This window comes from Bufo gargarizans, chromosome 3, assembly GCF_014858855.1.
Source record: "Bufo gargarizans isolate SCDJY-AF-19 chromosome 3, ASM1485885v1, whole genome shotgun sequence".
Lineage (NCBI taxonomy): Eukaryota > Metazoa > Chordata > Amphibia > Anura > Bufonidae > Bufo > Bufo gargarizans.
In genome coordinates, this window is record NC_058082.1 from 9,240,438 (window position 1) to 9,312,526 (window position 72,089).

The following is a 72,089-nucleotide window of genomic DNA, read 5'->3' on the forward strand; positions in this document are numbered from 1 at the left end:
CCTTCCAGCTGGCCCTCTTTAGTGTCCGCACCTGCGGTGAGGTCCTCCTACGCTGTGCACCGGTGCACAGAGCCAGTCGTCCAGGAACCCACCGGACCGCTTGCAGCAGCGGTACCCAGGCCAGTGCAGCAACCTCAAATTGTCATGCCTGCACCGGTGCGGTCAGCAACAGTGATAACCCCTAGGCCTATGGGGCCAATACCTATTAGGGGTCCGTTCATGCTGCAGTTGCCCCCCAATACTGTGTTGTGGGCACATCCGCCTGTTGATTCTCAATACAGGCCCAGTCTGCAAATGGAGCCAGGGAGCACCACTGAGATGCCAAGTGGATATGACATGCCCCTGTGAATTGGCCTGCTAGGCCATTGATTTCATTTATTTTGCCAAGGGACTCTAAATAAAGTGGATTAACCCTTTCAGGACAGGAGTCCTTAGTTGTTTTGGCCCTCTGTTGCTGCTGCCAGTTACCCACGGCTCAGTGGTAATGGTCGGCCGCTGAAATACCAATTGCAGCAAGGCCATCTTGTTTACAGGACCTCCTGCCTGCTTTCTCAGAGTGAAGAAATAATCCCAGTTGTGCCTATTTTGTGTATGTTGCACCTTTAACCCTTTTACCCCCTTTTCAGGTTGATTAAGGGTATTGCAGCACTTATTTTATATATGCCATTTAAATAATGTGGACTATTTTTATGTGCTGTCACTTTTACTATGCAACGTAAATATTAAATAGGAAATGCGCCCAGGGATAGACTCTAATGTACATGAGCCTCTGAGATACTACTATTTTAAAGAAATGTGCCCAGAGATGGACTCCACTGTATGCGAGCCTCTGTGATCTTGTACCTTTGTCACTGCTTGAGGTGAAACATTTGCTGCAGATAAGAAAGGAACCTGGGTACGGACTCATGTTTGTTCTTTGAGCCTCCAAGAACTTTTAATTGTTTTACATTTTTCTACTGTTCTATTATGGACAATTTGCACTTGAAATATCAATATGGACTATCCTGGTATTTACTGATACGCTGCACCAGGTCAGCGCCCCTGTTCCCTTGTGTTATCCTGAGAGAAGAGAACGACGCCCCTTTTCACCGAACTTGTTCCTTAGCCAGTGGAACTGCCTGATATATACATATAATGTATTTTCGCAAATGTAGATGTATTTTTCTATTACAGGTGCAGTATCCAGCTGGACAGGGCCCCTTTCAGGTTGCGCCGAGGACGGGCAATGTCATAGCGTGGGCGTATGTAGTGTCCCACTAGGTAGGAGTGGGCACTACACAAGGGTCAATTGGGCAGCGTGTTACTTCTGCTCATAAGGGACAGTGATCTTGTATTGATCTATGCATTTAATGTAATTTACTGTTTGTTTTTACATGCAATGTTTCCCCTGTCATATGCTTTGCAGGCCTAGTGGGGTGTAATTAGACATTCCAGACACTAGAGGGAGATAGGGAGCCCCTAGTATAAATGTCCAGGCCCAGACAGGGAGTGGTTAGGTCATAGTCAGGAGTCTGTGGAGACAGAAGTGAGAAGCTCTGGATGGTTCCTGGATAGTCTGGATAGACTAGCAGCTGGATAGTCCTGTACCAAGAGGCTAGAAGGAGTACAGCCTGCTTGGAGTGTTAGTGTATTCCAGGGGACTAGAGGAGTTACCTCGTCAGCCTGAAGCTCCTGAGGCTAAGCTTAGCTCAGTTGAGATACCCCAGTAGTAGGAGAGCACCTCCTGGGAGAAACCTGCAGTTTCCCTACCAAGAGAGGAGAACACAACCAAGTACAGATAAGTAGCCTGATGGGCAGAACACTATAAAGTGAAGAGCAAGGGTCTATACTGGAGGAAGGAATTATATACCAAGGATTTAAGCCAGCATTTAGGCATCCGGGCCTTGGGATCCAGCCAGCTAGAATAGCTGAGGGGATAGAGCAGCATTGCACTGCAAAGTATTAACTGTTTGCCCTCCAAGTATCTTGCATGATTTATACCTGCCATCATTGTGAAGTAATCCTGCTTGTGAAGTATTGTTCAAGGGACTGCATCATCATCTGTAACTTCTGTATTAGACTGTACAAATTTGGACTGTTTACCATTTACCAAGTAAAGCAACGTTTGGTTCACTATACCATCTGTGTACCTCACTCATTGCTACTGAAAACCGGTGTGCCACCGTTACAGGCACTGGCGTCACGATCCTTAAAGGGACCTTACCTAAGGCACTCAAAACACCTGCAACATCCAGGGCACCTCACCCAACATCAGGCCAGGTCTCTACACCCAGAGTGTGCCCCAGAGGAACTAGTGTCTGCCTCTCATTCACTGCTGCATGCCTGCCCAGGGTCCTCCAAAAAGTGAGTAACCCTCGATTGCCCATACTGTGACCTCACTGTCGCTATACCCTGCAGGTCTGGCGTGCTGCATGTCTATCTATCTATCTATCTATCTATCTATCTATCTATCTATCTATTATCTATCTCCCATCTATCTACTATCTATTATCTATCTATCTCTCTGTCATGTGTCAGTGCACTGTTGCGGGAGGAGGGGGTTAAGGACGCTATCGCTGTGTGGAGTCCTGTGGTATTGATTTTCCTGTGTCTGATACAAGGAGCTATAAACACTTGTAACAGATTCCCATCATTACATTTCTCTCACCACATCCCGGTGATAAGATTGGATTATCTGCTGCTGCTGCTTTATTCTCCCCGGTATGGATTCATACTGGGGGTCCCACACCTCCCAGTACAGAGTGATTATGTGTCTTGCACTGAAGATGTGAAGAACAAGGTCCACAAGAAACTAAAGGTGGAATCTGCGTGTGGCAGGTGCAGCACCATGAAGTGCCTTTTGCGCTGTTGCATTAAAAGAGTTTTGATATCTCTGACTTTTAGTCCAACCAGACTGTCTAGTACTCTGTAATTCCTCTAGCGCCGTTCTATGGAAACAGTAGATTTAAAGAGCACACCAAATGCTTGAAATAACTTCTTTATTAACTTAAACTTTTCTTCATATATAACACTGCCGCCTCCGCAGCAGATAGTCCATATACAAAACACGTGTTGAAAAGATATCACAAGATGGCGGTATGCATAGGATGGTGGTTCAACTGTTCAATCTTGTCATTCAACATAAAATGGTGGATATATTTCTCTCTTCAGTATCTGTACTCTCACTTTAAGTTATTTAAGCACTTTATGATCTCTCTGAGAGGTATATCTGAGGTCTAACTAATAGTTCTACTTGCTGAATTTGGTCGCAATTTGCAGTTAGCAGTAACTATTTGCAGATTGGTTGAGTATGATCAGGTATGGTTGTATGCAAATTGGATTGCAATATGGAATTTAAATGATTGCAATTGTTTGTATGGTATTTGTAGTTTGCAATTGAATTTGTGATTTGCAATTGGTGATACTGTAAGTAAACACACATATAACTGGTTCAGTATACAGTTCTAATCACTATATTAACAGTAGGAACATTATATAACTGTTTTAAATACCTATTTTGGCCTCTCTGCTTCCATAAAACACAGCTCTTAGTGGAGTGACTGTCTATTCACCATCTTTCTCTGGTGAATAATAAGTTCTAGCAGCTCTCCTGCTAGGGAATTTCCCACACAGGCTGTGTGTGAGACTGGCTGTGATTGGCCAAGACTCCTGCTGTGTGTGAGGCTGGCTGTGATTGGTCTAGACTCCTGCCCAGCAACAACAATTTAACTCTATGCTTTCTGTTGTTTCTGCTGTGTCATTGAGCTTACCTCACATCCATATAATGAATCTTAAAAGCATATTATCTTTTCTGCTTCTGTGAACACAATATATAACAGTTATATGACATCCATACATGAAGTCACTGTAAATAACTCTGCTTTTGTCTCTAACACATAAACAAAGGAACTGTATTAAGGTTATTGGCAGGTTTAGCTGTATACACATATAAGGCTATACTAGCAACCTAGGGCAGGTCTTAGCTGACCAGCTACACTTAAGCACCTGAGCACCCACAGAAGATCAGCACCAAGACCCCAAATGTCCTGCATATATCTACAGTATCTTTCTTCCTTTCTTTCTTTCTTTCTTTCTTTCTATCTATCTCCTATATTTTATCTATCTATCTATTTATCTTGATATCTTCTATCAATTAATCAATCAATAATCAATCATATCTATCTATCTATCTATCTATCTATCTATCTATCCATCATCTATCTATCTATCTATCTGTCTGTCTGTCTGTCTATCTATCTATCCATCTTCTATCTATCTCTATATCATATCTATCTATCTATAGATCTATCTACTATCTAGCTATCTATCTATCTATCTATCCATCTTCTATCTATCTCGATATCATATCTATCTATCTATCTATCTATCTATCTATCTATATCTATCTGATATCTATCTATCTATCTATCTCCAATCTATCTATTATCTATCTATCTATCTATCTCCTATCAATCAATAAAGCTTTATTATACATTAGTATTGCCAAAGTATGTGTGAATAGGGGGTTGAGAAATTGGGACACACCCGGGTTCGGCGTATAGGAGTTCATGGCATATCACGCTCCTGGACTCCGATACCCTATCTATTATCTATCTATCTATCTATCTATCTATCTATCTATCTATCTATCGCATATCTATCTAATATCTATGTATTTTGCTCCTTCAATGGGTAATCTGCAGCACATTTACACCACCCAATCACCACTAAGGAGTGTTACTATGAATGCTCGTTAGCGATAATCAAGGTCCAAGGTCTGATACATGGGAGGTTTGGTCTGAGATGGGGGTTTCTGACATGGAGGTCTAATAGCATCATCAGTGACTAGTTTCAGCTAAAGCCTGAGCCAAACTGCAAACTGAAAAGGCTCAGGCTTTAGCCGAAACGAGTCACTATTATGCCTTGAATAAACGTCTCTTCATATCATCAAGAAAGTGAGTGCCGGTCCTTCTTCACTATATACTAGTGGGACGCCTTCCCTGGACGTGGAGGAATGGTTTGGAGAAGGGAAGAAGAGTGCAAAAGTAAGCTAAGAGAAAGAGAGGGATGGGAAGGGAAGATGTAAGGAAACAGTTGAGGAAAGAAAAAGGGAAAGGAGAGGAAGGTCCAAGAAAAGGCATGGGGCGAAGGGAGGTAAGGGAGGAGTGATGAGTAGGAAAGCAAGGAACAGAAGTTACAAGGAGAAGAGAAGGGAACTGCAAGAGTAAGGTAAAGGAAAGTGTAAGGAAGGGATGAGAATGTGTAAGGGAGGGATGAGAATGTGTAAGGGATGGTAAAGGTAAAGGCAAGGGAGGAAGTGGAAGGTATGGGACAGAGAGGGAGGGTTGGGGAAAGGAAAAAGGAAAGGAAGGGAAGGAAATAGAGAGGGAGATCGGACGGAAAGGGACTAAGAAAGGCTTTGGGGAAAGGGAGGTAAATACAAAGAAAGTAAAAGCAAGGGGGAAGCAAAGGAAAGGACATGGTGGGGAGGAAAAGGGGAATGCAGGGGTAAGGTAAAGGAAAGGGTGAGGAAGGAGTCATAGGATCAAAGAGGAAAAACAGGGAGGGAGAGCGGGAGGTAAAAGGAAATGCTAGAACAGGTCATTTCTGATGAGGTCCACAAGCCCCTCTATCCCATGAGAAGCAGCACTTTATGGTATGTGATGACTGTAGGGCCACATGGCAGATTTTGCATTGGGGCCCAGGCCTCTATGATTGATATCATGTAATGTCCCTGTTGCTGCACATCAGCTTTGTTTATGGCGTCTGTTTATAGTTGTCTGGATAAAGCGGGGTTAATACATTATTTACAGGGAAGATCCCTGGAGAAATCATTTAAATGCTATTTCCAGTGACATCCGATAAAAGTCAGCGAGTCGCCAGGGACAGATCAGAGACTTCATCAGCCGATGACTTTCAATACCCTGGCTTCTTATTGATCTGACTCCGGGGCCACCAGCTTTGTGCCTTATATTCTGTGAGGGGGACGTCCTGCAGTGAAGTGACCTCCCCCGGAGACCATCTGCGGGTTCTTGTTTACTGGCTTCATGTTCCCTATTAGAAGCATGAGTTTTGTATGACAGCCATATGTGAAAGTTCTCCAACCTGATGGGTAGGAGTAGGGCAGTGACAACTGATCTCATGCAGTCACTGGCCTGACAACTGAGCTGAGTATCTTTACTATACTAGAACTACAAACCTGCATGAGGACACGGGTAGACATACAGTACAGGTATAGGGCGGGCTCAGTTGCACAATCCCCAGCCCCCCGTCATCCCCGAAGCATTAGGGGAGTATATAATCACGGATGGAGTAGCAAGATGAGGAAGTCCGGTCATTTTATAACTACCCCCCTTAATGACCTAGACCACCAAGGTTATATTTAAACCTTTCACTTCCCCCAGACCTCCAGGGATGTGATCATTACTCCGTTCACTACCCTATTCCAGAAGGGATGATATTATTGACCCATTCATTGTCCTAGACCACCAAACTCTTCTTTGCCTAAGACCATCAAGGATGCTGTCATTGATCTCTTCATGGTCTTTGTCCAACATATTGACAGCTTTATTGCCCCAGACCAGCAGGGATCTTGTTCATACCTTCATTGTCATGGGAAGTATTAATTAAAAGGGTTTTCCCAATGTTAAATCTATCCAAAACTTGATAAGTAGTATCTAATCACACAGGGATATTGCTATTAACTTCTTTAGTGACCTAGACCACCCGAGATCTTACTATTAACCTCTTTGGGGACCTAGACCACTAGAGATCTTACTATTAACCTCTTTAGTGACCTAGACCACCAGAGATATTACTATTAACCTCTTTAGTGACCAAGACCACCAGAGATATTATTATTAACCTCTTTAGTTCCCTAGACCACCAGAGATATTACTATTAACCTCTTTAGTGACCTAGACCACCAGAGATATTACTATTAACCTTTTTTTGGGACCTAGACCACTAGAGCTCTTACTATTAACCTCTTTAGTGTCCTAGACCACCAGATATATTACTATTAACCTCTTTAGCGACCTAGACCACCAGAGATATTATTATTAACCTCTTTAGTGACCTAGACCACCAGATATATTACTATTAACCTCTTTAGTGCCCTAGACCACCAGATATATTACTTCTAGGGTACTTTCACACTTGGGGCACAGGATTCCGGCAGGCAGTTCCGGACGCAAACGGATGGTATTTGTCAGACGGATCCGGATGACAAATGAATTGAAATACCGGATCTGTCTCTCCGGTGTCCTCCGGAAAAACGGATCCGGTATTTTTTTTCCCCACAGATTTAAAGGTCCGCTCATGCGCGGACCAGAAGAACGGATCCGTCAATGCGGCAATTTTAATGCCGGATCCGGCACTAATACATTTCAATGGAAATTAATGCCGGATCCGGAATTCCGGCAAGCGTTCAGGATTTTTGGCCGTAGAGAAAAATGCAGCATGCTGCGGTATTTTCTCCAGACAAAAAACGGAAGAGGGACTGAACTGATGTATCATGATGCATACTGAACGGAATGCTCTTCATTCAGAATGCATTAGGATAAAACTGATCCGTTTTTTTCCTGAATTGAGCCCCTAGGACGGAACTCAATGCCGGAAAAGAATAACGCTAGTGTGAAAGTACCCTTAACCTCTTTAGTGACTTAGACCACCCGAGATATAAGTATAAGCCATTTTAATGCCTTGCATCACAGAAGATATTAAAAGTATTTTCCGGACTGGACTCCAGACTGATACATTTTCATTATATTGATACATTGTAACAAACACAGGACACAAGCTGCTGATTTGTTTACCTCACGGGGGATTGTCTAGACTCAGCTTTGAGAAGTATGAATTAGTCTGAACAGGTATGTAGCCTCTGGAGATTCACTGACAATAAACAAAGATCTTTCTGAAATGTAAAGTTTTATTAAAAAGTTACAGAACTTTTTATTATACCTTGAGGAAGCAATAGAAAATGTATTTGATGCCAGTAGGTATTCCGGCGGCATCTCATCATTTTAAGGACGTTGTAAAGTCTTTTTTTTTTTTATTCACTTCAAAGCCAAGGTCCACAGTCAAAGGGGCTTAAGGCTGACAGGTGTAAAGACTGTGCTGCCTGTCAACATATGCCCACTCCCCGCAGGGTCTAAGAGGCGACGTATCTTCTGGTGCTAATACATATTCAGTGTGAGCGCTCCTCACCTTGGCTCATTACAGCTGATGGATGGCACAGGGCCGCTTCACTGCAAACACTTAATAGGAAATCCTTTTCTATTGTTTATTTCCCAGCATGGATGACAGGGAAGGGGGGTTACCTCTATGAAATATTGCAGGATAATAAATCAGAACCCCGGCCTCCCATACTTAAAGGAGAGGGACTGGAAGGAAAGTTTATATTATAAATGTAAACCAGTCTAAAGTTCAAATTAGCTGCTGTGAAGGGAGGAGAAAAAAAGTTTTGAAAGGGCATGTATTAGAGATGAGTGAATCGCTTGAGATTTAGTTTGTTTCATGCGCACTGAATTTTTTTAAAAGCTCAGTTCTCTACAGACACACTGAATACTGCTATTGACAATTCACTTTAGGTAAAATGCAGATTTCTGCCTACTTTGTTATGTGCATTTAAATCTGAAGATTCCAAAAAGACCTTTCTCTACTGTAATAAATAGTTGGAAACCTGGTAAGAGATTATTCTCCCCTTCCACCCACAACAGCAATATAATGATGCAATAAAGGCAGTAATATTTATGGCTATGGTGTAATATGCATATAATTTCAATGGTATAAAAATGTACTTATTGCCAAAAATTATTTTGCTATAATTCAACACCTTTAATAACTCATGGACAAATATAATGCACTGAAAAAAAGTGTAATTGCTCAGCAGCAGAATGCTATTGGAGCCATGTGCCGGCAATAATAATATGTAGAAACTTGAAGAAAAAAACTGCTGTCTCCCTGTTCAGAAAAAATATATTTTATTTTTCTTGCAGGTGGCTGGTTTTTGAGGTTTGGCAGCAGCTGTATGCCAGCCCTATATGTAGCACTGCATCCCAGCCCCTCTTCCCCTCGAAGCATTCCCTGGCCAAAGTCATCCCCTTTCTACACTATTATTTTGTTCTATTCTCTCCTTACACTGTCCCTGTCACACGAGAGGAGGTGCTTGTTCCTCTGTATACTGTATAAGATCATGTTCTATCAGACACTACTACACCCATCCACCCTCATTCACAGCTCAACACAGAATGATGTTCTGCTCATTCTGCTAGGGCACTTCTTTGCTGCTGCCCCACTGATCGGCTAATCCAGGCTGTCCTTCATCCTAGAGCCAATCAGGACAAGCCTTTCCCCCACTTTCTCTTAGGATCATGTGAGCTTCCGTCATTTTCCTCTACTCGTTTAGTACTGAGCGCTGTTTCGTTTGGTACTGAGCGCTCTTTTACTTGATTAATTCAAAGCAAACCTGAAAGGCTTGGGGTTTGTTTTGTGGACAATTTTTTGTCAAACTCGGTGGTGGATCTACTTTCACCCATGATGTTTCCATTTTCAGTGGTTGTGGTTTTGCTTTTGTGTGATTATTCTATTTGCAGTGGTTCACATTTAACTGGTCTTCGTTTACAATTCAGCCATGTATTATTTAGAATATATTTTGATAGATGAGGAAAATGTTACTCACACTTCTGGTACTTTCATAGCTTTATTCTTTAAACCTAAAAATGTTGCATGGCTCTCAGGCCCGTATATTCAGACAACGCCAAGTTCTAGCACATTCATTCAAGCGCAACGTTTCGTGGGTCAGCTATAAAAGTACCAATGGTTCTTCAGAAGTGTGAGTAACATTTTCCTCATCTATCAAAATATATTCTAAATAATACATGGCTGAATTGTATACGAAGATTGTGAATGCTGAGTCAAAGTGAGACCGAGTCAGCCTAGGATTGAATACGTACAGGAGTACACAAATTGAGTATATTCACATTTAACTGGTATCAGTTCTAATTTAACTGGTAGTGTTTTGTTCAACTTTTACTGGTAATGTTTCCATTTTCACTGGTGGGTTTTTACCTTTTATGGTGCAACCACCATAAGTGATGAATATTCTATTTCCAGTGATCGTGGTTCAACTTTATTGGTGGTGAGTAGAGTTGAGCGAACACCTGGATGTTCGGGTTCGAGAAGTTCGGCCGAACATCCCGGAAATGTTCGGGTTCGGGATCCGAACCCGATCCGAACTTCGTCCCGAACCCGAACCCCATTGAAGTCAATGGGGACCCGAACTTTTCGGCACTAAAAAGGCTGTAAAACAGCCCAGGAAAGAGCTAGAGGGCTGCAAAAGGCAGCAACATGTAGGTAAATCCCCTGCAAACAAATGTGGATAGGGAAATGAATTAAAATAAAAATTAAATAAATAAAAATTAACCAAAATCAATTGGAGAGAGGTTCCATAGCAGAGAATCTGGCTTCCCGTCACCCACCACTGGAACAGTCCATTCTCAGATATTTAGGCCCCGGCACCCAGGCAGAGGAGAGAGGTCCCGTAACAGAGAATCTGTCTTCATGTCAGCAGAGAATTAGTCTGCATGTCATAGCAGAGAATGAGGCTTCACGTCAGCCACCACTGCAACAGTCCATTGGCATATATTTAGGCCCAGCACACACACAGGCAGAGGAGAGAGGTCCCGTAACAGAGAATCTGGCTTCATGTCAGCAGAGAATCAGTCTGCATGTCATAGCAGAGAATCAGGCTTCACGTCAGCCACCACTGCAACAGTCCATTGTCATAAATTTAGGCCCAGCACCCAGGCAGAGGAGAGAGGTCCCGTAACAGACAATCTGGCTTCATGTCAGCAGAGAATCAGTCTTCATATCATAGCAGAGAATCAGGCTTCACGTCACCCACCACTGTAAGAGTCAATTTTCATAAATTTAGGCCCAGAACCCAGGCAGAGGAGAAAGGTCCCGTAACAGACAATCTGGCTTCATGTCAGCAGAGAATCAGTCTTCATATCATAGCAGAGAATCAGGCTTCACGTCACCCACCACTGTAAGAGTCAATTTTCATAAATTTAGGCCCAGAACCCAGGCAGAGGAGAAAGGTCCCGTAACAGACAATCTGGCTTCATGTCAGCAGAGAATCAGTCTTCATATCATAGCAGAGAATCAGGCTTCACGTCACCCACCACTGTAAGAGTCAATTTTCATAAATTTAGGCCCAGAACCCAGGCAGAGGAGAAAGGTCCCGTAACAGACAATCTGGCTTCATGTCAGCAGAGAATCAGTCTTCATATCATAGCAGAGAATCAGGCTTCACGTCACCCACCACTGTAAGAGTCAATTTTCATAAATTTAGGCCCAGAACCCAGGCAGAGGAGAAAGGTCCCGTAACAGACAATCTGGCTTCATGTCAGCAGAGAATCAGTCTTCATATCATAGCAGAGAATCAGGCTTCACGTCACCCACCACTGTAAGAGTCAATTTTCATAAATTTAGGCCCAGAACCCAGGCAGAGGAGAAAGGTCCCGTAACAGACAATCTGGCTTCATGTCAGCAGAGAATCAGTCTTCATATCATAGCAGAGAATCAGGCTTCACGTCACCCACCACTGTAAGAGTCAATTTTCATAAATTTAGGCCCAGAACCCAGGTAGAGGAGAAAGGTCCCGTAACAGACAATCTGGCTTCATGACAGCAGAGAATCAGTCTGCATGTCATAGCAGAGAATCAGGCTTCACGTCAGCCACCACTGCAACAGTCCATTGTCATAAATTTAGGCCCAGCACCCAGGCAGAGGAGAGAGGTCCCGTAACAGAGGATCTGGCTTCATGTCAGCAGAGAATCAGTCTGCATGTCATAGCAGAGAATGAGGCTTCACGTCAGCCACCACTGCAACAGTCCATTGGCATATATTTAGGCCCAGCACACACACAGGCAGAGGAGAGAGGTCCCGTAACAGACAATCTGGCTTCATGTCAGCAGAGAATTAGTCTGCATGTCATAGCAGAGAATGAGGCTTCACGTCACCCACCACTGCAACAGTCCATTGGCATATATTCAGGCCCAGCACCCAGGCAGAGGAGAGAGGTCCCGTAACAGAGGATCTGGCTTCATGTCAGCAGAGAATCAGTCTGCATGTCATAGCAGAGAATGAGGCTTCACGTCAGCCACCACTGCAACAGTCCATTGTCATAAATTTAGGCCCAGCACCCAGGCAGAGGAGAGAGGTCCCGTAAAAGAGGATCTGGCTTCATGTCAGCAGAGAATCAGTCTGCATGTCATAGCAGAGAATCAGGCTTCACGTCAGCCACCACTGCAACAGTCCATTGTCATAAATTTAGGCCCAGCACCCAGGCAGAGGAGAGAGGTCCCGTAAAAGAGGATCTGGCTTCATGTCAGCAGAGAATCAGTCTGCATGTCATAGCAGAGAATCAGGCTTCACGTCAGCCACCACTGCAACAGTCCATTGTCATAAATTTAGGCCCAGCACCCAGGCAGAGGAGAGAGGTCCCGTAACAGAGGATCTGGCTTCATGTCAGCAGAGAATCAGTCTGCATGTCATAGCAGAGAATCAGGCTTCACGTCAGCCACCACTGCAACAGTCCATTGGCATATATTTAGGCCCAGCACCCAGGCAGAGGAGAGAGGTCCCGTAACAGAGGATCTGGCTTCATGTCAGCAGAGAATCAGTCTGCATGTCATAGCAGAGAATCAGGCTTCACGTCAGCCACCACTGCAACAGTCCATTGGCATATATTTAGGCCCAGCACCCAGGCAGAGGAGAGAGGTCCCGTAACAGACAATCTGGCTTCATGTCAGCAGAGAATTAGTCTGCATGTCATAGCAGAGAATCAGGCTTCATGTCAGCCACCACTGCAACAGTCCATTGGCATATATTTAGGCCTAGCACACAGGCAGAGGAGAGGTTCATTCAACTTTGGGTAGCATCGCAATATAATGGTAAAATGAAAATAAAAATAGGATTGAATGAGGAAGTGCCCTGGAGTCCAATAATATATGGTTATGGGGAGGTAGTTAATGTCTAATCTGGACAAGGGACGGACAGGTCCTGTGGGATCCATGCCTGGTTCATTTTTATGAACGTCAGCTTGTCCACATTGGCTGTAGACAGGCGGCTGCGTTTGTCTGTAATGACGCCCCCTGCCGTGCTGAATACACGTTCAGACAAAACGCTGGCTGCCGGGCAGGCCAGCACCTCCAAGGCATAAAAGGCTAGCTCTGGCCACGTGGACAATTTAGAGACCCAGAAGTTGAATGGGGCCGAACCATCAGTCAGTACGTGGAGGGGTGTGCACACGTACTGTTCCACCATGTTAGTGAAATGTTGCCTCCTGCTAACACGTTGCGTATCAGGTGGTGGTGCAGTTAGCTGTGGCGTGTTGACAAAAGTTTTCCACATCTCTGCCATGCTAACCCTGCCCTCAGAGGAGCTGGCCGTGACACAGCTGCCTTGGCGACCTCTTGCTCCTCCTCTGCCTTGGCCTTGGGCTTCCACTTGTTCCCCTGTGACATTTGGGAATGCTCTCAGTAGCGCGTCTACCAACGTGCGCTTGTACTCGCGCATCTTCCTATCACGCTCCAGTGCAGGAAGTAAGGTGGGCACATTGTCTTTGTAGCGTGGATCCAGCAGGGTGGCAACCCAGTAGTCCGCACAGGTTAAAATGTGGGCAACTCTGCTGTCGTTGCGCAGGCACTGCAGCATGTAGTCGCTCATGTGTGCCAGGCTGCCCAGGGGTAAGGACAAGCTGTCCTCTGTGGGAGGCGTATCGTCATCGTCCTGCCTTTCCCCCCAGCCACGCACCAGTGATGGACCCGAGCTGCGTTGGGTGCCACCCCGCTGTGACCATGCTTCATCCTCATCCTCCTCCACCTCCTCCTCATCCTCGTCCTCCTCGTCCTCCAGTAGTGGGCCCTGGCTGGCCACATTTGTACCTGGCCTCTGCTGTTGCAAAAAACCTCCCTCTGAGTCACTTCGAAGAGACTGGCCTGAAAGTGCTAAAAATGACCCCTCTTCCTCATCCTCCTCCTCCTCCTCCTGGGCCACCTCCTGTTCCATCATCGCCCTAAGTGTTTTCTCAAGGAGACATAGAAGTGGTATTGTAACGCTGATAACGGTGTCATCGCCACTGGCCATGTTGGTGGAGTACTCGAAACAGCGCAACAGGGCACACAGGTCTCGCATGGAGGCCCAGTCATTGGTGGTGAAGTGGTGCTGTTCTGTAGTGCGACTGACCCGTGCGTGCTGCAGCTGAAACTCCACTATGGCCTGCTGCTGCTCGCACAGTCTGTCCAGCATGTGCAAGGTGGAGTTCCACCTGGTGGGCACGTCGCATATGAGGCGGTGAGCGGGAAGGCCGAAGTTACGCTGTAGCGCAGACAGGCGAGCAGCGGCAGGATGTGAACGCCGGAAGCGCGAACAGACGGCCCGCACTTTATGCAGCAGCTCTGACATGTCGGGGTAGTTGTGAATGAACTTCTGCACCACCAAATTCAGCACATGCGCCAAGCAAGGGATGTGCGTCAAATTGGCTAGTCCCAGAGCTGCAACGAGATTTCGCCCATTATCACACACCACCAGGCCGGGCTTGAGGCTCACCGGCAGCAACCACTCGTCGGTCTGTTGTTCTATACCCCGCCACAACTCCTGTGCGGTGTGGGGCCTGTCCCCCAAACATATGAGTTTCAGAATGGCCTGCTGACGTTTACCCCGGGCTGTGCTGAAGTTGGTGGTGAAGGTGTGTGGCTGACTGGATGAGCAGGTGGAAGAAGAGGAGGAGGAAGCCGAGAAGGAGGAGGTGGCAACAGGAGGCAAAGAATGTTGCCCTGCGATCCTTGGCGGCGGCAGGACGTGCGCCAAACAGCTCTCCGCCTGGGGCCCAGCTGCCACTACATTTACCCAGTGTGCAGTTAGGGAGATATAGCGTCCCTGGCCGTGCTTACTGGTCCACGTATCTGTGGTTAGGTGGACCTTGCTACAGATGGCGTTGCGCAGTGCACACTTGATTTTATCGGATACTTGGTTGTGCAGGGAAGGCACGGCTCTCTTGGAGAAGTAGTGCCGGCTGGGAACAACATACTGTGGGACAGCAAGCGACATGAGCTGTTTGAAGCTGTCTGTGTCCACCAGCCTAAATGACAGCATTTCATAGGCCAGTAGTTTAGAAATGCTGGCATTCAGGGCCAGGGATCGAGGGTGGCTAGGTGGGAATTTACGCTTTCTATCAAATGTTTGTGAGATGGAGAGCTGAACGCTGGCGTGTGACATGGTTGAGACGCTTGGTGACGGAGGTGGTGGTGGTGGTGTTGGTTGGCCAACGTTCCTCCAGAGGCGGAGGAAGAGGCCGAGGCGGCAGCAGCAGAATAGGCCGAGGCGGCAGCAGCAGAAGAGGTAGCAGGGGGAGCCTGAGTGACTTCCTTGGTTTTAAGGTGTTTACTCCACTGCAGTTCATGCTTTGCATGCAGGTGCCTGGTCATGCAGGTTGTGCTCAGGTTCAGAACGTTAATGCCTCGCTTCAGGCTCTGATGGCACAGCGTGCAAACCACTCGGGTCTTGTCGTCAGCACATTGTTTGAAGAAGTGCCATGCCAGGGAACTCCTTGAAGCTGCCTTTGGGGTGCTCGGTCCCAGATGGCGGCGGTCAGTAGCAGGCGGAGTCTCTTGGCGGCGGGTGTTCTGCTTTTGCCCACTGCTCCCTCTTTTGCTACGCTGTTGGCTCGGTCTCACCACTGCCTCTTCCTCCGAACTGTGAAAGTCAGTGGCACGACCTTCATTCCATGTGGGGTCTAGGACCTCATCGTCCCCTGCATCGTCTTCCACCCAGTCTTGATCCCTGACCTCCTGTTCAGTCTGCACACTGCAGAAAGACGCAGCAGTTGGCACCTGTGTTTCGTCATCATCAGAGACATACTGAGGTGGTATTCCCATGTCCTCATCATCAGGAAACATAAGTGGTTGTGCGTCAGTGCATTCTATGTCTTTCACCGCTGGGGAAGGGCTAGGTGGATGCCCTTGGGAAACCCTGCCAGCGGAGTCTTCAAACAGCATAAGAGACTGCTGCATAACTTGAGGCTGAGACAGTTTCCCTGGTATGCATGGGGGTGATGTGACAGACTGATGGGGTTGGTTTTCAGGCGCCATCTGTGCGCTTTCTGCAGAAGACTGGGTGGGAGATAATGTGAACGTGCTGGATCCACTGTCGGCCACCCAATTGACTAATGCCTGTACCTGCTCAGGCCTTACCATCCTTAGAACGGCATTGGGCCCCACCATATATCGCTGTAAATTCTGGCGGCTACTGGGACCTGAGGTAGTTGGTACACTAGGACGTGTGGATGTGGCAGAACGGCCACGTCCTCTCCCAGCACCAGAGGGTCCACTAACACCACCACGACCATGTCCACGTCCGCGTCCCTTACTAGATGTTTTTCTCATTGTTATGGTTCACCACAACAACAAATATATTATTTGGCCCAATGTATTGTATTCAAATTCAGCGGGATATAAATTTGAGGCCTAGTATTTAGGCGCTGGGTGACCGGTATGGATTTAGTGACAGAATTAGACTTGGAAATGCACAGAAGCGTGTGTGTGTGAAGTTATTCTGAATGACCCAATGTGCACCTTGAATATTATATACCCTTTTTGGGATAGATTTCAAATAGCTCTGATATAGCAGGAACCACTAAATTATGAAATTGCTAAATTGGGAATTGTACTTCAACCCAGAACAAAAATGTGCTTTGACGGGCACTAAATAACTTTCCCAGCTACAACAGGACAGCGGTAACGAGAGATTTAGAGGGATTTAAATTTGAGGCCTAGTATTTAGGCGCTGGGTGACAGGTATGGGTTTAGTGACAGAATTAGACTTGGAAATACACAGTAGCGTGTGTGTGAAGTTATTCTGAATGACCCAATGTGCACCTTCAATATTATATACCCTTTTTGGGATAGATTTCAAATAGCTCTGATATAGCAGGAACCACTAAATTATGAAATTGCTAAATTGGGAATTGTACTTCAACCCAGAACAAAAAATGTGCTTTGACGGACACTAAATATCTTGCCCAGCAACAACAGTACAGCGGTGGGTAACGAGAGATTTAGAGGGATTTAAATTTGAGGCCTAGTATTTAGGCGCTGGGTCACCGGTATGGATTTAGTGACAGAATTAGACTTGGAAATGCACAGAAGCGTGTGTGTGAAGTTATTCTGAATGACCCTATGTGCACCTTCAATATTATATACCCTTTTAGGGATAGATTTCAAATAGCTCTGATATAGCAGAAACCACTAAATTATGAAATTGCTAAATTGGGAATTGTACTTCAACCCAGAACAAAAAATGTGCTTTGACGGACACTAAATATCTTGCCCAGCAACAACAGTACAGCGGTGGGTAACGAGAGATTTAGAGGGATTTAAATTTGAGGCCTAGTATTTAGGCGCTGGGTCACCGGTATGGATTTAGTGACAGAATTAGACTTGGAAATGCACAGAAGCGTGTGTGTGAAGTTATTCTGAATGACCCTATGTGCACCTTCAATATTATATACCCTTTTAGGGATAGATTTCAAATAGCTCTGATATAGCAGAAACCACTAAATTATGAAATTGCTAAATTGGGAATTGTACTTCAACCCAGAACAAAAAATGTGCTTTGACGGACACTAAATATCTTGCCCAGCAACAACAGTACAGCGGTAACGAGAGATTTAGAGGGATTTAAATTTGAGGCCTAGTATTTAGGCGCTGGGTGACAGGTATGGGTTTAGTGACAGAATTAGACTTGGAAATACACAGTAGCGGGTGTGTGTGAAGTTATTCTGAATGACCCTATGTGCACCTTGAATATTATATACCCTTTTAGGGATAGATTTCAAATAGCTCTGATATAGCAGAAACCACTAAATTATGAAATTGCTAAATTGGGAATTGTACTTCAACCCAGAACAAAAAATGTGCTTTGACGGACACTAAATATCTTGCCCAGCAACAACAGTACAGCGGTGGGTAACGAGAGATTTAGAGGGATTTAAATTTGAGGCCTAGTATTTAGGCGCTGGGTCACCGGTATGGATTTAGTGACAGAATTAGACTTGGAAATGCACAGAAGCGTGTGTGTGAAGTTATTCTGAATGACCCTATGTGCACCTTCAATATTATATACCCTTTTAGGGATAGATTTCAAATAGCTCTGATATAGCAGAAACCACTAAATTATGAAATTGCTAAATTGGGAATTGTACTTCAACCCAGAACAAAAAATGTGCTTTGACGGACACTAAATATCTTGCCCAGCAACAACAGTACAGCGGTGGGTAACGAGAGATTTAGAGGGATTTAAATTTGAGGCCTAGTATTTAGGCGCTGGGTCACCGGTATGGATTTAGTGACAGAATTAGACTTGGAAATGCACAGAAGCGTGTGTGTGAAGTTATTCTGAATGACCCTATGTGCACCTTCAATATTATATACCCTTTTAGGGATAGATTTCAAATAGCTCTGATATAGCAGGAACCACTAAATTATGAAATTGCTAAATTGGGAATTGTACTTCAACCCAGAACAAAAAATGTGCTTTGACGGACACTAAATATCTTGCCCAGCAACAACAGTACAGCGGTGGGTAACGAGAGATTTAGAGGGATTTAAATTTGAGGCCTAGTATTTAGGCGCTGGGTCACCGGTATGGATTTAGTGACAGAATTAGACTTGGAAATGCACAGAAGCGTGTGTGTGAAGTTATTCTGAATGACCCTATGTGCACCTTCAATATTATATACCCTTTTAGGGATAGATTTCAAATAGCTCTGATATAGCAGAAACCACTAAATTATGAAATTGCTAAATTGGGAATTGTACTTCAACCCAGAACAAAAAATGTGCTTTGACGGACACTAAATATCTTGCCCAGCAACAACAGTACAGCGGTAACGAGAGATTTAGAGGGATTTAAATTTGAGGCCTAGTATTTAGGCGCTGGGTGACAGGTATGGGTTTAGTGACAGAATTAGACTTGGAAATACACAGTAGCGGGTGTGTGTGAAGTTATTCTGAATGACCCAATGTGCACCTTCAATATTATATACCCTTTTTGGGATAGATTTCAAATAGCTCTGATATAGCAGGAACCACTAAATTATGAAATTGCTAAATTGGGAATTGTATTTCAACCCAGAACAAGAAATGTGCTTGAACGGACACTAAATAACTCGCCCAGCTACAGCACTTTGGACAGATTTAGCTGGATATAAATTTGAGGCCTAGTATTTAGGCGCTGGGTGACCGGTATGGATTTAGTGACAGAATTAGACTGGGATATGGCCAAAAAATGAACAGACTATTGCTGGTTAAATGCACTTGGTGTGACAGCTTCACCCTGATGTAGGCTTTAGCCAAAAAACAACCACACCATTGAGGGTTAAATGCACTTGGTGACAGGCGCAGCTTGCCCCTGATTTTGTATATGGCCAAAAAATGAACAGACTATTGCTGGTTAAATGCACTTGGTGTGACAGCTTCACCCTGATGTAGGCTTTAGCCAAAAAACAACCACACCATTGAGGGTTAAATGCACTTGGTGACAGGCGCAGCTTGCCCCTGATTTTGTATATGGCCAAAAAATGAACAGACTATTGCTGGTTAAATGCACTTGGTGTCACAGCTTCACCCTGATGTAGGCTTTAGCCAAAAAACAACCACACCATTGAGGGTTAAATGCACTTGGTGACAGGCGCAGCTTGCCCCTGATTTTGTATATGGCCAAAAAATGAACAGACTATTGCTGGTTAAATGCACTTGGTGTGACAGCTTCACCCTGATGTAGGCTTTAGCCAAAAAACAACCACACCATTGAGGGTTAAATGCACTTGGTCGCAGCTTGTGCTGGCGCACCACAAGACACAAAATGGCCGCCGATCACCCCAGAAAAATGAGACTGACAAACGGTCTGTGCAGCCTAAAAACAGTGAGCAATTGAGGATCAGCAGCTCAATGATCCACAGCTGCAGATCGATCAGTTAATCAAGTCCTTTGGAGGAGTTAATCTGCCTAATCTCGCCCTACTGTCGCAGCCGCAACCTCTCCCTACGCTAATCAGAGCAGAGTGACGGGCGGCGCTATGTGACTCCAGCTTAAATAGAGGCTGGGTCACATGGTGCTCTGGCCAATCACAGCCATGCCAATAGTAGGCATGGCTGTGATGGCCTCTTGGGGCAAGTAGTATGACGCTTGTTGATTGGCTGCTTTGCAGCCTTTCAAAAAGCGCCAAGAAAGCGTCACAAAAGCGCCAAGAAAGCGACGAACACCGAACCCGAACCCGGACTTTTACGAAAATGTCCGGGTTCGGGTCCGTGTCACGGACACCCCAAAATTCGGTACGAACCCGAACTATACAGTTCGAGTTCGCTCATCCCTAGTGGTGAGTCTACTTTCATTGGTAACAGTTGCACTTTTAATGGTGGTTGTCCCCCTTTTACTGGTTGTGGCTCCACTTCCCTTGGTGTGGTTCAAAATTCTCTGCTGGTGTTTCTACTGGTTATGGTTCCACTTCCGCTGGTGGTGGTCTCACTTTTACTAGTGCAGTTCAACTTCCACTGATGGTAGTTTATCCATTTATCAATTAGACAGGGCTCCAGTGCTTTACAGAAATTATCATTGCTTGATGTCCCAAATGGGACTCACAATCTAAGTTCCCTATTAGAATGTCTTTGGAGTGTGAGAGAACTGGAGAACCTGGAGGAAACCCAAAAACCCCGCAAACACAGGGAGAAAATACAAACTCTATGGCTGGTTGTTTGTCTGCCACTGGTGGTGGTTTTACATTTACTGAAGGTGGTTCCACTTCTATTAGTGGTGATTCTACTTTTACTGGTGCTGGTTCCACTTCCACTGGTTGTGGCTCCAAATTTACTGGTGGTAGTTTCACTTTCATTGGTGATTATTCTACCTCCAGTGGAGGTGGTTTGACCTTTACAGGAGGTAGTTTCAAGTTCTAAGGGTTCTGGCTTTACATTCACTGGTGGTGGTTCTACTTTTAGTTGTAGTAGTTCCACTTCAACTGGAGGTGGTTCCAGTTTTACTGGTGATAGTTGTGGTTCCACTTCCATTGGCAGTTATTCTAGTTCCAATGGAGATTGTTTAACCTTTACCTCTTCCACTGTTGGTGGTTCCACTTCCACTGGTGGTAGTGGTAGTTTCAATTCGATTGGCAGTTATTTGACTTCCAGTGGAGATGGTTCGACCTTTACCACTTCCACTGGTTGTGGTTTTACTTCCACTGGTGATGGTTCCACTTCCACTGGTGGTGGTTTTACTTTCACTGGTGGTGGCTCTATTCCCACTGGTGGTGGTGGTTTTACTTTCACTGGTGGTGTTTCCACTTCTACTGGTGGTAGTGGTGGTTTCACTTCCATTGGCAGTTATTCTACTTCCAGTAAAGGTGGTTCTATCTTTACCACTCTCACCTTGGTGGTTGTTTTAGTTTTGCTGATGGTTCCACTTCCACTGGTGGTGGTTCCATTACCACCGGTGGTGGTTTTACTTTCACTGGATGTGGTGCTTCCACTTCTACTTGTGGTGGTTTAATTTCATTAGTAATGGTTTTACTTTCACTGGCGGTGGTTTTATTTTCATTGGTTGTGGTACTTCCACTTCTACTGGTGGTTGTTTTACTTTCACTGGTGGGGGTTTTACTTTCATTGGTGATGGTTTTACGTTCACTGGTGGTGGTACCACTTTTGCTGGTGATTAGTTTAAAAAATGTGGAAAAGGCTTTTCTGAGGAAATACAATACCGTAGATTGATCCCAATCCTGACTCATGACATGAGATCTTTGGAACAGTTTCCTTTGCCTTCACGCCTGAGAATCCAGCAGTGACTTGTCTCTCAATCATCTATGATCTGGTGGGCAGCTTGTTTTTTTCTCTGCTGCCTGGAACATAATTAAAATCAATGAGAGCTCATCCCCTCCCCTTAGTTAGTGTCAGATCAGCCATGTTCACTCATATGTGCAGGGAGAATTGTGGCTTTGTGACAAAGTATTCACCCCCTCCAGATGTCTCCTATTATTCTAAATTAGTTTCACTGAATGATTTATGATCTTTAAACAAAACATTACATTAATCAGATTGAGCTCCGAGGAAGCACATGGCACTCTCTGTTTTAATAACTGTGCATTCATTTAACCCCTTAAATGACAGATTTGTTTTATATTTACGGTGCAGGTCGTTATGTCGGACCCAATGAATGACAAATATACCCGAAGGGTGCCGATTGCTGCATAGTGACGGATATGTTCATCAGCATGATCTCACCGATGCTGCCCAATGATCGCAGCGATACTGACAGTTTAATACCGCAAATGCCACAGTCAGTAGAAAAATGCAAGTACTGGAAAAAAAAAGTCTTAGTTCTGGAAATGTGTGACAAAATAAGTCATATGTAAGGGATGCTTTGGGTGTCCCTAATAATGACTTACAGAGGACCGCTATGGGGTGCTAGTCAGGCCTTGGGCTGAGCTGATTGTGACATCAGCCCCAGTAATTGCGTCACCAGCACCTGGCAATCCTGAGTGCACTGTGGCTCTGTTTCACAGCTTTTCTCCCACTTAAGGGCACACGGTATGCACATGGCAAGTACGTGGGCAGGCACAACGCTGTAGTCAGAGCGCTGCACATGCATGCTTGGCGCTGTTAGAGGGTGCATGCTTGCCTTGGGTTGTTCTTTCTCTGATGTTTGATGGTGTACTCCAGCGCTGTTCCTGCGCATAAGACAGAGAGACTGTTGGGTCCCGCTCCTCCTCCAAGCCCATTCATGGATATGCCCCCTTACATTGTGATCAATATGCCCCAGCGACTGAAACTATAGTGTAAGAATCTCCAACATGTGACTCTTCAGCTTTAGTGCAACTATGTAGCGACCTGACCTGTTGGGAGTTGTAGTTTCACAAGACTAGAATCAAATTAAAGGGATTGTCCAGGATTAGAAAATAGGGCCTGTTATATTTTCCAGAAACAGTGCCCCTCACACCTGTGGCTGTGTCTGATATTACATCTCAGCTCCTTTCAAGTCGGTGGGGCTAATGCAATACCAGACAGAAGCATGAGAAAGATGGGCACAGTTACTTGAAATTAAACACATCTTCATTGAGAAAATTACATCTTTATAGGAGAAATGGGATAAATCATCACGTTAAGGGCTCATGCCCACAAATGTAAGGGCTCCATGCCCTGGCTGTGGACTGCAAATTGCAGTCCGCAATGCACGGGCACCGACCGTGGGACAGCCGCATGCGGATCACGGACCCATTCACTTGAATGAGGTCAGCGATCCGCATCCTACGGTCTGCACTGCAAAAACGGAAGCACTGCGTAGTGCTTTCATGGGCTTCAGATCCATGCCTCCGTTCCACATTTCCCGGATTGCGGACTCATTGAAGTTTATGGGTCCACGATCCGTGATGCGGGATGCACACAGTCAGTGCCCATGTATTGCGGACCCGCCGACAGCCGGGCAATGGCCGTTTGCATGAGCCCTAATGCTGCAAATTTTCTATTGCTCTTGATTCACCCAGCTCTTTTGGTTCTGAGATCAATATTCATAGGAGCCACTAGTAATGTTGCCTCTCAGCTCTATGGCCCCATGCCACCTTCACCACCCTAGACAACCAGGAATACTGCAGTCAATAACCTCACTCTCCTACACCAAGTTTGCTGACATTAACCCCTCCACTGCCCTAGGCCATTAAGGATTTTTATTTAATCTCTTTATAGCTCTAGACCACCAGTCATACTAAAATTAATCCTTTACTACCCTATATCAACAGATATACTGAAATTAAGCCTTCACAGCCCTAGACCACCAGGTATTCTGACATTAATCCCTTCACAGCCCTAGACCACCATGTATTCTGATATTAATCCCTTCACAGACCTAGACCACCAGGTATTCTGACATTAATCCATTCACAGCCCTAGACCACCGGGTATTCTGACATTAATCCCTTCACAGACCTAGACCACCAGGCATTCTGGCATTAATCCCTTCACAGACCTAGACCACCATGTATTCTGATATTAATCCCTTCACAGACCTAGACCACCAGGTATTCTGACATTAATCCCTTCACAGCCCTAGACCACCAGGTATTCTGACATTAATCCCTTCACAGTCTTAGACCACCAGGTATTCTGACATTAATCCCTTCACAGCCCTATACCACCAGGCATTCTGACATTAATCCCTTCACAGCCCTAGACCACCAGGTATTCTGACATTAATCCCTTCACAGACCTAGACCACCAGGTATTCTGACATTAATCCCTTCACAGACCTAGACCACCAGGTATTCTGACATTAATCCCTTCACAGACCTAGACCACCAGGCATTCTGACATTAATCCCTTCACAGACCTAGACCACCAGGCATTCTGACATGAATCCCTTCACAGCCCTAGACCACCAGGTATTCTGACATTAATCCCTTCACAGCCCTAGACCACCAGGTATTCTGACATTAATCCCTTCACAGACCTAGACCACCAGGTATTCTGACATTAATCCCTTCACAGACCTAGACCACCAGGTATTCTGACATTAATCCCTTCACAGACCTAGACCACCAGGCATTCTGACATGAATCCCTTCACAGCCCTAGACCACCAGGTATTCTGACATTAATCCCTTCACAGCCCTAGACCACCAGGTATTCTGACATTAATCCCTTCACAGACCTAGACCACCAGGTATTCTGACATTAATCCCTTCACAGACCTAGACCACCAGGCATTCTGACATGAATCCCTTCACAGCCCTAGACCACCAGGTATTCTGACATTAATCCCTTCACAGCCCTAGACCACCAGGTATTCTGACATTAATCCCTTCACAGACCTAGACCACCAGGCATTCTGACATTAATCCCTTCACAGACCTAGACCACCAGGTATTCTGACATTAATCCCTTCACAGCCCTAGACCACCAGGTTTATTGATATTAATTCATTAATTTCCTTACTGCCATACACCACCAGGATACCCTAATTAACTTCCTTACTAACCTGGATCACCAAGGATTCAGACGCTAACTGCTCAAGAAAGTCAAGGATTCCTGCATTCTTACCTGCTCTGTCAAAGACCACCAAAGGTTTAAAGACCACCAGAATTACTTTCTAACTATCCTAGACCATCAAGTATACTGGTATAAACTTCTTCACTGCCCTTGGCTACTAGAGGTGCTGAGAAAAAACATTGTCAAAGGCCTACACCACATTAACCCCTTCACTATAATAGACCACCGGGGATATTGATATTAACCCCTTCACTGCTAAAGACCACCCTGTATATAGACAATAATCTTCACTGCATTTTCACTGTGAACATTGGTCACTAGGTTCATCAAGGTATATATAGGGAATGGTCGTTTCTGGGTCCAGCAGGAGAGCGATGGCAGTGCAGTTACTTCAATGAGATTTCTTTCTTGATATTCAGCTTTACATTATGGAATACAAACTGCATTGACAATAATGGTATTTATTGCTGCCCCTCCCCCACTCACGTTCTGAGGTATAAATTTAGCCGCTGCCTGATTGCTCCGCATCTCATCACACACACCTGGCTCTCCTCAAAGACGTCTCTGTTTTATTCTTGGGACATTGATCAAACGTCTGCTTTGAATAGTAAGAAAAAGTTTAGGTTGGTAAAATTAGCAGTTATAAACACAGCTCCTCGTTAATGATGGAAACCATCTGCTGCTCCGCCAATATCCAAATATGTTTAAGTGCGAATGTGATAACAAAAGCCAAATGTATTCATCCCCCATATAGACACAGAGTCCCATGGTAAAATTCTACCTGCCAGCAGCCACCACTAGGGGGAGCTATAAATGCTCTTATTGTCAAGTGAAAGCATCATCTCGATACAACGGCTCCGCCACAAAGCAGTAAAGGATGCAGATGTACTGAGCAATGTCCTGCCTAGCGCTGACGTTGGTGGAGAGTTCTATCAATCACTACAGATTATCCGGAAGTGACATCAGCACAAGAAGCGAGCATCAGGAGTTTCATGGAAAGGTGGAACAGCTGAACAGAAGCCTGAGATCAGCATGCTCAATACAAAGCAGCAGACATAGTGGGGTAAAGCTCGTCTTCATCGGAGACAAGCTCAATGTCAAGCAGCAGACAGAGCAAGGAAGAGCATCTTGTCACAGGGTTCTGGAGCAGCCGAACAAAAGCCTAAGATCACCATGCTCAATGTCAAGTGGCAGCTGAAGTGGTATAAAGCACAATGACACTGGACTCTGGATCAGCTGCTCACAAGCCTGAGATCACCTTCACGCTCAATGCCAGGTGGAGACTGGAGTGGAATAAAGCATATCAACATTGGACTCCGGGACAGCTCTACACCATCCCAAGATCATTATGCCTGGTGGAAGCTAGAGTGGTATAAATCAGGTCAACAATGTATTGTGGAGCATCTGTACACAAGCCTAAGACGGGCATGCTCAATGCCAAGTGGAAGCCGGAGTGGTGTAAAGCATGCCGACACTGGACTCTGAAGCGGCTACACACAAGCCTAAGACCACCATGATCAGTGCCATGTGGAGGCTGGAGTGGTATAAAGCATATCAACACTGGACTCTGTAGCAGCTATACACCATCCCAAGATCACCATGCAGAGTTGCAACTGGAGTTATGTACAGCACATCAACACTGAACTCTGGAGCATCTGTCTACAAGACTAAGACCACCGTGCTCAATGCCAAGTGGAAGCTGAAGTGGTGTAAAGCACATCATTACTGGCCTCTGGAACAGCTGCACACAAACCTAAAACCCCCATGCTCAACACCATGTGGTAGATGGAGTGGTGTAAAGCATGTCATCCCTGGACTGTAGAGCAGTGTTGGAGTGATGGTCCGATGATGAAACGTCTTGGGTGCCTACTGGTGGAGACGGGGTGAAGTTGTTCAGCTGTTTTCCAGGTTTCGCCCCCTTTTTCTAGTAAAAAGTTAATGTGGCAGCATACAAAGATATTTTACACAATTGTGGCCTCCACCTTAGGGCTCATGCCGTTGCCTGTTTTGTGGAACAGAACGTCCGGCCCATTTCCGCAGTGTGGACAATAATAGGACATGTTCTATGTTTTTTTTTTGGTGGAATGGCCATGTGGTGGACACAGAGTCATTCCCATTGTTTTCGTGGCACCATTAAAGTAATCATTCCACATTTGAGCCACACAAAAAAAAACGGAACAGACACAGAAAAATATGTTTGTGTGCATGAGCCCCTAGCGGCTATACTTTGGGGAGGTCTTTCCCGTTCCCCCAGGACCGCACCGCTCTGCACACAGCATGCTCCATACAGAACGGAGGAGTCTAATACCTTAGGGATGAGCAGTGATGCCAACAGGGAAACAGCACCCCCACCTCACGGCGTGATCTCTCAAATTCCCAGAGACTCCTCAAAATCTTATGGAAAGTCTTCCTGGAAGAATGGATGTGATTCAAGCTGCAAAATGGGCAAACTCGATTTTATATCGGAGAGTCTAAAGTTCTTCACAGTCTAAGGTCTTATTCACACGTACGGGTCGGTTTGCAAAATGCTAATACTTGGATTGTGTTGCATCTGAGCTTTGCCTCAACAAAGGTCTGAGTTCAGGATGTGCCTCCTTGTTTTTTTTATATTAAGTGTGAATACACCCTAATAAAAAAGGAAAATTTCCATTTACTGACAGCAAACAGAGATTTTGGAAATCACGAGGAAACAAAGCACAAAGTGTATGGGAAGGCTGCAGATGTCTGGTTGACGCCTCCATGTTTTCCTCTTCCTTTGTGGAGAAGTTGGAGGTAAATAACTCCTCGCACTGTCTTCCATATAGAAGCGTCATCTGCTAATTATAAGAAGTGATATCAGAGGCGGCGGAGCCTGCGCCAAATCCAAGAAGAAATCCTAATTACAGCAGCTTCTCCGAGAGGAAGGCGCTTACTGATCTCACACATACAGAAGATAAAAGTAATTACTGGGCCGTGGAGCTGGGCACGCAGCACGGGAGACGGATTTACCATAGAAGTATAGATAATAGATGGATAATACAGAACAAAGAGGTATAGATAATATAGAATAAAGAAGTATACATAATATAGAAATTCAGATAATATAGAATGGAGAATCAGAGATAATAGAGAAGTATTAATAGTATAGAAGTTCAGATAATATAGAATATTGAAGCACTGTATAGAGATAAGATAAGAGTATGGGTAGAATAGAAAATAAAAGTATCGATAATATAAAATATAGAAGTAAAGATAATATCTATAGTAATACAGTATACAGTGGATATAAAAAGTCTACACACCCCTGTTAAAATGTCAGGTTTCTGTGATGTAAAAAAAATTAAACTTTTTCCACCTTTAATGTGACCTATAAACTGTACAGTCGTGGCCAAAAGTTTTGAGAATTACATAAATATTGGAAATTGGAAAAGTTGCTGCTTAAGTTTGTATAATAGCAATTTGCATATACTCCAGAATGTTATGAAGAGCGATCAGATGAATTGCATAGTCCTTCTTTGCCATGAAAATTAACTTAATCCCAAAAAAACTTTCCACTGCATTTCATTGCTGTCATTAAAGGACCTGCTGAGATCATTTCAGTAATCGTCTTGTTAACTCAGGTGAGAATGTTGACGAGCACAAGGCTGGAGATCATTATGTCAGGCTGATTGGGTTAAAATGGCAGACTTGACCTGTTAAAAGGAGGGTGATGCTTGAAATCATTGTTCTTCCATTGTTAACCATGGTGACCTGCAAAGAAACACGTTGCATAAAAATGGCTTCACAGGCAAGGATATTGTGGCTACTAAGATTGCACCTCAATCAACAATTTATAGGATCATCAAGAACTTCAAGGAAAGAGGTTCAATTCTTGTTAAGAAGGCTTCAGGGGGTCCAAGAAAGTCCAGCAAGCGTCAGGATCGTCTCCTAAAGAGGATTCAGCTGCGGGATCGGAGTGCCACCAGTGCAGAGCTTGCTCAGGAATGGCAGCAGGCAGGTGTGAGCGCATCTGCACGCACAGCGAGGCGAAGACTTTTGGAAGATGGCCTGGTGTCAAGAAGGGCAGCAAAGTGTCACGACCGCTATCCCAGCAGCAGTCGTGTAGCACCAGACGGAGGGGAAGGGGGACCCTTATCTACGGATGGGAAATAGAACGGCCACCCCTGACTAACCCTAAGCTGGCATCTGTCTGCTCTGATACTCTAGACGGTGTGTGAACCCAGGCGGCGAGCAGGATGCCTAAACCTTCAGTCACCCTAACAAGACTAGACTGGGGAAAGGCAGATGGGAGCACTAGTCACCATCACTCATGTTTAGGAAAACAACAGGGGAAGACAGCAACAAACAAACAATCTACAGCAGAGATAGACTTATCCAGGCACGAGCAGAGAAGGTGATCCCAATAACGACAGTCCACGCCAGACAAGAGCTCCACAGCAATACCGTCAAACGATCTCCTTCAAAGGTCAGAATAGCACTGGAAGTAAGGACTATATCTGGCAATGACTGCAAGTGAAACTGAAACTAATATAGTAGCTGGGAGTGGCAGACAGGACTCACCTGAGAAGGATGCCTACAAACTCCCAGTCAGGACAAAAAGGTTCACAAGGCAAAACCCGGATGACATACCCTGAACCACGGCGCAAACTCACAAGCTATCGCGAGTAGCAAGTCGCTGCGACCTTCTCCTCCCAGACCTGTCTGGATCAGTCACAGTCGTGACACAAAGAAGCCACTTCTCTCCAAAAAAAACATCAGGGACAGATTGATCTTCTGCAGAAAATATGGTGACTGGACTGCTGAGGACTGGGGCAAAGTCATATTCTCCGATGAAGCCTCTTTCCGATTGTTTGGGGCATCAGGAAAAAGGCTTGTCCGGAGAAGAAAAGGTGAGCGCTCCCATCAGTCCTGTGTCATGCCAACAGTAAAGCATCCTGAGACCATTCATGTGTGGGGTTGCTACTCATCCAAGGGAGTGGGCTCACTCACAATTTGCCCAAAAACACAGACATGAATAAAGAATGGTACCAAAACACCCTCCAACAGCAACTTCTTCCAACAATTCAACAACAGTTTGGTGAAGAACAATGCATTTTCCAGCACGATGGAGCACCGTGCCATAAGGCAAAAGTGATAACTAAGTGGCTCGGGGACCAAAACGTTGACATTTTGGGTCCATGGCCTGGAAACTCCCCAGATCTTAATCCCATTGAGAACTTGTGGTCAATCCTCAAGAGGCTGGTGGACAAACAAAAACCCACTAATTCTGACAAACTCCAAGAAGTGATTATGAAAGAATGGGTTGCTATCAGTCAGGAATTGGCCCAGAAGTTGATTGAGAGCATGCGCAGTCGGATTGCAGAGGTCCTGAAAAAGAAGGGCCAACACTGCAAATACTGACTCTTTGCATAAATGTCATGTAATTGTCGATAAAAGCCTTTGAAACGTATGAAGTGCGTGTAATTATATTTCACTACATCACAGAAACAACTGAAACAAAGATCTGAAAGCCGTTTAGCAGCAAACTTTGTGAAAACTAATATTTGTGTCATTCTCAAAACTTTTGGCCACGACTGTACAACTCAATTGAAAAAGAAACTGAAATCTTTTAGGTAGAGGGAAGAAAAAATATAAAAATACAATAATATGGTTGCATAAGTGTGCACACCCTTAAACTAATACTTTGTTGAAGCATCTTTTGATTTTATTACAGCACTCGGCAAGATTTGCCCACTCTTCTTTGCAAAAACACTCCAAATCTGTCAGATTGCGAGGGCATCTCCTGGGCACGGCCCTCTTTAGATCACCCCACAGATTTTCAATCGGATTCAGGTCTGGGCTCTGGCTGGGCCATTCCAAAACTTTAATCTTCTTCTGGTGAAGCCATTCCTTTGTTGATTTGGATGTATGCTTTGGGTCGTTGTCATGCTAAAAGATGAAGTTCCTCTTCATGTTCAGCTTTCTAGCAGAAGCCTGAAGGTTTTGTGCCAGTATTGACTGGTATTTTTAACTGTTCATAATTCCCTCTAGCTTAACAAGGCCCCAGTTCCAGCTGAAGAAGAACAGCCCCTTGGCATGATGCTGCCACCACCATGCTTCACTGTGGGTATGGTGTTCTTTGGTGATGTGCAGTGTTGTTTTTGCTCCAAACATATCTTTTGGAATTATGGCCAAAAAGTTCAACCTTGGTTTCATCAGACCAAAACACCTTTTCCCACATGCTTTTGGGAGACTTCAGATGTGTTTTTGCAAAATGTAGCCTGGCTTGGATGTTTTTCTTGGTAAGAAAAGGCTTTCGTCTTGCCACTCTACCCCATAGCCCAGACATATGAAGAATACAGGAGATTGTTGTCACATGTACCACACAGCCAGGACTTGCCAGATATTCCTGCAGCTCCTTTAATGTTGCTGTAGGCCTCTTGGTCCCTCCCAAGGGAGGGACGTCCAGTTCTTGGTAATGTCACTGTTGTGCCATATGTTCTCCACTTGATGATGACTGTCTTCACTGTGTTCCATAGTAGATCTAATGCCTTGGAAATACTTTTGTCCCTTTCTCCTGACTGATACCTTTTAACAATGAGATCCCTCTGATGCTTTGGAAGCTCTCTGTGGACCATGGCTTCTGCTGTGGGATGCGACTAAGAAAACTTCAGGAAAGACCAACTAGAGCAGCTGGACTTTATTTGGGGTTAATCAGAGGCACTTTACATGATGGCCGGTGTATGCTGACTCCTATGTAACAGGATTCTGAATGTGATTGCTTAATTCTAAACACAGCTACATCCCCAGTTATAAGAGGGTGTGCACACTTATGCAACCACATTATTATTATTTTTATATTTTTTCTTCCTTCCACCTAAAAGATTTCAGTTTGTTTTTCAATAAGAGTGGTACAGTTTATAGGTCACATTAACCACTTAAGGACCACAGGTTTATACCCCCCTAGTGACCAGGCCCTTTTTTACAAATCGGCACTCCACAACTTTAGCGGTTTATTGCTCGGTCATGCAACTTACCACCCAAATGAATTTTACCTCCTTTTCTTCTCACTAATAGAGCTTTCATTTGGTGGTATTTCATTGCCGCTGACATTTTTACTTTTTTTGTTATTAATCGAAATTTAACGATTTTTTTGCAAAAAAATGACATTTTTCACTTTCCACATGCGGTCCACATGCGGTGGGGCTGCTCCCCCAATGAAAAACACGCCACAGTGTTAGGGGTTGAGCAGCTCCCCCAGATTTGCCACTATATTTCTGTGTTTTTATATGTAAAATGACACCCCAAAACACATTCCCCAACTTCTCCTGAGTACGGCGATACCAGATGTGTGACACTTTTTTGCAGCCAAGGTGGGCAAAGGGGCACACATTCCAAAGAGCACCTTTCGGATTTCACAGGCCATTTTTTACACATTTTGATTGCAAGGTACTTCTCACACATATGGGCCCCTAAATTGCCAGGGCAGTGTAACTACCCCACAAGTGACCCCATTTTGGAAAGAAGACACCCCAAGGTATTCCGTGAGGGGCACGGCGAGTTCCTAGAATTTTTTATTTTTTGTCACAAGTTAGCGGAAAATGATGATTTTTCTTTTTTTTTCTTTTTTCCTTACAAAGTCTCATATTCCACTAACTTGCGACAAAAAATAAAAAATTCTAGGAACTCGCCATGCCCCTCACGGAATACCTTGGGGTGTCTTCTTTCCAAAATTGGGTCACTTGTGGGGTAGTTATACTGCCCTGGCAATTTAGGGGCCCAAATGTGTGAGAAGAACTTTGCAATCAAAATGTGTAAAAAATGGCCTGCAAAATCCGAAAGGTGCACTTTGGAATATGTGCCCCTTTGCCCACCTTGGCAGCAAAAAAGTGTGACACCTCTGGTATCGCCGTACTCAGGAGAAGTTGGGGAATGTGTTTTGGGGTGTCATTTTACATATACCCATGCTGGGTGAGAGAAATATCTTGGCAAAAGACAACTTTTCCAATTTTTTTATACAAAGTTGGCATTTGACCAAGATATTTTTCTCACCCAGCATGGGTATATGTAAAATGACACCCCAAAACACATTCCCCAACTTCTCCTGAGTACGGCGATACCAGAGGTGTCACACTTTTTTGCTGCCAAGGTGGGCAAAGGGGCACATATTCCAAAGTGCACCTTTCGGATTTTGCAGGCCATTTTTTACACATTTTGATTGCAAAGTTCTTCTCACACATTTGGGCCCCTAAATTGCCAGGGCAGTATAACTACCCCACAAGTGACCCAATTTTGGAAAGAAGACACCCCAAGGTATTCCGTGAGGGGCATGGCGAGTTCCTAGAATTTTTTATTTTTTGTCGCAAGTTAGTGGAATATGAGACTTTGTAAGGAAAAAAGAAAAAAAAAGAAAAATCATCATTTTCCGCTAACTTGTGACAAAAAATAAAAAATTCTAGGAACTCGCCGTGCCCCTCACGGAATACCTTGGGGTGTCTTCTTTCCAAAATGGGGTCACTTGTGGCGTAGTTATACTGCCCTGGCAATTTAGGGGCCCAAATGTGTGAGAAGTACCTTGCAATCAAAATGTGTAAAAAATGGCCTGCGAAATCCGAAAGGTGCACTTTGGAATATGTGCCCCTTTGCCCACCTTGGCTGCAAAAAAGTGTCACACATCTGGTATCGCCGTACTCAGGAGAAGTTGGGGAATGTGTTTTGGGGTGTCATTTTACATATACCCATGCTGGGTGAGAGAAATATCTTGGCAAAAGACAACTTTTCCAATTTTTTTATACAAAGTTGGCATTTGACCAAGATATTTTTCTCACCCAGCATGGGTATATGTAAAATGACACCCCAAAACACATTCCTTAACTTCTCCTGAGTACGGCGATACCACATGTGTGACACTTTTTTGCAGCCTAGATGCGCAAAGGGGCCCAAATTCCTTTTAGGAGGGCATTTTTAGACATTTGGATCCCAGACTTCTTCTCACACTTTCGGGCCCCTAAAAAGCCAGGGCAGTATAAATACCCCACATGTGACCCCACTTTGGAAAGAAGACACCCCAAGGTATTCAATGAGGGGCATGGCGAGTTCCTAGAATTTTTTTTTTTTTGCATAAGTTAGCGGATATTGATTTTTTTTTGTTTTTTTCTCACAAAGTCTCACTTTCCGCTAACTTAGGACACAAATTTCAATCTTTCATGGACTCAATATGCCCCTCACGGAATACCTTGGGGTGTCTTCTTTCCGAAATGGGGTCACATGTGGGGTATTTATACTGCCCTGGCTTTTTAGGGGCCCTAAAGCGTGAGAAGAAGTCTGGAATATAAATGTCTAAAAATGTTTACGCATTTGCATTCCGTGAGGGGTATGGCGAGTTCATGTGAGATTTTATTTTTTGACACAAGTTAGTGGAATATGAGACTTAGTAAGAAAAAACAAAAACAAACAAAAAATTTCCGCTAACTTGTGCCAAAAAAAATATCTGAATGGAGCCTTACCAGGGGGGGGGTGATCAATGACAGGGGGGTGATCAATGACAGGGGGGTGATCAATGACAGGGGGGGTGATCAATGACAGGGGGGTGATCACCCATATAGACTCCCTGATCACCGCCCTGTCATTGATCACCCCCCTGTAAAGCTCCATTCAGACATCCGCATGATTTTTTACGGATCCATGGATACATGTATCGGATCCACAGAACGCATGCGGACGTCTGAATGGAGCCTTACAGGGGGTGATCAATGACAGGCGGGTGATCACCCATATACACTCCCTGATCACCCCCCTGTCATTGATCACCCCCCTGTAAAGCTCCATTCAGACATCCGCATGATTTTTTACGGATCCATGGATACATGGATCGGATCCACAAAACGCATGCGGACGTCTGAATGGAGCCTTACAGGGGGGTTATCAATGACAGGGGGGTGATCAGGGAGTGTATATGGGTGATCACCCGCCTGTCATTGATCACCCCCTGTAAGGCTCCATTCAGACGTCCGCATGTGTTTTGCGGATCCGATCCATGTATCCATGGATCCGTAAAAATCATGCGGACGTCTGAATGGAGCCTTACAGGGGAGTGATCAATGACAGGGGGGTGATCAATGACAGGGGGTGATCAGGGAGTGTATATGGGTGATCACCCGCCTGTCATTGATCACCCCCCTGTAAGGCTCCATTCAGACGTCCGTATGCTTTTTGCGGATCCGATCCATGTATCCGTGGATCCGTAAAAATCATACGGACGTCTGAACGGAGCCTGACAGGGGGGTGATCAATGACAGGGCGGTGATCAATGACAGGGGGGTGATCAGGGAGTTTATATGGGGTGATCATGGGTGATCAGGGGTTTATAAGGGGTTAATAAGTGACGGGGGGGGGGTGTAGTGTAGTGTGGTGTTTGGTGCGACTGTACTGACCTACCTGAGTCCTCTGGTGGTCGATCCTAACAAAAGGGACCACCAGAGGACCAGGTAGGAGGTATATTAGACGCTGTTATGAAAACAGCGTCTAATATACCTGTTAGGGGTTAAAAAATTCGGATCTCCAGCCTGCCAGCGAGCGATCGCCGCTGGCAGGCTGGAGATCCACTCGCTTACCTTCCGTTCCTGTGAGCGCGCACGCCTGTGTGCGCGCGTTCACAGGAAATCTCGCGTCTCGCGAGATGACGCCTATTGGCGTTAGTGTGACCTGGGAGAGCCGCCGCGATGACGCCTTTCGGCGTTAGCGTGGCGGCAATCGGTTAAAGGTGGAAAAAGTTCTGAAATTATTTATCTTTGTCTCGTTTTTTTACAGCACAGAAACCTGACATTTTAACAGGGGTGTGTAGACTTTTTATATCCACTGTAGATAATATATAATATAAAAGTATAGACAACAGAGGTATATAGATAATATAGAAGTATAGATAAAGTATATAGATAATATAGATAATACATATAGAAGTGTAGATTATATAGAATATAAGTATAAATCTAACAGAAGTGCAGATAATACTATATACAATATATATATATATATATATATATATATATATACATATGCTATAGGATACAGAAGTATAGATACAGTCTCGGACTGGCCCGCAGGGGAACAGGTGCATCCCTGCTGGGCTCCTGAGCAGAGATGGCCCCCAGTCTCTCATTCCCTGCACACATGGCACAGTAGACTGACATACAGTAGACTACATACAGATAGGCAGCGAACATAATTTCCACCAGCCTATGTCCATAACGAAACGGGCAGATAATTTACCAGGATACCCAGATTTTTATTCTCAATGCATCAGTTAGCGGAGGTGCCTTCTAGGTGCAGAGGCCGCCAGCCAGTATCTCCTTTCTCCAGGAACCTGCCTTCTCCACGTAACCTCCGGACCCCCATAATCAATCATCTTGTGGGGGTCTTGCTGCTGCTGCCGCTGTCTGAGCCGGTGGTATTTGCATGTAGCTCTACAATGGGCCCCCAATGTACTGATAATGTAGAAGTCTAGATAAAATAGAACATTACTATGGATAATCGGCATCGTCAGACATTAGGTCTGTTGGACGTTTTCCCTGGGCAGACAACTCCCATCATTGGTATTGTAACACCTCAGAGTTGTGTTACTACACTCCTCTACCCCGCTACTATCTCCTAAGAGCCTTTACCTTGTCATCTGATATGATTTTGCTCCTGTCTTCACAACTGTGCATGTAAACCACTATGTTGAGTACAATTATGCTTGTCATTTTCCATGTTCACCAGCAGGTGGCAGCAATGTGTTGGTAAGGTACTAGTTACAGTTTAGTATATCTAGGCTGGAATGGGTCATTTTAGCTTAGCTCCCCCTTTGTGGAGGTGTGGACTGTTCCCACATCCTGCACTTGGGTGGAGAAGGGAAGTTAGAGTTAGTGTGCCAGCCACCCCTGTTGGGGAGTGCTGTGTGATAGTTCAGGAGTCCCCCTGTATAGGGAAGAAAGCCAGGATCTTGTCTCGGCTGAGACATTGATCATATTCCCAGTCTGAGCCCTGCAGCCTCAGTTGGATGACAAAAAAGCAGACAATCTCCAGAGTTTTAGGACGAAAGCATTCCCTGAGAGCCTATCTGTGAGTCAAGTCCAGAGACCTAGGAGACGCCATATTCCTCCTCAGCTAGTCAGTCCCCACAAAGCAGAAGATATAGAGAAGCGCAGAAGATAAATTCCTGCCACAGGCACAGAACTACTAAGCAGACGTCTTATCCTGCAAGCTCCAGATTTATAGTGCAGAAGATTTATTCCTGCCAACCATTGCCAAAACCTGCTGGAACCAAAGACCAAAGCTGTATTCTGTTTGGATACAAGCTATTATCAGTAAATAGAAGTTTGAACTTCATCTAAAGGTCTGGACATCATTTCTGCTGCAAAATTCCTCTATTACTCCTACTACCACTACACTCAAATTTATTGCAAGTGAGCCAGGAGTCCAGCCGTACCCAGGTAGGAGACACCGTTGACACAATTATCACCACCTATAGAGACATTATAGGCCATTACACCACTCTGGCATTCCTAACCTGGAATGTGCGTTGGAACACCTTGGGAGGGCCCTGTGTTAGTACCCTGCGCACGCTGCAATTGGCGTCCTGAACAAACTATAGACTATCATCTACACCTAACCCAGTCATTGCATAATTTGGCATCAGCGTGTACCCGTATCCTGCTCTATTGCAGTATCACACAGATCTACAGATACAGTAAGTATGGCGTCTGAAATAACTCTCTGTCACCACAATAGCAGGACATTTTCTCACATTTCTTATCTTGCTTTAGATAACATCTTATACTCTAGTCCCACCCAGAGCTGCATTTACACTTCTGCTCTCTGAGCTTTGGTGCACAAAAAGGTTTTACTTAGGTCCCAAACTGTCAAAGGCTACACCGTGGCTGCTGACACTATGACTGCCATTGATCACTGTGTTTTAAGGGTTAAATGGTTATGTTCTCTGATCCCACTATGGGCGCAGAAATGTAGCTGACAATGTTTCCCCTCACATTGGTGACTACATGGGGACCACTCTGTCATAACCCCATTATTAAAAAATCATTCTCTTGACTCGTCCTGCACAGCTAACTACAGACCTCTTATCTTCCCTTCATCTCTAAGCTCCTGGAGCGTTTGGTCTACTCTCGCCTCATATCTCTCTGCTCACTTTCTCCTTGATCCATTACAATCTGGTTTTCCGCACCCCACATTCTACAGAGACTGCCCTCACCAAAGTGACCAGTCACCTCCTGACAGCTAAATGCAATGGTAACTACTCTCTGCTCCTTCTCCTTGACCTCTCTGCAGCTTTTGACACTGTAGACCACCATCGACTCCTCACCCTGCTCCAATCTATCCGCCTAAAGGACACTGCCTCTGACCGCTATTTCCGTGTATCATTCGCTGGCTCCACTTCTTATCCTCTCCCTCTTGCTGTTGGGGTTCCTCAGGGTTCAGTCCTTGGTCATCTCCTCTTTTCTCTCTACACAGCCCCAAATGGACAGACCATCAGCAGATTTAGTTTCTAATACCCTCTATCCTGATGACACCCTACTATACACTTCATCTTCACCTTGGCTGTACAACACAACAGCAGTGACTGTCTGTCTGCTGTCTCTAACATCATGTCCTCCAGTGACTGTCTGTCTGCTGTCTCTAACATCATGTCCTCCAGTGACTGTTTGTCCGATGTCTCTAACATCATGTCCTCTGTCTGCTGTCTCTAACATTGTATCCTCTCTCTATCTGACACTGAATCTTTCAAAAATAAAACATCTTGTTTTCTCTCCATCTACTAACCTACCCAAACCTGATATCTCTCTCTCGGTGTGTGGCTCTATCATCACACCTGGGTGGTATGCCCGCTGTCTTGGTGTGACATTTGACATTGATCTTTCCTTCACCTAGTATATTTAATCTCTTGCTGCCTGCACCTCAAAAACATCTCTAGAATCCACCACTTTCTCACTATGGAAACAACAAAAACTCTCATTGTTGCCCTGATCCATTCCCGCCTCGGTTACTGTAACCCCCTATTTATTGTCCCCCCCCCACCACCAGACTCTCCCCCCTCCAATTTATCATGAGTGCAGCAGCTAGGGTCAGCTATTTGTCTAACCGCTACTCCTATGCCTCCACCCTGTGCCAGTCACTACTCCAATGCCTCCGCCCTGTGCCAGTCACTACTCCAATGCCTCCACCCTGTGCCAGTCACTACAATTTAAACTGCTCGTCTTCACCCACAAAGCTCTCCACAGTGCTGCACCTCTTCCCTCATCTCTGTCTACCACCCTACCCATGCTCTATGCTCTGCAAAAAAAATTATGACTGACATCCACCATAATCCGAACATCTCACTTCAGACTCCAAGACTTCTCTCGAGCTGCACCAGTTCTCTGGAATGCTCTACCCCAAGAAATTAGGTTAAACCACAATATTGTCACGGAAGGTGTACAGAAAACTAGAAGACACAAAATGAAGATCCGACTTACTGGATCCAAAACTAAGGAACAAAAGGGAGAGCCCTGCAACAGACCTGGCTCTCTCCCTAACTGCTCAGCCTATGCAAAAATCTCAATGGTAGAAAATTGCATATCCTCATACCTCGACTGTATAACACCTGAACACCCTATAATAGTGAGGGGACACGACCACCGGCTCCCTACACTTGGTACGGAGGGAGTCAGGGTCACCTGGGATCCAGCAAACAGGAAAACACAAATGAATGAACAAAACTTATCTGTAGAAGACTCAGTAGTAGCATCCAGCATGCACACACTCCAGGAAGTTGTATAAACCGCAAAGTGATGCAGTATGGGAAGGGATTTAAAGGGATGCAATCAGTGCAACTACATGACAGCTGAGAGAGGCTAACGAGATGAGAAAATGAAAGCAAAACAAAAGGAACCTCAAGGAGGAGGTTCTGAAGGACGTCTGTCAGAGCTTCTCAGATGTCTGGTGGTGACAAATATACACAGTTTTAGGCGTTCCTATCAAATCCTGTAATCTAACTCTTCTCCATTCAACCGCACCCCCCCTATTCTTCAGAACCTGATTCATCATTCATATGTATCCACTGCACCCCCTGCACTCAGGAGCTCTGCAGATATCGGCCGGAGGTGGCTCGTGCAGATTTATAGTGTAAGCTCTTGTGTCTCCCCTATCTCCTCATAGAGTGTAAGCTCTTGTGTCTCCCCTATTTCCTCATAGACTGTAAGCTCTTGTGTCCCCCCTATCTCCTCATAGATTGTCAGCTCTTGTGTCTCCCCTATCTCCTCATAGATTGTAAGCTCTTGTGTCTCCTCTATCTCCTTATAGAGTGTAAGCTCTTGTGTCTCCTCTATCTCCTCATAGATTGTAAGCTCTTGTGTCTCCCCTATCTCCTCATAGAGTGTAAGCTCTTGTGTCTCCCCTATCTCCTCATAGAGTGTAAGCTCTTGTGTCTCCCCTATCTCCTCATAGAGTGTAAGCTCTTGTGTCTCCCCTATCTCCTCATAGACTGTAAGCTCTTGTGTCTCCCCTATCTCCTCATAGAGTGTAAGCTCTTGTGTCCCCCTATCTCCTCATAGATTGTCAGCTCTTGTGTCTCCCCTATCTCCTCATAGATTGTAAGCTCTTGCGTCACCCCTATCTCCTAATATATTGTAAGCTCTTGTGTCACCCCTATCTCCTCATAGAGTGTAAGCTCTTGTGTCTCCCCTATCTCCTCATAGACTGTAAGCTCTTGTGTTTCCCCCATCTCCTCATAGATTGTAAGCTCTTGTGTCTCACTTATCTCCTCATAGATTGTAAACTCTTGTGTCTCCTCCTATCTCCTCATAGAGTGTAAGCTCTTGTGTCTCCCCTATCTCCTCATAGATTGTAAGCTCTTGTGTCACCCCTATCTCCTCATAGACTGTAAGCTCTTGTGTCACCCCTATCTCCTCATAGATTGTAAGCTCTTGTGTCTCCTCTATCTCCTCATAGAGTGTTAGCTTTTGTGTCTCCCCTATCTCCTCATAGATTGTAAACTCTTGTGTCACCCCTATCTCCTCATAGATTGTAAGCTCTTGTGTCTCCTCTATCTCCTTATAGATTGTAAGCTCTTGTGTCTCCTCTATCTCCTCATAGATTGTCAGCTCTTGTGTCCCCCCTATCTCCTCATAGACTGTAAGCTCTTGTGTCACCCCTATCTCCTCATAGATTGTAAGCTTTTGGGTCTCCTCTATCTCCTTATAGATTGTAAGCTCTTGTGTCACCTCTATCTCCTCATAGATTGTAAGCTCTTGGGTCCCCCCTATCTTCTCATAGATTGTAAGCTCTTGTGTCTCCCTTATCTCCTCACAGACTGTAAGCTCTCGTGTCTCCCCTATCTCCACATAGATTGTAAGCTCTTGTGTCCCCCCTATCTCCACATAGATTGTAAGCTCTTGTGTCACCCCCATCTCCTCATAGATTGTAAGCTCTTGTGTCAACCCTATCTCCTCATAGATTGTAAGCTCTTGGGTCACCCCTATCTCCTCATAGACTGTAAGCTCTCGTGTCTCCCCTATCTCCTCATAGATTGTAAGCTCTTGTGTCTCCCCTATCTCCTCATAGACTGTAAGCTCTTGTGTCTCCCCTATCTCCTCATAGATTGTAAGCTCTTGGGTCACCCCTATCTCCTCATAGACTGTAAGCTCTTGTGTCTCCTCTATCTCCCCATAGAGTGTAAGCTCTTGTGTCTCCCCTATTTCCTCATAGAGTGTAAGCTCTTGTGTCTTCCCTATCTCCTCATAGAGTGTAAGCTCTTGTGTCTCCCCTATCTCCTCATAGATTGTAAGCTCTTGTGTCTCCCCTATCTCCTCATAGAGTGTAAGCTCTTGTGTCTCCCCTATCTCCTCATAGAGTGTAAGCTCTTGTGTCTCCCCTATCTCCTCATAGAGTGTAAGCTCTTGTGTCTCCCCTATCTCCTCATAGAGTGTAAGCTCTTGTGTCTTCCCTATCTCCTCATAGAGTGTAAGCTCTTGTGTCTCCCCTATCTCCTCATAGAGTGTAAGCTCTTGTGTCTTCCCTATCTCCTCATAGATTGTAAGCTCTTGTGTCTCCCCTATCTCCTCATAGAGTGTAAGCTCTTGTGTCTCCCCTATCTCCTCATAGATTGTAAGCTCTTGTGTCTTCCCTATCTCCTCATAGATTGTAAGCTCTTGTGTCTCCCCTATCTCCTCATAGAGTGTAAGCTCTTGTGTCTCCCCTTTCTCCTCATAGATTGTAAGCTCTTGTGAGCGGGGCCCTCACGCCTCATGTTTTAATTGTTGACCTGTTTGTTGGTACAGACTCTAGGACTCTGCTTGTCCATGGACCCCCTGATTGTACAGCGCTGTGGAATATGTTGGCACCATATAAATAAAGATTATTATTACTATTATTACCAGCTGCTCTGCTCACACAATCAGATGCACCTGTAGGCTTGAATGCAAGAAAGGGTTACTAGATTGAATGGATCTCATATAATCCTCTCAACCCCCACCATGGAGAGCGGTGACATGCAGGATCGGGCTGACATGTGCTCTAATAGACTTCTACAGATCAGAACACTTTTGACCTGAAGATTTATCTTCTCATTTTCCGCCTTTTGTGTCGTGACGTTTATGACAAATCTTCCATCGTCCTTTCTCCTGATGCAGAAATTGTCGGCCTATTAAAAATACATCATGGTCCTGGCAGCGGCCCTGAGCGGCCGCCTCTAATCTGTCACCTCTCCGGCGGTCCCGGCAGAGCGCGCTCCTACCCCCATGACAGTCCGGAAAACCTTGGAAGTGTGGCGTCCTTCTCCATGAATCACTGAGAGGAACCGCAGGGCGACAAATAAATGAGCTTGTAAATTACCGCCATATACAAGATGGATGAGCCGGCGGCATGATGGGATTTATTCAAATCAGTTCATAAACTTCTCCCGTCATCAGAAACGGAGCTTTACAAAGTTTCTTCAGAAATTTAGCAAATTATAAAAAATGTGCAAGTCAAGGTATTGGATCAGATACAATGTATCAGAAAAGATGAAATGTATCAAAGAAAGTACAGAGCATGAGAGCAGGTACATATGGGCTGCACGGAGGCTCAGTGGTTAGCGGTGGCTCGGTGGTTAGCGGTGGCTCAGTGGTTAGCGGAGGCTCAGTGGTTAGCGGAGGCTCAATGGTTAGTGGTGGCTCAGTGGTTAGCGGTGGCTCAGTGGTTAGCAGAGGCTCGTGGTTAACGGAGGCTCAGTGGTTAGCGGTGGCTCAGTGGTTAGCGAAGGCTCAGTGGTTAGCGGTGGCTCGGTGGTTAGTACAGTTGCAGCGCTGGGGTCCTAGGTTCAAATCCAACCATGGACAACATCTGCATGGAGTTTGTATGTTCTCCCCGTGTTTGTGTGGGTTGTCTCTGGTTTTCTCCCACACTCCAAAGACAGACTGGTTTAGACCTTAGATTGTGAGCAGCAATGGGGACAGTGAGTGACGCCAATGTCCGTAAAGCACTACAGATGCAGAATATGTCAGCGCTATATAAGTGCATACAATAAATAAATAATGCATCAGTGCAAGTACAATGTATGAGGGCAAGTACAGCGTATCAGTGTCCCGCCGGCGGTCCATGCCCATCCCTGTCTTGCTATTTCGGGCAGGCGAGGATGTCACTGTACTCTTCTGTGTGAATTGGAACTAGTGCTCAGTGAACGCTAAGCAGATAGATAGCAGATATAACTTTACATTTTTATAGATGCAGCATTGTTTTTCCATTTTGGCACAGAAAGCAAAGATGATGAAAAGTGCACTGAAGAAATCAGGCTGAAATACTGACGGCAGGGATTGCGGGGCTGCCGGGTGATAATCGTCCTGTTCCTCGACCTTCGCATGGCTCTGACTCAGAGGCGATGATTTCCACGCTGTGTGATGTTTGGCGGCCTCTGGTCCTGGCACCTCATACACTTCCCGGCTGCAGACGACCATTAACGACACAGCAGCTGCTCTCAGAGCATCAGGTCCCTACACAATGACCGCCCGCAGCTCTAATGGCACCCCACCTTCTGCCAGGAAAACTAGGTGGAGCCCTGCAATCTGTTATATCATATTATTTTCCATTCAATGAATGTATCCATATTGCATCTTTTGTTCTATAGGTTTGTTCTGTAAAATGTTCCATGTCCAGTGGCGTAGCGTGGGTTGCCAGCACCCGGGGCAAGCCAAAAATTGCGCCCCCCCCCCTACCCAGGGCACGCCCCTTTTAACAGATACTGTAGTAGATCACTAGCAGTCCTATGTAACACCACAGATAACACAGTGATAACTCTGAGTACAGATAATGTAGTAGATGGGTGTAAGCCCCCAGAATTCAGAACACACAGAGTGTGACCTGAAGTCTGGGGCAGAATGTGGCAGGGTGGGCCATATTCTCAATCTCCTCCCCCAACCCTACTGTGAAACAGATATGTGCATGGCCATTATTATTACAGTATAATACCGCCCCATACCTGTTACATCCAGTGACGTCTCCTGTGATGTAGACTCTCCTCAACGTCTTCATTCAGAGATAAGACCGCCATGATACCTTCCTTCAGCCGCTTCTCGTCTCTGCAGAGTTTCACAGAATTTTTTTTAGGTTCCTCACTTTACTCTCATCCTCTCCTTACTGGTGTCTCAACAGCTTATCCTGCTGCCCCCCAATACTGTGCTAGAGCCAGATAGTCCCCCATTCCCCATAATATTATTTCCCCTGTATATTATAATGGCCCCTCTTTGTTATTAATATAATGGCCCCTCTTTATTATTAATATAATGTCCCCCTCTTTGTTATTAATATAATGGCCGCCTCTCCCCTCCTCTCACCTAATTACACAGGGTGGGACTCTGCACTCAGGGACAGTCACTGACTCAGACTGTCACTCACTCTGGGCCGCTTGAATCACTCTCTGCCTGGCCTGGAGTCTGGACTTCTGCATCTTCATTCATGCTTCGGCTACTGGCTCTGCACTGCCTTTCCCGCCTGGAAGGTGGGCGGAGCCTATCGGGAACTGCCGTGCATGCCCCGCCTCCCCTCCTCACTCTGCTCTGCGGCCGGGCGCTGTGTGAAGAAAAAAAAAACACAGCGTCAGGCTCGATTTAACTTGTGCCAGCCCAGCGGACAGCCGCGCCCCCACCCTGCCGTGTGGCACCCGGGGCAACGGCCCCTCCGGCCCCCCCACGCTACGCCCCTGTCCATGTCAGCCCTGGAGCTATAAGGCACAACACTGATCAGTGCTTCCAGCTCACCTGCATTGTCTTTTGGAGTAGGGGCTCATTCACACGGTAGTTGTTCGGCCGTTCCGTGCGTTGGAGGCTGCAATTTTTGGTACAAAATGCACGGGCACCATCCGTGCGGCTGCTGCGACAGATCCAGACCATTCAACTTGAATGGGTCCGTGATCCGTCTGCACCGCCAAAAAATAGAACATGTTCTATTTTTTTGTGGTGCGGAGTAGTGATGAGCGCCATAGGCAATATTTTTGTTTTCACGATATTTCAAGAATTTTTCGCATAATATTCGCAATAAATTTACAAATTCTAGAATTCAGGATCTCCAGTCATTATTTTTGTGATTGCGCAAATCGTCACTAATGATGCGCATATTTTTTGCACAATACATGTACCGTAACTTCACATTTTATCAGGTCTGAGTAGATATTACTGATTGGTGCAGTAAGTATTACTGTGACATCACAGCACTATGTCTGTAGTAAGTATGTATTGACAGCAGAGAAACAATAATCCCTATCACACTATCTAACACCCTGCACTGGAACCTCAGCTACACTATATCACTATCTGACTATCTCCCACTAACTAATGTAATTGGATAAGGAATAGGATCCAGGTGAAAGCACAGAGCACAGCAATGTCACTGCTCTCTCTCCGAACTGCAAAATACTGCACACACTGCTGCTGGGGAAGTCCTTATATAGTAAGGGGCAACTTTCCTAGATAGATAGATAGATAGATAGATAGATAGATATGAGAGATAGATAGATAATAGATAGATAATAGATAGATATGAGATAGAGAGATAGATATGAGATAGAGAGATATGAGATAGATAGATAGATAGTAGATAGATAGATAGTAGATAGATATAAGATAGAGAGATAGATATGAGATAGATAGATAGATAGATATGAGATAGATAGTCCTAGAAACGTGGACTAAAACAGAGAATAAATCCCTGGTGCCCACCGGATACAGGGAGATCTCTGTCCCTGCTCTAAAAAACAAAAACGTCAAGCTGGGCCGGAGCTCAGGAGGAATATTAGTCTGGTATAAAGAGGATCTCCATGAGCAGATCAGACCAGTAAAGAGAGGAGACAGCCACATCTGGGTAAGGATAGCCCGCTCCATCCTCACCTCTCCGGCTGACGTCTACCTCTGTGCAGCATACATAGCTCCACCAGAGTCTCCATACTTCAATCCCGACAGCTTTGAGATCCTACAGAGGGAAGCCGCCCATTTTCAGGCCCTGGGCAATGTTCTGATCTTTGGAGACCTCAATGCAAGAACAGGGAGGGAGAGAGACTACCTGACAACTGACGGAAATGTCTATATATTCGGAGCAGACACAGACTGTGACAGCTCAGTACACACCGAGAGGAACAGCTATGACAGCACAGTAAACAAAAGTGGCAGAACATTGCTGAACTTATGTCGAAGCCTCGGACTTCATATTCTCAATAGCCGCACGAAGGGAGACTCTCTTGGTAGATATACCCTAAACTCCCATGTAGGCAACAGTGTGGTAGACTATGCCATCACAGATGTGGACCCCAAAAATGTTAGTAGCTTCATAGTCACCCCACAGACACACCTGTCAGACCACAACCAACTGCTCCTATACATAAAATCCACAAGTAAACTACCGGCACAAACATCTCAGCAGACCGGCCTCTTTAACATACCTCCATCTTTTAAATGGTTCAAGATGTCAGCCCCAAAGTATATGGAGACCATAAACAGCACAGAGATCCAGGAGATGCTCAATAACTTCCATAGGAAAGTGTATGAGCTGAATCCAGAAGGAGTAAATCTCGCGGTAAGGGACTTTAATAATATACTTTGCACCATGGCGGAAATGTCTGACCTCAAAAGATGCAACAGAAGGCCAAAAAAACAACAACCCAACAGCTGGTTTGACCGGGAGTGTAAAGATATAAGGAAGGCGCTAAGAATGGCCTCAAATAGGAAACACCAAGATCCAAACAACCCCAGTCCGAGGGAAGCCTACAACAACATACAAAGGCAATACAAAAATACCCTCAGAAAGAAAAAGCAAGGCAACATCTCAACCAAGCTCCTCCAACTCCAAGACGCTCTCCAGGACAACTGCTTCTGGGAACTATGGAAGCAGATGGACAAAACCAGCAAGAACACCAACCTCCACATCCAAAACGGCAACATCTGGCTCCAGTACTTCAAGGACCTGTACAAAGCCATTTCGAGGGAGGATCAAAGTCCAGAACAAAAAGAAATCACGAAAAAGCTGAAGGATATGGAGGAAAAAATCAAAGATTTCCAAAACCCTCTAGACACACCGATCACGCTGCAGGAGATAACAGAGAGGATCTCAATGATAAAGAGTAAAAAAGCCAGCGGCCCAGATGGGATTCTTCCAGAAATGATCAAATACAGCCCGCCAGGTATCCAGGCCGCATTAGTAAAACTCTACAATGTTGTGCTGAGTGCCGGCTACTTCCCCCAGAGCTGGAACCAGGGCATCATCACCCCCATACACAAGGGCGGAGACAGGTATGACCCAGCCAACTATAGAGGGATATGTGTCAGCAGCAACCTGGGAAAACTCCTCAGCAGTATCCTGAATAAGAGGATCCTCAGCTTCCTCACCCAGCACAACATCCTCAGCAGAAGCCAAGCAGGCTTCATACCAAACCACCGCACCACGGACCACATCTACACCCTGCAGAGCCTCATCAAGAGCCATGTCCACAATACAAAGCAGGGAAAGATCTATGCCTGCTTTGTGGACTTTAAGAAGGCCTTTGACTCAGTGTGGCATCCGGGCCTATTCCTGAAACTTCTTGAAAGCGGAATAGGAGGAAAAACATATGATGTCATCAGAAGCTCCTACACTGAGAACAGATGCAGCGTGAAGGTAAATGGGAGGAGAACGGCTTATTTCCAGCAGAACCGAGGAGTCAGACAGGGCTGCAGCCTCAGTCCAACTCTGTTTAACATCTACATCAATGAGCTGGCGGCGGCTCTGGAGTCCTCCTCAGCACCTGGTCTCACCCTCCATGACACGGAGGTGAAATTTCTCCTTTATGCAGATGATCTTCTGCTACTATCGCCAACTGAGAAAGGTCTCCATGATAACCTGAAAATCCTGGAGAAGTTCAGTAACACGTGGGCACTGCCCATCAATCCAAAGAAAACCAACATCATGGTGTTCCCGAAAAGAAATCGAAAAGCAGCCGGGCGTCCTCCCTTCCTGCTAAACAACTGTCCAATTTCAGAAACCGACAGCTACACCTACCTGGGCCTAGAAATCAGCCAATCAGGGAGTTTTAAGAAAGCCATGGAAATACTGAAAGACAAGGCGAGCAAAACCTTCTATGCCATCAGAAGGCGTCTGTATCACCTTAAAGCACCAGTGACCGTCTGGCTTAAAATCCTTGACACCATCATCGCCCCAATCCTCCTGTATGGCAGCGTAGTCTGGGGCCCAGACACATACCCAGACCGGTCAAAGTGGGACTCTGGGCCAACAGAACTATTCCACCTAGAACTCTGTAAACACTTTCTCCAGGTCCACAGGGGCACCTCAAACAGCGCCTGTCGAGCAGAACTGGGCAGATTCCCACTCTACTTTGCTGTACAGAAGAGGGCGCTATCATTCAGAGCCCATCTACATAGCAGCAGTCCCAGCTCCTACCATCACAAAGCCTTGCAACACCAAGAAGCCCCAGAAAAACAAAGCACCCCGCAACAAGTCACCCAAACCCAGCCTGACAAAGGGCGAAATCCAGAGGACGATACACAAGTACAAAGAGGAGTATATTAGCGTCTGGAGGAACGACATAAGAGCATCCCAGAAGCTGACAGTATACCAGAGCCTGCAGAGGGAGTACAAACTGGCCCCATATCTGGAGAAACTCCCCAATCCAAAAGACCGACAGATCCTGAGCCGGTACAGACTGAGCGCCCACAGCCTGCTCATTGAATCCGGGCGTCACCGACAGAGGTACATGCCCAGGGAGAGCAGACTGTGCCAGCAGTGCGACCAGGCGACCGTGGAGGATGAGGCTCATTTCCTGCTGCGGTGCCCCAAATACTCAGCAGTGAGAGAGACTGACTTCAGGAGACTGTCTGATCTCTGCCCAGACTTCACCTCCATGGAGGAGGAAGAGAGACTCTCCATACTGCTGGGGGAAGAGGAGAACACAGCGGCCATAGCAGCACAATATATTACTGCCTGCCATAGACTGAGAGGAGCCTGATATACCATGGACTCCTATACCCCCACCCTGGACCTGTCCCCACCCCCAACACTACCCAATTATTTACCACTTGCTTTGGCAATGCTAAAATTTATTTAGTCCTGCCAATAAAGCTGATTTGATTTGATTTGATTTGAGATAGATAGATATGAGATAGATATGAGATAGAGAGATAGATAGATATGAGATAGATAGATAGATAGATAATAGATAGTTATGAGATAGAGAGATATATGATAGATAGATAGATAGATAGATAGATAGATAGATATGAGATAGATAGATAGATAGATAGATAGATAGATAGATATGAGATAGATAGATAGATAGATAGATATGAGATAGATAGATAGATAATAGATAGAAAGATAGATAATTAGATAGATATTAGATAGAGATAGATGGATATGAGATAGATAGATAATAGATATAGTCCAGGGGTGTCAATACTTTTTAGCTGCGCTGTAGCTTTTGCTCGGGCTTTGACCTCAGATGTTGAGCCCGGATTATACAATTTATGGATTTTTCTATAATTATTCCCATTTGTAAACAGAACTTTTTGCTGCTTCCTCGAAAATCTGACACTTGACGGGACCAAAATCGACTGCGAGATGCGACTTTTCCCTGCAGAAGGTATTTCATCTTTTGCGCGGTTGGAACTCTCAAGGACAAGGTGCGGATTAAATCTTTGTGTTTTCTGCATCCCATTTGCAAAACAAATGATTTCTCCTCCGACTCATCCTGCCGTTTAGGAATAAATTGCTTTGATGCATAATTCAGCAGAGGCCTCGGACGCGTCGTCGTCGTTATCAGGTGAGGCCGGGACATCGGCTCGAAGTTACAAAGGAAAGCAATTTTATTGACTTAATTATTTATTGTAAATGAGGCACAACAGTACAGCCGCTCGGATGCAATCAGCAAAGTGGGGGGATAAATGTGGAAAAAATATCAAATAAAAATGTAAAAAAATGCTGAAAGGAAAAAAAAAAAAGATACAAAATGTAAAAACTAAACTAGATGCAAAGTAAAAAAAAAAAACAACTCAAAAAATCAATAAGAGGTAAAATAAAATAAAATAAAAAAATAAAAAGGAAGAATTTTTCACGTGTATTAGGGACCTTTATTTTTACTTTTGTGCTGTGTACCCAGAAATAGGGAGAGAAGAAGCCGTCTGGAATTTGACCAGTCCTTTGTGCACCTGCCATAGGTCATTAATATCCGATCAGTGAGTTCTGACTTCCGGCACCCATGATGATGATATCACAGGTCTCAGCCCCTGAGAGCATGGAGGTAAACTGCAGGAGACGCAGCTTCCTCCAGCCTCATACTGTCAATCTGAAAGAGATACGAAAAATGAACCCCTTCCTGACATCTGCCTTACATGTACGGCAGATGTCGGCTCTTTAAAAATGGCACATACTCAGAAGCTGAGCGGGTGCCATAGCCGCCGGGTACCTGCTGTTTTACACAGCAGACACTTGGTGGCAGAGTCTGTGATTGGCGATAATGCTGACCATAGACTTTTAACCCCTCAGATGCTGTGGTCAATTGTGACTGTGGCAACTGAGTGGTTATCTTCCAGAAGTGCTGTGCTCCCAGTGACCGATCTGCTTTCCTGATCACAGGAACCACTTGCTTGCTTTGGGAACCTTAGACCTTCTCAAGGCCCCGAGGCCTGTCATATTGATTGGTTTGATAGAAATGTAGTAAATCTCCCATAGACTACCGTGGTAAATCATGGCAGTCTATGGGAGAAACAATCAGAGAATTGTATGTTACAGTCCCTTAGGGGGGCTAAATATACATGTTAATATTTTTTTTTAAGTATATTAAAAGACAAAAAGGTATAAAAATTCTAATCACCCCCCTTTTCCCATTTTACTGATAAATGTAAACAATAGAAATATAAAGATAATTAATTTTGCCGTGACCATAAATGCTTGAACTATTAAAATATAAAAGTGTTTATCCTGTACAGTGAATGTCATGATGGAAAATTAAATAGTTGATTCGCTGTTTTGTCCTCACCTGACAAATAACCTGATCATAAATTAATTCACATCCCAAAATGGTATCATTTCAAAAATACAACCCACCCTGCAAGAAATTAGCCCTTGCACAGCTCTGTTTAAGTAAATATAAAAAAAATGTATGCGGGTCATAATAATGTAATGAAAAAAAAAATGTTTTTAAAAGTATTGACACCAGAAAAATTGTAATAATTTGGTATCGATGTAATCGTACTGACCAAGAGAATGAAGATAATGTTATTTTTTATCACAAAGGGAAAGCAGGGTTTTGTTTTTTTAATTACACCCCATCTAAAATTTTTTCCTGATATTTAAAAATATAATATATATACACACTCACCTAAAGAATTATTAGGAACACCTGTTCTATTTCTCATTAATGAGATTATCCAGTCAACCAATCACATGGCAGTTGCTTCAATGCATGTAGGGTTGTGGTCCTGGTCAAGACAATCTCCTGAACTCCAAACTGAATGTCAGAATGGGAAAGAAAGGTGGGCTACAACAGCAGAAGACCCCACCGGGTACCACTCATCTCCACTACAAATAGGAAAAAGAGGCTACAATTTGCACGAGCACCAAAATTGGACTGTTGAAGACTGGAAAAATGTTGCCTGGTCTGATGAGTCTCGATTTCTGTTGAGACATTCAAATGGTAGAGTCCGAATTTGGCGTAAACAGAATGAGAACATGTATCCATCATGCCTTGTTACCACTGTGCAGGCTGGTGGTGGTGGTGTAATGGTGTGGGGGGTGTTTTCTGGGCACACTTTAGGCCCCTTAGTGCCAATTGGCCATCGTTTAAATGCCACGGGCTACCTGAGCATTGTTTCTGACCATGTCCATCCCTTCATGACCACCATGTACCCATCCTCTCATGGCTACTTCCAGCAGGATAATGCACCATGTCACAAAGCTCCAATCATTTCACATTGGTTTCTTGAACATGACAATGAGTTCACTGTACGAAAATGGCCCCACAGTCACCAGATCTCAACCCAATAGAGCATCTCTGGGATGTGGTGGAACGGGAGCTTCGTGCCCTGGATGTGCATCCCTCAAATCTCCATCAACTGCAAGATGCTCTCCTATTAATATGGGCCAACATTTCTAAAGATGCTATCAGCACCTTGTGGAATCAATGCCACGTAGAATTAAGGCAGTTCTGAAGGCAAAAGGGGGTCCAACACCGTATTAGTATGGTGGTCCTAATAATTCTTTAGGTGAGTGTGTGTGTATATATATATATATATATATACATTTAAATCACCCCTTTCTTCATATTAAAAATATAAATAAACAAACTAAATATAATAGGTATTGCTGTGACCCAAAACGCTGGTACTATTAAAATATAAATTTATTAATCCCGTATGTTGAACAGCGTAACAGAAAAAAATATATATAAAAATGGCCAATCTGCCGTTTTCTTGACTCTTCACCTCCCCAAAAATTGGAATAAAAAGTGATTAAAAAGTCATGCACACCCCAAAATAGTATCAATCAAAACTACAGATGGCCCCGCAAAAATGTGCTCTCACACATCTCCGTAGACATAAATATAAAAAAGTTATCAGGGTTAGAGTTGAGCGAACACCTGGATGTTCGGGTTTGAAAAGTTCGGCCGAACTTCCTGAAAATGTTCGGGTTCGGGATCCGAACTCGACCCGAACTTTGCCCCGAACCCCATTGAAGTCAATGGGGACCCGAACTTTTCGGCACTAAAAAGGCTGTAAAATAGCCTAGGAAAGGGCTAGAGGGCTGCAAAAGGCAGCAAAAAAAAAAAAACAATATCAATTGAAAAGAGGTCCCATAGCAGAGAATCAGGCTTCATGTCACCCACCACTGGAACAGGCCAGTTTACGATATTTAGGCCCCTGGCACCCAGACGGAGGAGAGGTTCAGTCAACTTTGCATTGCCCCGCAATATATTGGTAAAATTAAAAAAGAGGATTGAATGATGAAGTGCCCTGGAGTACAATAATATATGGTTAAGGGGAGGTAGTTAATGTCTAATCTGGACAAGGGACGGACAGATCCTGTGGGATCCATGCCTGGTTCATTTTTATGAACGTCAGCTTGTCCACATTGGCTGTAGACAGGCGGCTGCGTTTGTCTGTAATGACGCCCCCTGCCGTGCTGAATACACGCTCAGACAAAACGCTGGCCGCCGGGCAGGCCAGCACCTCCAAGGCATAAAAGGCTAGCTCTGGCCACGTGGACAATTTAGAGACCCAGTAGTTGAATGGGGCCGAACCATCAGTCAGTACGTGGAGGGGTGTGCACATGTACTGTTCCACCATGTTAGTGAAATGCTGCCTCCTGCTAACATGTTCCGTATCACGTGGTGGTGCAGTTAGCTGTGGCGTGTTGACAAAACTTTTCCACATCTCTGCCATGCTAACCCTGCCCTCAGAGGAGCTGGCCGTGACACAGCTGCCTTGGCGACCTCTTGCTCCTCCTCTGCCTTGGCCTTGGGCTTCCACTTGTTCCCCTGTGACATTTGGGAATGCTCTCAGTAGCGCGTCTACCAACGTGCGCTTGTACTCGCGCATCTTCCTATCACGCTCCAGTGCAGGAAGTAAGGTGGGCACATTGTCTTTGTACCGTGGATCTAGCAGGGTGGCAACCCAGTAGTCCGCACACGTTAAAATGTGGGCAACTCTGCTGTCGTTGCGCAGGCACTGCAGCATGTAGTCGCTCATGTGTGCCAGGCTGCCCAGGGGTAAGGACAAGCTGTCCTCTGTGGGAGGCGTATCGTCATCGTCCTGCCTTTCCCCCCAGCCACGCACCAGTGATGGGCCCGAGCTGCGTTGGGTGCCACCCCGCTGTGACCATGCTTCATCCTCATCCTCCTCCACCTCCTCCTCATCCTCGTCCTCCTCGTCCTCCAGTAGTGGGCCCTGTCTGGCCACATTTGTACCTGGCCTCTGCTGTTGCAAAAAAACCTCCCTCTGAGTCACTTCGAAGAGACTGGCCAGAAAGTGCTAAAAATGACCCCTCTTCCTCCTCCTCCTCCTCCTGGGCCACCTCCTCTTCCATCATCGCCCTAAGTGTTTTCTCAAGGAGACATAGAAGTGGTATTGTAACGCTGATAACGGCTTCATCGCCACTGGCCATTTTGGTGGAGTACTCGAAACAGCGCAACAGGGCACACAGGTCTCGCATGGAGGCCCAGTCATTGGTGGTGAAGTGGTGCTGTTCTGTAGTGCGACTGACCCGTGCGTGCTGCAGCTGAAACTCCACTATGGCCTGCTGCTGCTCGCACAGTCTGTCCCGCATGTGCAAGGTGGAGTACCACCCGGTGGGTACGTCGCATATGAGGCGGTGAGCGGGAAGGCCGAAGTTACGCTGTAGCGCAGACAGGCGAGCAGCGGCAGGATGTGAACGCCGGAAGCGCGAACAGACGTCCCGCACTTTATGCAGCAGCTCTGACATGTCGGGGTAGTTGTGAATGAACTTCTGCACCACCAAATTCAGCACATGCGCCAAGCAAGGGATGTGCGTCAAACCGGCTAGTCCCAGAGCTGCAACGAGATTTCGCCCATTATCGCACACCACCAGGCCGGGCTTGAGGCTCACCGGCAGCAACCACTCGTCGGTCTGTTGTTCTATACCCCGCCACAACTCCTGTGCGGTGTAGGGCCTGTCCCCCAAACATATGAGTTTCAGAATGGCCTGCTGACGTTTACCCCGGGCTGTGCTGAAGTTGGTGGTGAAGGTGTGTCGCTGACCGGATGAGGAGGTGGTAGAAGAGGAGGAGGAAGCTGAGTAGGAGGAGGAGGCTACAGAATGTTTCCCTGCGATCCTTGGCGGCGGAAGGATGTGCGCCAAAGAACTCTCCGCCTGGGGCCCAGCTGCCACTACATTTACCCAGTGTGCAGTTAGGGAGATATAGCGTCCCTGGCCGTGCTTACTGGTCCACGTATCTGTGGTTAGGTGGACCTTGCCACAGATGGTGTTGCGCAGTGCACACTTGATTTTATCGGATACTTGGTTGTGCAGGGAAGGCACGGCTCTCTTGGAGAAGTAGTGGCGGCTGGGAACAACATACTGTGGGACAGCAAGCGACATGAGCTGTTTGAAGCTGTCTGTGTCCACTAGCCTAAATGACAGCATTTCATAGGCCAGTAGTTTAGAAATGCTGGCATTCAGGGCCAGGGATCGAGGGTGGCTAGGTGGGAATTTACGCTTTCTCTCAAATGTTTGTGAGATGGAGAGCTGAACGCTGCCGTGTGACATGGTTGAGATGCTTGGTGACGGAGGTGGTGGTGTTGGTGGTACATCCCCTGTTTGCTGGGCGGCAGGTGCCAACGTTCCTCCAGAGGCAGAGGAAGAGGCCGAGGCGGCAGCAGCAGAAGAGGCCGAGGCGGCAGCAGCAAAAGAGGCCGAGGCGGCAGCAGCAGAAGAGGGAGCAGGGGGAGCCTGAGTGACTTCCTTGGTTTTAAGGTGTTTACTCCACTGCAGTTCATGCTTTGCATGCAGGTGCCTGGTCATGCAGGTTGTGCTCAGGTTCAGAGCGTTAATGCCTCGCTTCAGGCTCTGATGGCACAGCGTGCAAACCACTCGGGTCTTGTCGTCAGCACATTGTTTGAAGAAGTGCCATGCCAGGGAACTCCTTGAAGCTGCCTTTGGGGTGCTCGGTCCCAGATGGCGGCGGTCAGTAGCAGGCGGAGTCTCTTGGCGGCGGGTGTTCTGCTTTTGCCCACTGCTCCCTCTTTTGCTACGCTGTTGGCTCGGTCTCACCACTGCCTCTTCCTCCGAACTGTGAAAGTCAGTGGCACGACCTTCATTCCATGTGGGGTCTAGGACCTCATCGTCCCCTGCATCGTCTTCCACCCAGTCTTGATCCCTGACCTCCTGTTCAGTCTGCACACTGCAGAAAGACGCAGCAGTTGGCACCTGTGTTTCGTCATCATCAGAGACATGCTGAGGTGGTATTCCCATGTCCTCATCATCAGGAAACATAAGTGGTTGTGCGTCAGTGCATTCTATGTCTTCCACCGCTGGGGAAGGGCTAGGTGGATGCCCTTGGGAAACCCTGCCAGCGGAGTCTTCAAACAGCATAAGAGACTGCTGCATAACTTGAGACTCAGACAGTTTCCCTGATATGCATGGGGGTGATGTGACAGACTGATGGGGTTGGTTTTCAGGCACCATCTGTGCGCTTTCTGCAGAAGACTGGGTGGGAGATAATGTGAACGTGCTGGATCCACTGTCGGCCACCCAATTGACTAATGCCTGTACCTGCTCAGGCCTTACCATCCTTAGAACGGCATTGGGCCCCACCAAATATCGCTGTAAATTATGGCGGCTACTGGGACCTGAGGTAGTTGGTACACTAGGACGTGTGGATGTGGCAGAACGGCCACGTCCTCTCCCAGCACCAGAGGGTCCACTAACACCACCACGACCATGTCCGCGTCCGCGTCCTTTACTAGATGTTTTCCTCATTGTTACCGTTCACCACAATAAGAAAAATATTATTCGGCCCAATGTATTGTATTCAAATTCAGGCCTTTTTTTACAGACACCTAACACTTTCTGGCTATCTATTTAGGTACCGTATTACACTAATACAGGCGCAGCAGTAACCACAGATTTAGCTGAATATAAATTGTAGGCCTTGTATTTAGGCGCTGGGTGACAGGTATACGTTTACGGACAGAATTAGACTTGGATATGCACAATAGTGCGTGCAAATTTAAAGGCTTATGCTTTCAGCAATTGTAATTTAACAGTTTTTGTAATATAGCCTTTTACGGACAGATTTAAACGTGGCCTGCAACAGCAGAAAACACTGATTTAGGGTATTGCTATTTTGGGAATTGAATTTCACCCCAGAAAAAAATATATACTTTGCCAGACAGCAGACAGTATTACAATTGGCTGGCCACAGCTGGAACACCAGATTTAGGGGATTTCTATTTTTGCAAGTGAATTTCACCCCTCAATAAAATATAGAAAATTCTATCCTGAGTTTCTATGGGTGACAATAAGCACAGCCAAGACCCTGATGTAGGATAGAGCAAAAAAAAAAAAACTACTATTGATGGTTAAATGTACTTGGTGGCAGCTTGTGCTGGCGCACCACAAGACACAAAAGGGCCACCGATCACCCCAGAAAAAAGTGACAGAAAAACGCTCTGGGCAGCCTAAAAACAGTGAGCAATTAACTAGCAGAAGTTGAATGATTCACAGCTGTAGATCGATCACTTCATTAAGTGTTTTTGCTGAGTTAATCACAGCCTAATCTCGCCCTAACTTCGCAGCTGCAACCTCTCCCTATGCTGATCAGAGCAGAGTGACGGGCGGCGCTATGTGACTCCAGCTTAAATAGAGGCTGGGTCACATGGTGCTCTGGCCAATCACAGCCATGCCAATAGTAGGCATGGCTGTGATGGTCTCTTGGGGCAAGTAGTATGACGCTTGTTGATTGGCTGCTTTGCAGCCTTTCAAAAATCGCCAAGAAAGCGCCGAACACCGAACCCGAACTTTTATGTAAATGTTCGGGTCCGTGTCACGAACACCCCAAAATTTGGTACGAACCCGAACTATACAGTTCGGGTTCGCTCATCCCTAATCAGGGTTGTAATATGGCGATGTAACAAAAAAGTTTTTAGTTTTTTTTAAGTATTAAAACACAAGAAAAACTATATAAATGTGGTATCACTGTAATCGTACTGACCCAGAGAATGAAAGGAACAGATCAGTTTTATCTAATAGGAAACGCTGTATAAACAAAACCATAAAACTATATAAATGTGGTATCGCTGTAATCGTACTGACCCGGAGAATAAAGAGAAGAGGGCAGTTTTATCTCATAGGGAACGATGTAAAAACAAAACCCATAAAACGATATAAATGTGGTATCATTGAAATCGTACTAACCCCGAGAATGAAGAGAATGGCGCAGTTTAATGTCTTAGGGAATGCTGTGAAAACAAAACCAATAAAACTATATAAATGTGGTATCACTGTAATCGTACTGACCCCGAGAATGAAGATGACAGTTCATTTTTATCTCATAGGGAACACTGTAAAAACAAAATCTATATAAATGTGGTATCACTGTAATCGTACTGATCCGGAGAATGAAGGGAACAGGTCAGTTTTATCTCATAGGGAACGGTGTAAAAACAAAACCCATAAAACTAAATAAATATGGTATCTCTTTAATTGTACTGACCTGGAGAATGAAGAGAATGGGGCAGTTTTATCTCATAGGGAACGCTGTGAAAACAAAACCCATAAATCTATATAAATGTGGTATCACTGTAATCGTACTGACCCAGAGAATGAAGGGGACAGGTCAGTTTTATCTAATTGGGAATGCTGTAAAAACAAAACCCATTACACGGTGGCAGAATTGCGGGGTTTTATTCCCAATTCCGCCGCATTTGGATTGAAAAAACACAAAAATATAGAGTGGCCTGCTCCTGAAGTGGTTAAAAATATATATATATAAATCGCCACAAATGAGCTTCTCATTGGTTTGAGTAGATTTGCCCTTAGCGTTGTGGTTCTCCGACCTCATCCCCATCATTTGGATGCTCTGTTCTTTCGTCTTGTTATTATTGTGACAGTTTTCGGTGACGGGTATAAATATTTGATCGTTTTCTGAGGGTAAGTGTGGCCCGAGGGAGTGAGGTGATGGCGTAGTGGGATCTGTAGATCAAAACCACCTAGAAAACTGACGACTTGTAAACTGAAGGACTAATTGCGTTGAAATATTCACATTCATGTGTATGGAAGCTCTTTGAACAGAACTTTGAACTCCAAGACAGAACCAGGTACGCTCCCTAAAAAATAATTAAATGGCCTTTTCCTGTAAATATCTGTCCTATGGTCATCACTGAAGGTTAATCCTGGTCTCCAACAAGGGTAACAGATTCTGAATATTTAATCTACTGCTCAGCTAATTTATGTGTCAGTCCTTACTGTAGTTCTAAAATGTTATCCTCAAGCTCAGTACTCACATAGAAGAAGACTTCAGACAGTTTTTGCAAACAGGATTCCTTTAGAAGGATTTGCTACCACGAAACACAAGGAAATTCAGATTTGTTGAAATTTAAAGTTTTCCTAAACTTTGCCAGAATTCCGCCTCGAATAATTCACCTCGTCCAACACTAGTTCTAATCGGTTGTCTGAATTCATTCTAGGGTTGGATCTGACCATTTAGAGGTCTGGTCTGGGGTCTGGTAATTTAGAGATCTGATCTAGAGTCTCATGTAGGGTCTGATAATTTAGGGGTCTGGTTTGGTGCCTAATAATATAGGGGTCTAGTCTGGGGTGGGAATTTTTTTGTGGTGTCTGAGGTATGAATTAATTTCAGGGTCTGGTCAGGGGTCTGAATTAATGTAGGATTTTATGGCTCTTGCTGAGGTGTGGTACCACTGTCCCAGCATGCTCTGCTCATTTGTCAGGCCATGAAGGGAGTTGTACTTTTACACAAGTTCAGTTTTTTAATGCCCCTTCCCCCAACTTTTTCATGGATCTATATACAAGCCTGGCCCATGGGGGGCAAAAGAGATCCAATCATGAGAGGGCTAATGCTGCATCATTAAGCTGTAAGAACACAAGCATTCTCCAGATGTCATCTAAGAAGCAGGAGACACTCTCCTTTGTGGTCGTTCTTCGATCCTTTATATCTCCCTCTATATTATAAGTCAGCATAGAGAAATAATTTCTGGGCTTATTGATCCTTCAGGATGTGAAATACCAGACTCAGAATTCCCTGGAAATAATTTTAAATATTATCGGCGATAGAGGAGGAACAACATCAAGTGTTCGGCCAGGAGACCATTCCAGATGAATCCCACATAAGAAGAGTGTTGTATGGATCAGGGTTCTTACTGAGTAAAATTAGTTTCTGCTCCATATTTCCTCAAATAAAAACACTGATTAGAAATTTACCAATAATTCCACCTCAAGCAGCGTGGAACATATTTAAAAAGATCAGTTCTTAAAGGAATTGTCCATATTCACTATTAAAGGCTATGAACATCCTTGACATGGAAAAATAAAATGTTTAATGTTAGAGTTTACCTTGAGTTGCGATCTGCGATCCTTATTCCTTCATTAACTTTCAGACCCTCTTAGGCTACATTCACACAAACGTATTTTGTTTCCATATCTGTTCCATTTGTTTTGCAGATTGAATGAGGACCCATTCATTTCAATGAATCCACAAAAAAAAAACGGATGCAATACGGATGCCAAAAGGACGTCATCCATTTTTTGGGTGGATCAGTGTTTTGCGGAACGCAAAAGGGTAGTGTGAATGGGTCTCATGTGGTGGTGTCCCTCCCAGTAAATAAAATGTTGGATCTGTGTGTCCAGGATGTTGCTGCCTTCCGCTGCAAACTGCTTTGTATTTGTTTTCCTCCCTAATTACACCCAATGTGATCTACCTTGCTTGGATTCACCCCTCCCCTCCACACTCTGATCTGTCATGTACAAACTCCTCTCCCTCCCTCGTCACACATCCCCTCCCACAGCAAATTGAGACTTGTCCTGACTGATCCTGACATCAATTTTTAGGACAGGAAGTTGTTTGATAAGCACTTCCTACCATCCATATTAGTCCTCATGGTATTTTGTTTCAGTCACCTGAGCCATCATCTTCATCCATTCTGAGGATTTCCCATCCCTATTTTAGATCTTCCTTGTAGATGGACCATCTCCCATGACAATCACTGTGCAGTGACATGTCTGTAGAACATAATATAGCTATCAGTGACCAAATGTGTGTCCTTTCTCTACTGAAAGTCAAGTTGGAGGAGAAGTTAGCTACTTCCTTCCCCAGTAGTGTCACCAGGAAATGTCACTTCTCAGCATTGTACTTAAACCAGGTAAAAATAGAGGATTCCTGAGAAATGACATTTACTGCAGACATAAGTGAGGGAAGAAGTAGCTAACCTCTTCATCAAATTGACTTGAGGACAGGGCAGGCAGTGAGAGATGGAACAGCTTTATTGTCCATTGAGGTACCAATGTTTTTCTTCTAAATATTATAAGTATTGTAACATGAGAGTGATAGCTCTCACCAAAGTCATCCATTATTCATCTGGTGGAAAATTAAGCTGGAGAGGAGGGAAGTCAGTAAACTGAGTTTTCTCATTTCCATACCATCAATGGTGACTTCTGCAAGCCAGTTCTGTTTCCAAAAGGAAGCAAGTACTATAGAAAATTACCCTAATTATCCTTGTGGCCTTGGGGGGTACGTTTAGGTCTGATCTTTCTCATTAGGGAGACCAACAAGTATGCATGAGGAGTACTGTAGTATTTTCAATGGTGCTCTATCTTTCTGGAAAACATATATGCAAATTTTAGCATCTTACATCTGCTGCCATCAGATAGGCTTAGTGTTCTTTTCTTTTTGGAAGGAAAGATCATTTGAATATCGGTCTTAGAAACCCAAAGGTAGGCAAATCTATGATTTGCCGGAAACAACTCACCAAAAAATTCAGGTTCATTAGTATGACATTTTTTGGGGTAATTTAGGACAAATTCTGAATCGGTAGAATGGATTTGCTTATCCCTAATTAGAACATTACACAGTGCTCAGCATGAATGAAAAGTAAAATTTTAATCAATATGTCACTGAAAACAAGAAAAATTTCCCAAATTTTGACAAGACTGAGTTTCATAGAACATTTATTTAACCCATAACATGAAAGCAAGGCTAATAATATAACTTTGATTTCAAAATCTTCAGTTTTACTCAAATTAGTTGATGCATAAATGAATGCACCTCACATCAAAAATGATTACATCTAGTATTTCGTATGACCTTTGTGATTTTTAAGGGCAGCATCTTCTAGGCAAGGAATGAACAGGTGGGTGGCATCTTGCAACATCTATCATTTTCCATTCTTCAAGAACGACCTCTTTTAGAGCCTGAATGCTGGATGGAGAGTGATGCACAACTCGTCTCCTCAGAAGTATTTGGTTGGGTTCAGATCAAGAGACGTACTTGGCCACTGAATCACTTTCACCCTGTTCTTCTTCAGAAATCCAACAGTGGCCTTAGATGTGTGTTTTGGATCATTGTCATGTTGGAGAAGGGCTCAACAACCAAGGGCACAGATTGATGGTAGCATCTTCTCTTTCAATATAGAGCAGTATATCTTTGAATTTATGATCCTGCAAACGAATGCAGCTCCCCGACACTAGCAGCACTCATGCAGCCCCACATAAGGACATTGCTTCCACCATGTTTCTCTGCAGTGAACTTGCATGGAGATTTTCTTTAAACTTTATTTTCAGAAGATGCTCTTGTTTAGGTGGAAACTTCCATGGACAGCATGGACATCTGTGTGAGATGGTTGCAGTTCTTTTAAAAAAAATTGTATCACTTTAAATATCTTTCTCAGAAACCCAGAGGAGTGTTGCCTGGCCTACAATATTCCGCACAAATACTACGCATACTAGGAGTTCTCCATAATGATAAAGATTACCTCCCAGACAATGCATATGTATTTCCCAGAAAGCCAGAACAGCATAGTAGTCGTACCTGAATTAAATTTTTTCTGACATGAATTACAGTGCCTTGCAAAAGTATTCACCCCCTTGACTTTTTTTTGTATTTTGGTGCCTCACAACCTGGAATTAACATGGATTGTTTGAAGATTTGCATCATTTAATTACCAGAACATGCCCACAACTTTGAAGATGTTTTTTTTAATTTTTTTATTGTGAAGCAAACAACAGATAGGACAAAATAACAGAACAAGTCAATGTGCATAACTATTCACCCCCCTAAAGTCAATACTTTGTAGAGCCACCTTTTGCTTTGGATCAGTCTCTATGAGCAGTCGCCACATCTGACCGCTGGGATTTTTGCCCATTCCTCCTTGCAGAATTGAGATCGGCCATTCCAACACATTTATATGTTTCCCCATAGACCACTCAAGTTTTGCTTTAGCCGTGTGTTTGGGGTCATTGTCCTGCTGGAAGGTGAACCTCCGTCCTAGCCTCAGATCATGCACATAGTGGTGCAGGTTTTGCCCAAGAATATCCCTGTATTTAGCACCATCCATCTTTCCCTCAACTCTGACCAGTTTCCAAGTCCCATCCCCCCAGTATGATACTGCCACCACCATGTCTTACTGTGGGGATGGTGTTCTTTGGGTGATGTGATGTGTTGGGTTTGCTCCAGACATAGCGTTTTCTTTGATGGTTGAAAAGTTCAATTTTAGTCTCATCAGACCAGAGCACCTTCCTCCATACATTTTGAGAGTCTCCCACATTCCTTTTCACAAACTCACAACGTGCCTTTTTGTTTTTAGCTGAAAGTAATGGCTTTCTTCTGGCCACTTTGCCATAAAGCCCAAGCGTACAGCTTATTGTCGTCCTATGTACAGATCCTCCAGTCTCTGCTGTGGAACTCTGCAGCTCCTCCAGAGTTACCTAAGGTCTCTGTGCTGCCCTCCTTGCCTGGTCTGTGAGTTTTGGTGGGCAGCCGTCTCTTGGCAGGTTTGCTGTTGTGCCATGTTCTTTCCATTTGGTTATAATAGATTTGATGGTGCTCCTGGGGATCATCGAAGATTTGGATATTTTTTTTATAACCTAACCCTGACTTGTTCTTCTCAACAACATTGCCCCTTACTTGTTTGAAGAGTTCCTTGGTCTTCATGGCAGTGTTTGGTTAGTGATGCCTCTTGCTTAGGTGCTACAGCCTCTGGAGCCTTTCAAAAAGTTGTGTATATGTAATGACAGATGATGTGACACTTAGATTGCACACAGGTGGACATCATTTCACTAATTATGTGACTTCTGGAGAGTACGACTGGTTACATTGTGCTTCTCTATAATCGAGATACAGACAGCACGCATTATATGAGTAATCATCTGAGAAATCCAGGGAATCTACTAACTGCCACCTTGCTGGATCAATGTAACCCAGCCACTCCCCCCCAAAAAAATCTTTAGTAAAATAAATTTCTCATAAGTGATAATATCATTTGTGTTGATTTCAAAAAATGACTTTTGTTAGCAAGGAAGCTGAATGTACTGTATGTAGTCCCCTAAATACACCGGAGGCGTGACCTCTGAGTCACCTTTATTGATTTTCTTGAGGGATAGCCTGGAAAAAAGAGAGAGTATTAGTGTCGAGAGAAGACATAATGACCGCGCTCTCGTGAGAGTCAGCATAGTTCAGAATTAACCCGTCAGTGCTGGTTACACTGAGATTATTCTATCATTGCCCTGTCAGCACAACAAAGGCATTTGCAGAATATACACTGACCAAAAATATAAACTCAACACTTTCGGTTTTGCTCCCATTTTGCATGATCTGAAACATTTTCTACAGACAAAAAAGACCCATTAATCTCAAATATTGTTCACAAATCTGTCTAAATCTGTGTCAGTGAGCGCTTCTCCTTTGCCGAGATAATCCATCCCACCTCACAGGTGTGGCATATCAAGGTGCTGATTAGACAGCATGAATATTGCACAGGTGTGTCTTAGACTGCCCACAATGAAAGACCACTCTGAAATGTGCACAGTTTTGCCTTACTGGAGGAGGGGTCAGAAAACCAGTCAGTATCTGGTGTGGCCACCATTTGCCTCACGCAGTGCAACACGTCACATAGAGTTGATCAGGTTGTTGATTGTGGCCTGTGGAATGTTGGTCCACTCCTCTTCCTCTGTGCGAAGTTGAAGAATATTGGCAGGAACTGGAACACGCTGTCGTCTACGCCGATCCAGAGCATCCCAAACATGCTCAATGGGTGACATGTCCGGTGAGTATGCTGGCCGTGCAATAACGGGGATGTTTTCAGCTTCCAGGAATTGTGTACAGATCCTTGCAATATGGGGCCGTGCATTATCATGCTGCAACATGAGGTGATGGTCGTGGATGAACGGCACAACAATGGGCCTCAGGATCTCCTCACGTTGTCTCTGTGCATTCAAAATGCCATCAATAAAATGCACCTGTGTTTGTTGTCCATAACATACGCCTGCCCATACCATAACCCCACCGCCACCATGGGCTACTCGATCCACAACATTGACGTCAGCAAACCGCTCACCCACACGACGCCACACACGCTGTCTGCCATCTGCCCTGAACAGTGAAAACCGGGACTCATCCGTGAACAGAACGCCTCTGCAACGTGCCAGACGCCATCGAATGTGAGCATTTGCCCACTCAAGTCGGTTACAACGATGAACTGCAGTCAGGTCCAGACCCCGATGAGGACGACGAGCAGATGAGCTTCCCTGAGACGGTTTCTGACAGTTTGTGCAGAAATTCTTTGGTTATGCAAACCGATTGTTGCTGCAGCTGTCCGGGTGGCTGGTCTGAGACGATCATGGAGGTGAACATGCTGGATGTGAAGGTCCTGGACTGGTGTGGTTACACGTGGTCTGCGATTGTGAGGCTGGTTGGATGTACTGCCAAATTCTCTGAAACACCTTTGGAGACGGCTTATGGTAGAGAAATGAACATTCACTGCACGGGCAACAGCTCTGATAGACATTCCTGCAGTCAGCATGCCGATTGCACGCTCCCTCAAACGTTGCGACATCTGTGGCATTGTGATGTGTGATCAAACATTTCAGAGTGGCCTTTTATTGTGGGATGTCTAAGACACACCTGTGCAATATTCATGCTGTCTAATCAGCACCTTGATATGCCACACCTGTGAGGTGGGATGGATTATCTCGGCAAACAAGTGCTCACTAACACAGATTTACACAGATTTGTGAACAATATTTGAGATTAATGGGTCTTTTGTGTATGTAGAAAACGCTTCAGATCTTTGAGTTCCGCTCATGCAAAATGGGAGCAAAACCGAAAGTGCTGAGTTTATATTTTTGTTGAGTGTATATAAAAATAAGTGTCCCCAACCAAACAAGAGACCAAATTTAATTGGATTGGTTTGATTAACCACAGATTGATTTTAGACATTACAGTGAAAAGTTTGTCAGAGATAAGTTTTTTCATTTGGTCTACCTTATTCCACAGGGGTGGATTGTTAAGAAGGAATAAAATCAATTCCAAGGCTCTAGGGCTCCTCAAAAAGCAAAAGACTTAGGATAGTAATGAACCAAAATGACTCCAAGATCACAGCAACAACACCAAGTATAAAAAAAATCTCGGAACACAATCCAAAGAAGACAAACATGGATCCAAGTGAGAGCCCAAGACAAGATCTCCCCCATAGATGGCCACTATTGAGGTTGAAACAATTCTGTTCTGTGGACTAAATTTAATGCAATACCTTAAACCAGATCCAAAAAATTAATCAAGGTGACCAGAACCCTAGACCAGCCCTCAAAGCAGACCCCAAAATTAACCCATACCCTAGAATAAACTCCAAAAATAAATTCCGACACCACACAAGACCTTAAATATTAATTCATACCTCAGACCAAATGCCAAAATTAATTCACACACCAGAACCCAACAATTAATTCAGACCCCAGAGCAAACTGTAAAATAATTTCAGACCCCAGGCCACAAGTCTAGTCTAGACCTTAAAACAGACCTTAAAATTCACCCAGATGGCACAATGTATACAGAACCTAGACCAGATCTTAAAATAAATTAAACCCCAGACCATAAGAGGGGCTTCCATGAAAAACACAGATATTACAGTCCATAAGATTTATTGAATTTGGGTGGTACCGTGTGGTCCTCAGTGTGGAAGCCAATCAGCCTGCCCTAGCATGCCGCTGTAGGTTTCAGAGAGGCTACTCTCTGCCAAAGCCAGTTCTGTCAATATGCCACTCATAGTGTGCACCAGTACCTTTAAAAAAGGACTTTGTTTTTATAAAATTACCTGACTTCCATTCCAGGCGGCAATAGTGGCAGAGCTAGATTATCCTGGAATGGAGCCTTTTTGGTCTATCCCAGCCCTCTCTAGAGAGGGAGAAGTTTTTAGTTAAGCATTTCAAATTCAGGAAAATGGCAGCAAGTACTGTATGAATAAATCAAATATTTAATATGATGAGTCAATTAATGACATGACAATAGCAAAAACATACATAGGAAAGGGTGTATACCCTGAAACGCGTCTGGCTCTGCTGGGACAGTGAGCCGTTTCCCATCTACCAGGATTCACTTACAGGATATACCTATATTCGTGAGGATTATTCCCTTATGAACTGTTCACATTGCTTTGAATTGGGTCCGATCCTCTGAGGATCGCAGGAAGCGTCTGACATCACACCGCTGCTAAGCCGAGGAGTCATGTGAGACGTCGCGTTAGAGACTCCATACCACGTGGTACGCCGCATAGGGTAAGAACGGCAGAGGATTGAGTGGAAGATCCAGCAGGTGACCGTATGTGGTAAGGGATATCCTTCACGATTACTATTTAGTTTGAGCTAGCGGGACAGATCCTGGACATTATGTGGTGATATTACTGTTGTGAACAGTGTGTCCTTCTATCCGGTTTGGTTGGAGCCTTCTGTTGGGCTGGAGATAAGGACTGCCATTCATAGATCGCCGACTTCTTTTGCGATTGTCTGTAAGCAGAGTTGTATGGGGATTACATTTATCAATTTAAGGTCCAGATTTACTGAACACATTGTTTTATTACATGTATGTTTTTACTATTTTCATGTCATTAATTGGCTCATCATATTAAATATTTGATTTATTCATACAGTACTTGCTGCCATTTTCCTGAATTTGGAGTGCCCCTCACTATCTATTGCTATCCCATTTTGTCCAGACGGTCTGGGTGAACCGAGAGGTGAGCACCCTGTTCCATTCGGTCTGATTTCCATTTTTGTCGCTAAGTTTTTAGTTTAGTTAGTGAAGGTAAGTCTAAGCTACTCCTTCAAGAGGAAAGGTTGTGTCTACCTTCCCCTCCCGGGGGAGAGGTTGTGCAAGAATTCTGGTCTACCCCCGGTAAGGGGAAGGTTATGTTCCAGCCAGCAGAGCACTGCCTGTTCTGTTGGGCCCAGAGGCCTAAGCTGAGTGCCTCCAAAGTCAGGAAGAAAGATTCCCTGAATAAAGATGAATAAAGACAAAGACAAAGATACAAAGCAAAATAATGACAGAGTCAGACTACACAAAGCTAAGTTGCAGCCTACAGCAGAAAGCAAAAAGAAAAATGTTCTATTTATTCCAGTCAACATAGCAGAGCTGAGAGAGTACAGATGTAGCAGAGCTGATTGTGTTTGCCTGCCAAAAGTTAAGCTAAAATCTGCTGATAACCAAGATAAAGTTTGGAAGATTGTTTCCTGATGCAAGTTGATTCAAGTAAAGCTGTTAACTACTTCACTAGAAGTCTGGACTCAGTTTATTTCATCTTCACCACCATTCAACTACCCTTTTCACTGCAGTGTACGACCACGCTTGGGGTTCTGGATATCCAGGTAGGAGCACCGTGACAAGTGCAAAGCCGCACCTAAAGAGACACTATAGGCAACCCTTACACCACTCTACACCTGGGTTCCACCATCACCTTCTACATAGGGGGATTAATTCCCTCGTTGCTGAAATGCAATTGGCGTCACAACAAAAACTTTCAAAAACTCACATAATACCTGTAGAAGAGATCCCTAGCGCGGGACCGGCCCGCTGCAAGTATGCAAACGTCAAATAGCCATTCTCTTACAGTTGCTATTTCAAACAGACAAGCTCTGGCTTGTCGTCCAATCAAAAACTTGGGATGCCAAGCTATTCAGGGCTCTGGTTCTGTGGCCTACCAGAAGTCTAGGCAGGTCAGTGTCTATGATTGCGTATAGTGTCCTGGCTATCATTTGTGTTTCTGTGATTGAACTTAAGACCTGCTCTCTTATCTTCTGTGTACTGACCTTTTCTTATTCCACTGATTAACCTCTTGTCCACTGATTTGTCTATATCTATGCTCTCCAGGTTTTGACTTTGTCTTGTTCTACTGGTTAAAATCTCGTCTGCTGGTTTATCTATATCTGTACCCTCCTTTTGAAGGGAGTTAGTTTGATCCTATCTGCTTTGATTTTAATGTAGTTAGGTCCGCTACCTCCGGACTCGCATCTGTTTTCTATCACCTTACTCTACAGGTGCAACCTGGGACCCTAGCAGTCAACTCCATCCTGCCTTGCGGTTGGCTCTGGTGAATACCTAGAGGTAGCCTTAGTCTCTGTTAACCAGAGAGGTATATGATGACAGGTTGCTGTTTTGAGTTTGTTGGCTGTGGTTCCAGCCATTGGTCTCTGTAATTATTATTACATTGGTGAGTCCATTTGGCAGCTATGTCACTATCCTCCATGGACAGTCTATAACCATGAAAGGGGCAGTCACAGGTTTTCAATGTCAACCCTGTCACCACCATCTGCCGACAAACAAACCCAAATGACAGGAAAAGAGGGATAGGTAAAGACAATGAAGAGAATCAAGTCAACCATAATAATTGCTGGAAGGTTTACCATTCTCACAAGATCCCTCTATGTCCTTGTTGCCGCTCATCCTTTTCCACTAAGTCAAAAAGGTGACTATAAACCCATTATCAATGAACACAATGGAGTCTACATTCACGTCAGAGTGGAAGCTCCTCGAACCTTTGTCTCTTTCTTGTTTGCTCTTCACATAAAACAGATGATTGAGAAGCGATAGGTGAATTATTGCTGCTTGGGTTTTATCTGATGGATGTTTTTACTCCGCTCCTGCGCAGTCCTGATCAAACCGCAAATGATTAATAGAAGTCGTGGAATTAAAACTGCTTTCGGCTGAGGTGAACATAAATCAGCTTCTTCTTTCTTCCAATTTCTTCTCAGACCTTGGTAAGAATGATGCTCTGCACTTTGAGTCAGCGATCCCTTCCTTGTTGGATTACCCTTTGATTCACAGCTCGGGTGATTACCTGTCACCGGCACGATGGCAGAAATAAACTCAAGTGCCTCTCAAGTCTTAATTATGTTTCTCTGCGGGTGGAACGAAACAATGTAGTTAAGTGGATCTTTTATTTCCGTGCATAAATTTTCCCATGTTGTAAAGCTGCGAACACGGCCGATGGGTAAAGCTTTGACCAAAGTATGACCCACAACTATCGAAAAAATTCTGCACAAAAATTGTCGTCTTCAGCCAGCTGGGGAAAAGAGTAAAGGGAAGAAGTAATAATGAATACACATCATTTAAAGGTATTTTACAAGACTTCAAAAACATGGCCACTTTCCAAGAACAGCACAATGCCTGCCCACAGGTTTTGGGTGCCATTGCAGCTCAGTTCTTTTAAATTGAGATAGACAACACCCATTGAGAGGTGTGGTGCTTTTTCCAGAAGAAGGCAGACATTTTTTTCTAAATCTGGATAACCCCTTTAAAGGGTTTTTGGGACCTAAAGGAATTGTGAGGTTGGTCAGCTACTAGGCTGGATAAGTCCAGGATATAGGAGGTTATCCAGGATTATAAAAACATGGCTGCCTTCTTCCAGAAACAGCGCCACACCTGTTTATGGATGGCATCTAGAATTGCATCCTCAAGATAGGTCATCGATATCTGATCAGTGGGAGTACAACTCGTGGAACCCCCACAGATCGGCTGTTTGAAGGGGTTGCAGCATTCGGATGCCAAGCTGCAATATCACACACACCCTGTGGACAGATGTGGTGCTGTTTCTGAATGAAAGGAGCCATGTTTTCTAATCCTTAAGTGGATGGTACAACATGAATGAAGCAGAGCTAAAATACCAGTCACAACCAAGAAGGCAGATATTTTTTCTAATCCTGAACAACTCCTTTAAGGTACACGGCTCACACAGCGAACTGAATGAAATCATGGCCATGTCTCCTTTAATATACAGCTTTCTTGGAGGGATTTGCAGATAAAACAGATTGAGGAGGTATGCCAACATCTCTTCACTCTTATCTGATCTCATGGAATGTAGATCTAGATATCTCCAGGGAAAACAGTCAAACTTCCAGAAAGTTCTAATTAAATAGTCTGAAACTTTTGAGAACAGCCACCCCCATCGATTTATAATGTCTTATGCCTGATTAAATCTCAATTCCCCGATTTTTAATATTTGACGTTACTAAGAATATCTGACTGTACTAATATCGGGCCGCTACGTGTTTAACAATTCATATCTTCATCCTACAGTATAGCAGAAAAATTGGATCATCCAAGATTATATACTGTATGTATTAATATTAAAATGTATTTAAAAGGGAACAAACCTAGAAAAGAGAAATTTAGTCGAAACCAGTGGAAAAGTGCGATCATTGGGGCCCTCATAGAGTGAAAAACCTCTCATAAAAGCTTTTTCTACTATTCCTGGGGATTTGTGATTGTGAGACAATTGCAATTCGGGGTGCAACTAGGAGTTGGCTTGCGGCTTAAATGTGAGGTGAACTGAGTACCCCCATGTGCAGCTTATGGGCTGTCCAAGTATCTTTTTTAGTATTGCAGAGGATCCACGTCAGGCACTAGACTTGACTGCTGTGCATGTGATAGGAACAATCTTGTCCTTCTGTGTGGAAGCAAGGGAGACTGGAAGCTGCAGAGGTGGAGACCATAGGTTGGGAGTCTTGACATGGATCTCAGTGGAGCTGAGGAACAAGGCCCTGCAGAGTGTGAGTCCTTAGTGGGG